The 72089-nt window shown below is 41.2% G+C and overlaps 3 protein-coding genes across 4 annotated transcripts; all 3 read left to right on the top strand.

The window, feature by feature from the left end:
- Positions 1–9428: 9428 nt before the first annotated feature.
- Positions 9429–25015, top strand: LOC119483427 (histone-arginine methyltransferase CARM1-like). Of its 2 annotated transcripts, XM_037761514.1 has the most exons (14): positions 9432–9763; positions 9888–10013; positions 10110–10327; positions 10461–10565; positions 12246–12356; positions 14490–14667; positions 15522–15612; positions 18273–18354; positions 18799–18884; positions 20354–20443; positions 21397–21534; positions 21652–21741; positions 23924–24006; positions 24841–25015. In XM_037761514.1, exons 2-13 carry the CDS (start codon positions 9929–9931, stop codon positions 23937–23939), a joined length of 1290 nt encoding a protein of 429 aa, XP_037617442.1. In that variant the 5' UTR covers positions 9432–9763; positions 9888–9928; the 3' UTR covers positions 23940–24006; positions 24841–25015. The 2 variants fall into 2 exon arrangements, with proteins under 2 accessions (XP_037617443.1, XP_037617442.1); XM_037761515.1 differs by lacking the exon at positions 24841–25015 and having other exon boundaries at positions 9429–9763; positions 23894–24006.
- Positions 25016–29041: 4026 nt separating this feature from the next.
- LOC119483331 (1-phosphatidylinositol 4,5-bisphosphate phosphodiesterase delta-4-like) lies at positions 29042–51696 on the top strand. The gene is made up of 16 exons (XM_037761345.1): positions 29042–29249; positions 30266–30316; positions 31459–31617; positions 32849–33077; positions 34657–34786; positions 34922–35153; positions 35262–35463; positions 38261–38405; positions 39918–40070; positions 41636–41803; positions 46402–46558; positions 46741–46857; positions 47574–47752; positions 47833–47965; positions 48385–48534; positions 50662–51696. The coding sequence occupies exons 2-16, from the start codon at positions 30292–30294 to the stop codon at positions 50751–50753; spliced, it is 2271 nt and encodes a 756-aa protein (XP_037617273.1). The 5' UTR covers positions 29042–29249; positions 30266–30291; the 3' UTR covers positions 50754–51696.
- Positions 51697–52685: 989 nt separating this feature from the next.
- fam207a (family with sequence similarity 207 member A) lies at positions 52686–69859 on the top strand. Its single transcript, XM_037762483.1, has 6 exons — positions 52686–53004; positions 53514–53649; positions 65450–65518; positions 68704–68881; positions 69415–69480; positions 69579–69859. Exons 1-6 carry the CDS (start codon positions 52831–52833, stop codon positions 69703–69705), a joined length of 750 nt encoding a protein of 249 aa, XP_037618411.1. The 5' UTR covers positions 52686–52830; the 3' UTR covers positions 69706–69859.
- Positions 69860–72089: the final 2230 nt, after the last annotated feature.

The raw sequence follows: 72089 nt of genomic DNA, 5'->3' as shown, positions 1-72089 counted from the left end.
TGAATTATGATTATCAGCTGAAGAAACACCTCACTGATATTCATTATTAACATTATACAGGACAACCTGACATTTATTGATCAGAGTCAAACTGTTACAACTAAATCTACCATTAAAGTTGAACACAGACTGAACTGTCTCACCTTAAACAAGCTGATTACTTTAAACACGGAATATCTTTGATTTATGAAGTAAACCACTAATGTAATATCATATGAATGACAGCTAAAATCATCCTTTTTTTTGTTACAAACTACCTCAGGTTACTTACAAAGCAAGTTTGTGATTATTAATAAAAACATATTGAGTTGACAACTGTGCAGTGTTGGAGGAAGTATTCAGATCCTAAATAAATGTACTAATACCATCCATCCATCCATCTTCAACCGCTTATCCGGGATCGGGTCGCGGGGGCAACAGCTCCAGCAGGGGACCCCAAACTTCCCTTTCCCGGGTCACATTAACCAGCTCTGACTGGGGGATCCCGAGGCGTTCCCAGGCCAGAGTAGAGATATAATCTCTCCACCTAGTCCTGGGTCTTCCCCGTGGTCTCCTCCCAGCTGGTCGTGCCTGGAACACCTCCCAAGGGAGGCGCCCAGGAGGCATCCGTGCTAGATGCCCGAACCACCTCAACTGGCTCCTTTCGACGCAAAGGAGCAAGGACTCTACTCCGAGTCCCTCACGGATGACTGAGCTTCTTACCCTATCTCTAAGGGAGACGCCAGCCACCCTCCTGAGGAAACCCATTTCGGCCGCTTGCACCCGCGACCCTCGTTTTTTTCGGTCATGACCCAACCCTCATGACCATAGGTGAGAGTAGGAACGAAGATTGAACGGTAGATCGAGAGCTTTGCCTTCCGGCTCAGCTCTCTTTTCGTCACAACGGTGCGGTAAAGCGAATGCAATACCGCCCCTGCTGCACCGATTCTCCGACCAATCTCACGTTCCATCGTCCCCTCACTCGCGAACAAGACCCCGAGATACTTAAACTCCTTCACTTGGGGTAAGGACTCATTCCCTACCCGGAGTAGGCAATCCACCGGTTTCCTGCTGAGAACCATGGCCTCAGATTTAGAGGTGCTGATTCTCATCCCGACTGCGTCACACTCGGCTGCAAACTGATCCAGTGAGTGCTGGAGGTCGCAGACCGATGGTGCCAACAGGACCACATCATCTGCAAAAAGCAGCGATGAGATCCTGAGCACACCGATCTGCAAACCCTCCTCCACCCGACTACGCCTCAATATCCTGTCCATGAATATCACGAACAGGATTGGTGACAAAGCGCAGCCCTGGCGGAGGCCAACCCCCACCGGAAACGAGTCCGACTTATTGCCGAGGATCCAAACACAGCTCTTGCTTTGAGCGTACAGGGATTGGATGGCCCTGAGAAGTGCCCCCCTCACCCCATACTCCCGCAGTACCCCCCACAGTATCTCCCGGGGGACCCGGTCATATGCCTTCTCCAAGTCCACAAAAACACATGTAGACTGGATGGGCATACTCCCAGGCCCCCTCCAGGATCCTTGCGAGAGTGAAGAGCTGGTCCGTTGTTCCACGGCCAGGACGGAATCCGCATTGTTCCTCTTCGATCTGAGGTTCGACTATCGGCCGAACCCTCCTTTCCAGCACCTTGGAGTAGACTTTACCAGGGAGGCTGAGCAGTGTGATACCCCTGTAATTGGCACACACTCTCTGGTCCCCCTTTTTGAAAAGGGGAACCACCACCCCGGTCTGCCACTCCTTAGGCACTGTCACCGACTTCCACGCGGTGTTGAAGAGACGTGTCATCCAAGACAGCCCCTCCCCACCCAGAGCCTTCAGCATTTCTGGGCGGATCTCATCAACCCCCGGGGCTTTGCCACTGTGGAGTTGTTTGACTACCTCAGTGACTTCCACCAGGGTAATTGATGATGGTCCCCCATCAGCTTCCAGCTCTGCCTCTACCATAGAGGGCGTATTGGTCAGATTCAGAAGTTCCTCAAAGTGCTCCTTCCACCGCCCGATTACCTCCTCAGTTGAGGTCAACAGTGTCCCATCCTTACTGTACACAGCTTGGATGGTTCCCCGTTTCCCCCTCCTAAGGTGCCGGATGGTTTTCCAGAAGCACTTTGGTGCCGACCGAAAGTCCTTCTCCATAGCTGCTCCGAACTCCTCCCACACCCGCTGTTTTGCCTCCATCACGGCAGTGGCTGCTGCTCTTCGGGCCCGTCGGTACCCTGCAACTGCCTCCGGAGACCTCCGAGATAACATATCCCGGAAGGCCTCCTTCTTCAGTCGGACGGCTTCCCTGACCACCGGTGTCCACCACGGTGTTCGAGGGTTGCCGCCCCTTGAGGCACCTAAGACCTTAAAACCACAGCTCACCGCCGCAGCTTCAGCAATGGAAGCTTTGAACATCATCCACTCGGGTTCAATGCTCCCAACCTCCACAGGGATGCCAGAAAAGCTCCGCCGGAGGTGTGAGTTGAAGATCTCTCGGACAGGGGCCTCCTCCAGATGTTCCCAGTTAACCCTCACTACGCGTTTGGGCTTACCAGGTCTGTCCAGAGTCTTCCCCCACCCTCTGACCCAACTCACCACCAGATGGTGATCAGTTGACAGCTCCGCCCCTCTCTTCACCCGAGTGTCCAAAACATGCGGCCTCAGATCAGATGATACGATTACAAAATCGATCATCGACCTTCGGCCTAGGGTGCTCTGGTACCACGTACACTTATGAGCATCCTTATGTTCGAACATGGTGTTCGTTATGGACAATCCATGACTAGCAGAAGTCCAACAACAAACGACCACTCGGGTTTAGATCAGGGAGGCCGTTCCTCCCAATCACGCCACTCCAGGTGTCTCCATCGTTGCCCACGTGCGCGTTGAAGTCTCCCAGGAGAACTATGGAGTCCCCTATGGAGTCGTTCCATACAGGACTCCATTCAGGGTCTCCAAGAAGGCCGAATACTCCGAACTGCTGTTTGGTGCATACGCGCAAACAACAGTCAGAGTTTTCCCCCCCATAACCCGAAGGCGTAGGGAGACGACCCTCTCGTCCACCGGGGTAAACTCCAACATAGCGGCACTCAGCCGGGGATTTGTGAGTATCCCCACACCCACCCGGCGCCTCACACCATGGGCAACTCCAGAGAAGAATAGAGTCCAACCCCTATCCAAGAGTACGGTTCCAGAACCGAGGCTGTGCGTAGAGGTAAGCCCTACCAGATCCAACTGAGCCCGGCCGGGCTCCGTGGCAAGCCCGGCCACCAGACGCTCGTTGACGGGCCCTCCGTCTGGGCCTGGCTCCAGACGTGGGCCCCGGGCTTCCTCCGGGCCGGGTAACTTCTCCTCTGCCTCGTGTCGTCATTGGGGTTTTTGTGAACCATTCTTAGTCCGGCCCCTCACCTAAGACCAATTTGCCATGGGAGACCCTACCAGGAGCACGAGGCTCCAGACAACACAGCCCTCAGGGTCATAGGGACACACAAACCTCTCCACCACGTTAAGGTGATGGTTCCCGGAGAGGTACTAATACCACACCGTAAAAATACTCTGTTACAAGTAAAAGTCTTGCATTGAAAATGTTACTTTAGTAAAAGTATGTAAGTATAATCAGGAAAATGTACTTTAAGTATCAAGAGAAAGATGTGACATATTATATCATTAGATAGATTTATATATAATAAAATAATTAAAAAGGTAAAGCAGCAAATCGTCACATTTGAGAAGCTGGAACCATGAAATGATTTTGTTTAAAAAATGACAATCAGAAATAGTTGCCAATTAATTTCAGTCAATCGATTAATAAGTTAATCGACTCATAGTTTCAGCTGTACATTTCCATATGTTTGTAAAGTAACTAGTAACTAAAGCTGTCAGATAAATGTAGAGTGTAAATGCAGATAAATGGAGTAAAAGGTACAACTCGTCCCTCTGAAATGTACTGGAGTAGAAGTATAAAGTGGCATGAAAGGAAAATACTCAAGTACTTCAAATCTGTGAAGTAGTTGAGTAAATGTACTTTCTAACACTGTAACTGTGTAACGTTAGACCATCAAATCAGCAGAGTGTTTGGTTTAATCCTGTATTCTCAGACGGGTACTGACCATCTTTCTCCGTATTCCACCAGCTCCTACATGTTTCTGAATACTGTACAGATTTCTCCCTGTGTCACATGAGTCCCAATATTCTTGCCAGGTTTTGTACATGTAGTTCTTAATGATAGTTTTAACCTCTGCTTTACTTAACGGTATTTGTATGTCAATTAACTGTTGTTTTAATGATTGTTTGGCCGATATATCTGCCTTCTCATTTCCTTCCACCCCATCCGTGAGAAGGAACCCAAAGGAGTTTGTACCGTTTGTACTGGTACCATGGTTTAGTTTGTAGTCATCGGTTATCAGATGAAGCAGAAATACCTCTGAAAAAGTAGTCTTCTTAATATATCTATTTTTTTTTTTTTTTTTACAGTTATACAATACTGAATTCTAATTATTTTACAAAATTAATTTTGATATAACAAGTATTAATGCATTCAATGAAAATGAATGTTGCCTGAATAGGCAGACAGCAGGTCCCTCTACCACTGCTGCTGTACTAGACGTTAGTAACCACTAGATGGCAGTCATGTTTCAGTACTTCTTCACAATGTCAACATGTTCTCCTTTAAACACATATCTCACCACTCAATGTCAACATGTTCCATTGAACACTTGTGTTTAAATGACTAAATGACTGTCTTAGTCACCGTCACATATGGGCTCCATCACACTATGGCACGGTACGGTTCATATTCCAATAGACTCTGAGATTACACAGGTGTCACTGCTTTATCTCCACCTTTAGCTCAATGGTGGCATTTGGAACCACTGGTGGACAATCATGAGGGGAAAGGTCAAACATATTCATAAATCATCTGCTGATATTATTCATGTTATCTGATCTGAATTATGTTAATGGTCATGTCAGTGTTTGTTGACCATATCAATTAAAGGTATATTCACAGTGAAGCTGATTGAAGCTGATTGAATTTTAGACAATCTGGATTTTATTTGTGACCTGAACATAAAGCAAAATATTGTTATACAGCTGTGTATGAATAAATGAAGCAACATCACGTAACAACACATTCACTAGTAGTCCATTTGGTGACACTGCTGTATGGCGAGCTAACCGTTCTATCCAACTATATGCAGGGAACCTGTCCGGATCAACTATCTCCATATCTGCCCCAAACCACTTAAATGTTCCAGCCTTTATTATATATAAGTGTGTATTACAACATACCCTCATACAACGGTTCATATGATATCTTATGAAAAGTTGTTTCTCATTTTTGTGCGTTGTCCTATGATTGTCCAGCATCAGGGTGAAAGTCCTGTGTTTGTTTGACCCGTCCATCCACCCCGACCTCCTTGGTGCTCTTTATACCACGTCACCTGACTTATAGAGGCAGCCCTGCACGTCCTGGCTGCCATATTTCAAATCATATATAGTGAAGGCATGACCCTTCGTGTGTGTGTCTAGACCAGGGGTCAGCAACCTTTACTATCAAAAGAGCAAACATCTGTCTGGAGCCGCCAAACATTTGAGCATTGTGATGAAGGTAACACAGTTTATAGTCTAAATATATAGTATATAAGGTTAATGCAGTGAGGGCCAAGAAAAAAAGTCGCAATATTACGAGAATAAAGTCATAACATTACAAGAAAAAAAGTTGTAATATTACGAGAATAAAGTTATAACTTTACGAGAAAAAAAATCATAATATTATGAGAATAAAGTCATAACTTTACAAGAAAAAAAGTCATAATATTACGAGAATAAAGTCATAACTTTACGAGAAAAAAAGTTGTAATATTACGAGAATAAAGTCATAACTTTACGAGAAAAAAAATCATAATATTATGAGAATAAAGTCATAACTTAACTAGAAAAAAAAATCATAATATTATGAGAATAAAGTCATAACTTAACTAGAAAAAAAGTTGTAATATTACGAGAATAAAGTCATAACTCTACGAGAAAAGAAGTCTGAATGTTACGAGAATAAAGTCATAACTTTACGAGAAAAACATTCATAATATTATGAAAATAAGGTCATAACTTAACTAGAAAAAAAATCGTAATATTACAAGAATAAAGTCATAACTTTACGAGAAAAAGAATCTTAATATTACGAGAATAAAGTCATAACTTTACGAGAAAAAAGTCAGAATATTACGAGAATAAAGTCATAACTTTACGAGAAAAAAAGAAAATAACACGGAAAATTACTATTTTATAATATTATGACTTTATTCTCTAAATCTCAGATTTATTTTTTTCCTCAATGTGGCCCTAATACTCCGTCGTTCCGTCGTACCATATACCTACAACAATGATAAATAAAAATGAAAATGTAAACAAAAAACAGTTATTCATTTCCATTTTTAAAAATCCACAGGGAGCCACTGGAGAGGAGCTACAGAGACGTAGGTTGCTGACCTCTGCTAAAGGATAAATCTTAATAACTTTGGTGATCCTTGATGACTTTCATCTAGCGCCATTATCAGGTCAAAGGTCCAACCAGCAAAACCATCAGCCTTAGCGGAAGGTTTATTCCTGATTAGCAAATGCAAGCATGCTAACATGCTAAACGAAGAGGGTGAACATGATGTAAACATTATACCTGACGATCTGTTGGGTATGATTGATAGCTTTAAAGGCATTTATAAAGTAGATGATCATCTGAACACATCCCAAAGAAACTTCCATTAAAGTAACACTGTAGATGTAAAATAACAACAGTACTTGTTGGTTCCAGTAAGAGTCCCGGAATATATATTTAAGGTTTTCTTCGAATGTTAACTTCTGCTCCCCACTTTTCTCCCTCTTTTCCCCTCTAACCCTTCCTCCATCCCCTTCCACCCATCTCTCCTCCCCTTTTCTTCCTCCTCCTCCACCCCCTCTGCTCTCCTCTCCTCCTCTTCTTTCTTCCTTTCACAGTGAAGAATGGAGGAGAGGAACGAGGAGTCAGTGGCTTTCTCTGTCCGGGTCTTCACTCTGCAGGAGGAGGTGAGGCCTGAGGAGGAGCATATGGAGACACATGAGGAGGTAACAGTGGAGGCTGCACAGGGCGCACTCATATATACTGCTGTGATCTGAAGCTAAACCTGGTTTACACTTACATTGTACCCATTCCAGTTACTTTCACCATTGTTTGATTTGGTGCTGATTTGTAAAAGTGTTGTTTAATCATATTTAGGCTTAAAAAGAAGCGTGTCTGAGTGTGTTGATTTGCTTGACTGACAGGTGTCTGAAGGTACGTGTCCACAGTCCTTTCCACGCTTTCTATTCATTGTCTATGTAAGCAGCCGTGCAATGCATTCTGGTAGCGTGGCGGCGCGATCCGAGAGACGGAGCGCCAAGACGGCCGTTCCTCATTTGCATAAAGTTGAGATCTAGTCTCACTGACTCATCTTCAACCGCTTATCAGGGGTTGGGTCGTGGGGGCAACAGCTCCAGCAGGGGACCCCAAACTTCCCTTTCCCGGGCCACATTAACCAGCTCTGACTGGGGGATCCCGAGGTGTTCCCAGGCCAGTGTGGAGATATAATCTCTCCACCTAGTCTTGGGTCTTCCCCGTGGTCTCCTCCCAGCTGGACGTGCCTGGAACACCTCCCTAGGGGAGGCGCCCAGGGGGCATCCTTACCAGATGCCCGAACCACCTCAGCTGGCTCCTTTCAACGCAAAGGAATAGCGGCTCTACTCCGAGTCCCTCACTGATGACTGAGCTTCTCACCCTATCTCTAAGGGAGACGCCAGACACCCTCCTGAGGAAACCCATTTCGGCCACTTGTACCCGCGATCTAGTTCTTTGGGTCATGACCCAGCCCTCATGACCATAAGTGAGAGTAGGAACAAAGACTGACCGGTAGATCTAGTTCTTTGGGTCATGAGCCAGTCCTCATGACCATAGGTGAGAGTGGGAACGAAGACTGACCGGTAGATCTAGTTCTTTGGGTCATGACCCAGCCCTCATGACCATAGGTGAGAGTGGGAACGAAGACTGACCGGTAGATCTCGTTCTTTGGGTCATGACCCAGCCCTCATGACCATAAGTGAGAGTAGGAACGAAGACTGACCGGTAGATCTAGTTCTTTGGGTCATGACCCAGCCCTCATGACCATAGGTGAGAGTAGGAACGAAGACTGACCGGTAGATCTCGTTCGAGAGCTTTGGGTCATGACCCAGTCCTCATGACCATAGGTGAGAGTAGGAGCGAAGACTGACCGGTAGATCTAGTTCTTTGGGTCATGACCCAGCCCTCATGACCATAGGTGAGAGTAGGAACGAAGACTGACCGGTAGATCTAGTTCTTTGGGTCATGACCCAGCCCTCATGACCATAGGTGAGAGTAGGAACGGAGACTGACCGGTAGATCGAGAGCTTTGGGTCATGACCCAGTCCTCATGACCATAGGTGAGAGTAGGAACGAAGACTGACCGGTAGATCTAGTTCTTTGGGTCATGACCCAGTCCTCATGACCATAGGTGAGAGTAGGAATGAAGACTGACCGGTAGATTGAGAGCTTTGGGTCATGACCCAGTCCTCATGACCATAGGTGAGAGTAGGAATGAAGACTGACCGGTAGATCTAGTTCTTTGGGTCCTGACCCAGCCCTCATGACCATAGGTGAGAGTAGGAATGAAGACTGACCGGTAGATCTAGTTCTTTGGGTCCTGACCCAGCCCTCATGACTATAGGTGAGAGTAGGAACGAAGATTGACCGGTAGATCGAGAGCTTTGCCTTCCAGCTCAGCTTTCTTTTCGTCACAACGGTGCGGTAAAGCGAATGCAATACCGCCCCCCCCCCCTCCCCGCTGATACGATTCTCCGGCCAATCTCACGTTCCATTGTCCCCTCACTCACAAACAGGACCCCGAGGTAGACTTTACTAGTCTACTTTACGCAAATCCGATGCGACTCGCCACCTCTCGAAACTCCCGAGAATCTTTTAAAATAAACATTGTTGATCCAAAATAAAGACAGATCAACTGCATGGCTTATTTCTCTCTTCAAATGTTCTCAGAAACACATCTCGGTGTTAACTATTTTCATGAATTAAGAGTTTCTAATTAAGTAATTAAGTAAGTAATTAAGAGTAAGTTTCCAAACAAGCCGCCATGTTGTTTCTGGTTTGAAAGCTGGGAGCTGCAGCCCACGGAGGGAAAGCGTTCGTCCAATCAGTTGCCGAGTGTGTTGTGTCTAGTGGCAGCTCACCAAGTGTCCAATGCTGGGAAACAGCGCCTCCCCTCGCACCCCGATGGACACGTACCATCAGCCTATCACAGTCTCCTACCTCAGTATCATACCTCAGGCTTCCTCCTCATTCAGATGGTCTGCAGGGTTAATACTTTCATAACATCTGATCTGCTGCAGTCTGGTCTGATCTGCTGCAGTCTGGTCTGATCTGCTGTAGTCTGGTCTGATCTGGTGTAGTCTGGTCAGATCCGGTGTAGTCTGGTCTGATGTGGTGTAGTCTGGTCTGATGTGGTGTAGTCTGGTCTGATCTGGTGTGCAGTGATGTGATCAGTGTGTTGTGCTCTGAAGGAGGTCCAGGAGCAGGTGAGCAGGGAGCAGCAGGTGCAGCAGGAGGTGAGCAGGGAGCAGCAAGTGCAGCAGGAGGTGAGCAGGGAGCAGCAGGTCAGTGTGTGCAGACAGGGAGCAGAGCAGGAGCTCACTGTGCTCCTCACCACGGGACTGGAGACTCAGCAGCTCACTGTGCACGATGGTGAGCACGCGCACACACACACACACACACACACACACACACACACAAACACACACACACAGAAACAAGCTGAAGCCCATTCAGGGTGTCTGATCCTGTGTCATTTAATCCCAGATGTTTTCAGCCAACAGAGCCCCAGTCTTCAACTTCACTGTTTCCACGGAGATGGACTGCTGCCAGGTCGGAGGACAGTCCTTCCTAGTCACCGTCGGCAAGCTGAGTCTTCTGCTGCAGTTCAAAACTCCAACTGGTTGGTCCAGTATAAGAACTTAAAGTTCATACTGCTCATCATGCTGGGGTTAGCTTAGTGTTATCTTAGCATCCTGTCCTCTCTCTGACTCTCCAGATATGAAGAACTTCCAGCAGTTACTGAAGAGAGGGGATGATGGAGAGACGAGGACCGGTTGTACAAAGGGAGATGAGAGAGGAAACAAGGAGGCAGAGAGAGGAAACAAGGATGCAGAGAGAGGAAACAAGGATGCAGAGAGTGGCCAGACTCCTTCTAGCAGACGTCCCGCTGTCTTTGAAACGAGGACTGAAACTGGTCCTATACAGGGCTACCAGGTACAGTCAATAAGTCTGACTTTACAGATGCAGGGATGAAGAGAAACGCCTGAAAAATAACTTAAAGAGGAACTAGGACCATCTTCTAAATTCAGCCCTGTTATTTCTATGGTCTCTGTGTTTATGTGTGTAGTTCCACAGCTGTCTGTCCCAGCAGCAGAGCCTGCTCCAGGACTACCTGAGGATCGCCACCTACCAGAGAGCCATTTTATTCAACGAGAGTGACTTCAGAGACAAGGTGACAAAGCTCCCCTCGACACACATCTATTTCCATCAGTTCACATATAGGAATGCTACGGCCCGTTTGTTTCCCTTATTCTACCACGTCGTTGCTACCACGGCGTTGCTTCCACGGCCTCGCTACCACGGCGTCGCTACCACGACCTCGCTACCACGGCGTCGCTACCACGAACTCGCTACCACGGCGTCGCTACCACGGCCTCGCTTACCACGGCCTCGCTACCACGGCCTCGCCTACCACGGCCTCGCTTACCACGGCGTCGCTACCACGGCCTCGCCTACCACAGCGTTGCTACCATGGCGCCGCTACTACGGCTTTGCTACCACGGCGTTGCTACCATGACCTCGCTACCACAGCGTCATTACCACGGCCTCACTACCACGACGTTGCTACCACAGCGTTGTTCAGTGTTCGGTTGTACTAAAAGACAATCTAGGAGTCAGCTGTTCATTTTTTCCGGTATTACAAACAAGCCTGTTTTTCGTGAACCAAAATTAGCATCCCAATTAATATCACAGTTAACGTGAATTACGGATGCACCTTGATAACCAAGCTAGCTAACATTAGCTGCTAACTTAGCGTTCGTTGTGTTTGTTTGGCCTCGCTCTTCACCAGCTCCACCCTCTCGTCCAAATGCGGCCACTTCTGGTTCCAAAAAAAAACAAAACAAGATGGCGACAGCCAAAAATGCCAGACTCAAGGCTTCAAAACAGGGGGTGGTGATGTCACGGTGACTACGTCCACTTCTTACATACAGTCTGAGGTCCAAAGCTTTCTTTTATCCCTGCACACATTAGGAGTCATTTGGGGTTCAGCATACTATAGATATAGATATAAGATAGATCAAACCACCAACTTATTGGTAGATATTATTATAGTTTTGCCATTAAAATGAGAAAAAACACTTCAGTTAAATTGGTACCAGAGAGGAAGCTTGTGTTATTAGCAAATAAACGCTTCTACTGCAAGACAAATCAAAGTGCTTTGTTTAAGGACAGATGATCTACACTGAAGTAGAAACATGTTTTCATCTGATTGTATTAATGCTTGTGTTTCTTGTCCTGTTGGATATATAACAATGTTGTCCATCATCATCATCTGCAACCACTTATCCCATTTAAGCGCTTTATAAATTCTGTGAAACTATCAAAATGCTCAATATACGGAGAATGCACTAAAACGGAGTGTTTCAGACAGAAGGTAAATACAGGTTTATTCAAGCAGACAGTATGAGGAAAATAATGACTTTTTTTTTACATTAAAGCATGTAAACATGTTCTAGTAGAAACCCAAAATACAAGCATGAACCTGAAAATGAGCACGATATGGGACCTTTAAAAAAGAAAAGAAGGCACACGTTTGATATAAAGATCATATATAAAAGTCAACTGTGAGCTGAACGTTTGGGAGTTAAGGATATTATAATATAATCTAGGAGTGTATGTATGTATTTAAAAAGTTTCTAATTGTCATTAGAAGCTCCCACCAGCCTGACGGTCGTGTCTAAATGGTAACTCTTGCAATATGGTTCAGGTTCGGTATTGAATGGTTAAGGTAAGGATAGGCTGCCAGGCAGCGAGTCTCGCTAGAGTTTTTGCAAGTTTTTGCAATTTGTGGGTTACCATGTAGTCACGACCCAGACTAACAAGCTCTCCCTTTCTCTTCCTGTCTCTGTAGGTGGTTCTTGATGTGTGTTGCGGTTCTGGTATTCTGTCTTTCTTTGCAGTCCAGGCAGGAGCCAGCAGAGTGTATGCTGTTGAGTCCAGCCCTATGGCCAAGTTTACACAGGTCAGTCCATCTCTGTCTTTAGGATGTGTGAGCTCTGATTCTTTCAAACTGCTCCTATTCTCTGCAGAAAAGAGTGAGTCTCTGGAACCAACCTAAGAGTTTGGAGAGTAATGTTCTGTGTGTGTTGGCCTAGATAGAGCCTAAAGAGAAACCACAGCAACGCACTAGATAGCACGCTCACACACACGGAGTACATACATCACATGCAGAGCGTGGCATTCTGGGGAGTTAATGGGTTGCAGCAACATCTGGCCCAGAGTTCAGAAGGATAGGGGCTGCAGAGAGATGCTGGGTTACACACCGATATCTGGGGATTATATCTGGCTTCTCTTAAAGCATGGAGTCAGGTTTACCTGCTCCACAGCAGCTCATCACAAGGAAGTCCAAAGAGATGGTGTATTATAGATTTGATACTTCTAGTTATATTTGTCTTTTTCCAAAAGCAGTTCCAAAATCTGTTATTCTGGATAATCAACAGAACTGTCCCCAGTTTTTATTGGACAGTCTTTCTGCAGAAACAGTCCCATTAAAAACAACAGACCAACTATCCCAGATTCAGCTGCGTTGGAACGTATCAACTGAGTCTTGAGAAAAGAAGATCCTGCTCAGGAGCATCATATGTTTCCATCCCCCAGCGGTCAGCAACCTGCGTCTCTGTAGCTCCTCTCCAGTGGCTCCCTGTGGATTTATAAAAATGGAAATGAATAACTGTTCTTTGTTTACATTTTCATTTTTATTTATCATTGTTGTAGGTCTATGGTTCAACGGTACGACGGAGTATTAGAGCCACATTGAGGAAGCCAAGAATAATGTAAAAGGTTTAAGAAAAAAAAATCTTAATAATATGATTATAAAGTCATAATATTATAAAGTAGTAATTTTACATGTTATTTTCTTTTTTTCTCGTAAAGATGGACTTAATTCTCTTAATATTACGACTTTTTTTTCTCCTAAAGCTATTACTTTATTCTCGTAATATTACGACTTTTTCTCGTGATATTATGACTTTATTTTTGTAATATTACAACTTTTTTTCTCGTAAATATATGACTTTTTTCTCCTAATATTACAACTTTTTTTCTTGTAAAGTTATGACTTTATTCTCGTAATATTATGCCTTTATTCTCGTAAAGTTATGACTTTATTCTCATAATATTACGACTTTTTTTCCCATAAAGTTATGACTTTATTCTCGTAATGTTACAACTTTTTTCTCATGATACAATGACTTTATTTGCGTAATATTACAATTTTTTTCCCGTAAATATATGACTTTTTTCTCCTGATATTACAACTTTTTTTCTCGGAAAGTTATGACTTTATTCTCGCAATATTACGACTTTTTTTTCTCGGAAAGTTATGACTTTATTCTCGTAATATTAAGACTTTTTTTCTTGTAAAGCTATGACTTTATTCTCGTAATATTCTGACTTTATTCTGTAAATCTCAGATGTTTTTTCCCTCAATGTGGCCCTAATACTCCGTAGTACATTTGCACTTGGGCCCTCACTGCATTAGGCTTACAGTATATACTATATACAGTATATAATATATACTTGTAATGTATAGTTTAAATCATTAGAATCGGTGGCCCCAGTATAAACGAACAGGAGTGCTACATTATCAGTGTTTGGTACCATTGAGGATATCATTGAAAGAACTCTATAGCAGCAGCAGCACCAACAGAAGGAGCAGTGGTGCATCTTCTTTTTTGACTCAACTCAAACATAGATGTTCATCAGAAAGAGCGTTTACAACCTGTCATACAACTGATGATTTGAGCTTTGAATCAGACGGTCATGCCATGTTTCGATCATAAAGGACCTCCACATTTTAGACACCTAAAAACATCTATATCAGTTTAAGTGTACATTATATTTGGAATATTTTCACTGCTTTGCCTCGCCGTCAGACGGCCCTTTGTGACGTGGAACTGAAGCCGTTATCTGTGCTCTCGTTAAAGCCACCAGACTCCATTGACTAAAACAGTCATTTTACCTCTCAGAAGGTAGTTTCTGGTCTTGGTGAATCCAAACTACCCTTTAAAAATGCATTCTTGTGTTTGGCACAAATAACAGCAACTGAAAATGATCTAAATATCTAATGCAGCACGTGTTTGTGTCTCCTGTGCAGATCCTGGTCCAGAGTAACGGTCTGTCTGAGCGGATCAGGGTCCTGGAAGGGGAGGTGGAGGAGGTCAGCTGTCCTGACATGGTCGACGTCATCATCTCTGAGCCGATGGGATACATGCTGCTTAACGGGAGACTCATGGAGAGCTTCTTGCGTGCCAAAAAATGGCTCAAACCCAATGGTAGGAGTAGAGAGAACATCAGAGGAGGACCTCAGAAAATGTGTTGATAATGCAGTAAATAAAACTCAAACCAGGACAAATCTCTGATATTTGATATGTTAGTGCTGATGTAAGGTATTCCATCACTACATATAATTATTTACTTCATACCAGCTCCTCCAAAATATTCCCTGAAATTAATTTTATTGTTTTATTCTTCTCTTTTATTTTGGAATATTAGCCAATCAGGCAACATGTTGGTATTGACTTGGGACTTACCTTTCGAGACATGAGACATGTTGGTATTGACTTGGGACTTACCTTTCTAGACATGGAACATGTTGGTATTGACTTGGGACTTACCTTTCTAGACTTGGGACATGTTGGTATTGACTTGGGACTTACCTTTCTTGACTTTAGACATGTTGGTATTGACTTGGGGCTTACCTTTCTAGACATGGGACATGTTGGTATTGACTTGGGACATGTTGGTATTGGCTTGAGACTTACCTTTCTAGACATTGGACATGTCGGTATTGACTTGGGACATGTTGGTATTGACTTGGGACTTACCTTTCGAGACATGGGACATGTTGGTATTGACTTGGGATTTACCTTTCTAGACATGGGACATGTTTGTATTGACTTGGGACTTACCTTTCTAGACTTGGGACATGTTGGTATTGACTTGGGACTTACCTTTCGAGACATGGGACAGCTCATTCCCCCCCCCCCCCAAGGGATTAGTCCTGCCATTTACCCTGTCAGCCTAAATGTCCACTTGTGTCTCTGACTTTATGTCTATTTCTCATGTTTACTGTCTCTCTCTGTCTTTGTCTCTGTCTCTGTGTCTGTCTCTGTCTGTCTCTCTCCAGGTCTGATGTTTCCCTCCTATGGTGATATTCATCTGGCTCCCTTCAGTGACGAGCAGCTCTATTTCGAACACTACGCACGAGCTAGTTTCTGGTCTCACACACACACACACACACACACACAAGCATGCACAGGCATAAATCCATGCATGAGGACTCAAACACACAGGCTCTGTGTGTTCCTGGAGCTTGACCTCAGTCAGTTTCCTGTTGAGTGTAAAACGCTCGGGTTCAGTCCAGTCCTGACTCATACAGACTGATATGAGCTTTTCTAGGCGGATAAGTTGTATTTCCTACTAAAAGTTAATATATTTAACATTTCCTGTCAGGGAATTCAATGTTTTGAAGAGGATTTGGTCCATGACGGGACATTAGAGTTAAATTTAGTAACCCAGTAAAATAATTGGTCAAACATAGAAGGGACAATACATATTATAAAAAGTATACTGTCACTGGCTCCTTGTTTATTAAAATAGACTTATTTTCAGACTGACAACCACACATTTTTTAATAAATGTACAATTAATATGTAGTGAAAGTGAATGTTTTATTTTGAGCTGCCAGTGGGACAACGTTTTTAAAAAACAGCGGAGGTAAAAAACAGCTGAGATAAGTTTCAGGAGGATTCCAAAAACCTCTCTGCCCAACTATATAATATTTTATTTTATTAGAGGCCGAGCACCGACCAGGGGTCGGCGAGGCCCTATCGAAATTGCTTTGTTTATTATTATTATTTACGCAAATGAATCACATTTTTGAGGGCCTAAAAGTGCTCAGAAACTGACCAAAATTTGGCACATGTATCAGGACTGGTGAAAATTTAGATATTTTCTGGGCCTTTTGCACGGATAGCGCGCCCTAAAATATCGCTTAAATTGAGCCCCTCATTGTGGTTTCACCTAGAAGTATGAAATTTGGCAGGTATACGCAACATGTTGAGATGTACAAAAAACTTTAGGGCTTTTTTTGCCATTTCAAGGCACTATACTTTAACTAACTCCTCCTACAGATTTAACCTGATCGACTTCGAATTTACATGATTCGCTATTGAAAGACAAACTGTTGTACATGGTCCAATCTGTCCCAAACCTGACATACTTCATAAGAGTCCATGCCTGAGGACATCTACATGGCAATATTGACTCAGAAAATGACAGAAAAATCATCACTTTCCTGTTATATTAGTATGAAATCGTCGACATAGATAGCAGCGGCAGTATTTCAGTTTGACTTTGGGGTTCAGGAAAAAGAGCTGCTGAGAGCTCAGAACAAACCAATATCCACACAATGACCTTAGAAGTAAAGATCAGACAGATGTGTGCAGTTAGCAAGCTAACCATCCAACCGCAGCATACAAATCACAAAGATGTATGTTTAATGGACGACCATTTATGAATCTTCAGGTATACAGGATGTTGTCATAATCTATCAACATAGGAACGCATCACAAACCGGTCTCTAAAATAAGAAAAACAAGTTCTAATCTTCTCAAGATAATAATAATATTTTTGTTGAAATAGGGACAACAATAAAGAGGATTGTTCCTGTTTTTGGGAAAACGTAAACTCATGTTTACAGTATTTTGCAGAGTTCACTCATTTGTTACTGGACCCGATTAACAACACAAGATGGTGTCATCTGCGTAAAAGTGTATATCAGTATTACAGGCAGCTGCTACACCTGGTTATAGTGATGCAACCAACATAAACAAGTTTATCAGATGGGATAGACATGCAACCCCTATAACTGATACCTTCACAGCTGCACCTCTATGTGAACGTCAGGCTCAGTCAGCCTTGAGGAATGAAGGTAAACTATAAACCGATAATATTTTAGCAGTGACACTGTGAGAAAGACTTTATAGGTCTACTAACAACAGCTGTGACACTATAAGGTTCTGAGGCGTTACGCCTTTTAATCCAATAGTACATGCCCTTCACAGTTCTACCTCTGATATGAAACTATCATGAAATATTTGACTCATTTCTTGTTTCATAGTTCATTTCAGGCAGGAGCCCCAAAATCAAAGGATTTCATTACAATAAAAAGATATATCACAATTGACCCCTTCCTAGGTCCCGCCCCTTTTTCGCTCTGTGCTCCAATAAGAGTCGAGCATTCCCGTCAGAACCTCGGACACCTTTCCTGTTCTACTTAGATGTGCTACGTCTGTTCAAAGGTAACATTACTATGGAAGTCACATTACACACATTACAGGCTATAGTCACATCTTAAGGTAGCTAATGTTAGCAAAACGCTTCACCCACAGGAGCTTTCCTCGTGCGCTGTCGTTGTTTCATTCAGAGAAAATTACTTTCCTTTCCCCGGCATGATATCTATGTGCACGCAGCATCAGCCTCAGGTATCCAGCCGGAGAACAGACGGTCCGCGAGAAATCGTTTCGTATCGTAAAAACGTATGGTTACACCCCTACTAGCCTCCCATCGTGAATATATCCTTCCATCGCAGACTGTAGTCCTCGCTGACAGCTGTCGGTTTAATACACACCGTAGCAGCCGGCGTCGCCATGTGTCTTTTGGTCAAGCTTGTCTGACCTAGCAACAGTTACTAAGGGTGCGGGGGCGGGACTTAGGATTGGTTAATTGTGCACAAGAGGCAACTCGGTACTTCCTCCACCAATAAATCCACCCAGCCTGCAACAGTATCCACAAGAACAACAAAGACCAACAGAATGATGTCATAATTAGTGGAATAACGGAAACATGACTTCACTGTTCACTCTTCTCTCTGCAGGCAGCAGAGAGGCTTCCACGGCGTTAACCTGAGTGCTCTTCACGGTGCTGCAGTAGATGAGTTTTACAGGCAGCCCATAGTGGTACGTGGACCATAACTCCATTCACAAGTATGTGTCAGAACAATAACCTGCATTAATGATTTCATATTCTAGTGGCGATCTCAACGTTTATAAAAACACAACATATGGGTGTAAAATAATGCAGAGGGCATCTCAAATACTTCCAGAACACTCTGTTGGATTTGGTTGCAGTCACAAGTGCTGATTAGCTGATTGCAGAAAGACGCATACAGGTGATTGGAAGCCATAGAACACTGCTGCCTGTCAGCTGTTACTCAGGGATCAAAAACCCTATTCAATATTAGTTACACAAAATAATATCAGTTCTATCAGGTCAATTATTCCAGCTCTTCTCCAACATACGTGACCTGTGGCTTTATCTGCCCTGAAGAAAAAATGCCCAAAATAAACAATTATAGATTATACATAGATTCTATTTTTAATATATTTATTTTTCTTCTTCAGGACACATTTGAGGTGCAGATCCTGATGGCCAGGTCTGTCAAGCACCGCATCAACTTCATGGAGGCTAAAGAAGAAGATTTACACAGGTTAGATCATCAACATCATCATCATCGAGGCTGATTACTGAGGCTTCACTGGTAGAACTGTACTTTAAAGGTCCCATACCGTACTCATTTTCAGGATCATACTTGTATTTTGTGTTTCTACTAGAACATGTTTACATGCTGTAACGTTCAAAAAACCCTTTATTTTCCTCATAGTGTCGGCCTGAATATACCTGTATTTACCCTCTGTCTGAAACGCTCCGTTTTAGTGCATTTCAACGAAATTGCAACGAAATTGCAACAGAATTGCGTTGCTAAGCAACAGCTTGGGTCCATGTGTACTTCCTGTCAACTGATGGCATTCACATACACCGCAACCAGGAATAAACTGGGACACTTTTAGAATGTTTACGTTTAAATCTGTGTAAAGGGCGTAAATATTGTATATTTGTGACATCACAAATGGACAGAAATCCTGACAGCTTGTTTCAAATGCAGAGTTTCTGAATACGGGCTGTGTGTATTTCCCTGTGGATTGAGTGTTTCGATACTTTCACAGTATTTATCTAGGACTTAAGTCTGCTTTATAATAAAAAAACATGAAAATCACACTTTTTTATAATATGGAACCTTTAAGGAGTGCATTTACTGTACAAGCAGTAGGCTATATAAACATTTAATGAACACTATAATGCAGATATAAGGTCTAAAAAAAGCCAATCACCACCATCATAATCCAAAACTAAATGCATTATGGGTTAAAGTAAAGTTGACTTCTACACTTCCTGTTTGTTGTTGTTGTTGAAGGGAGCTTTAAGGGCGTTTTCTTTTGCCCGAGAACGATTGCTCCCCCCTCTCCGTTCAGCTTTCACATTAGTAAAGTTGGTCCGTACCCGAGTACACTTGCGTTTATGTTGAGATCAGTTTTATACAGATTTTGGAGGAGACCATCGGCGTTGAAAACAGCCTGCCCTTTCAAAACTACTCGCTGACTGCTAACGTAACTCACGTTAAATAGCGGTCCAATTCCGTGTTTTGGTACGGTTGGCTTTCACACCTGATGCGAACCGTACCCGAGTCCACATGAACCGTACTCCACACCACCTTTTCAAGTGGACTCGGGTATGGATCGACGAACCGTGGAGCGTTCACACATCAAACGAATTGGACTTTGGGGACAAGGGCCTGTGATGTCAAAGCACCTTTAGATCCTTGTACTAGGAACCTATACCACTATAAATAGGAATTAATCAGCAGCACATGGAGAGAAAAGGACATGGCCTTACTGCCGTTACAGTATTTGAAGTCAGAACACCAAAGATTGGAGGATGTAGCTCGACGATCCCTGGTGTAAAAAGACACCGCAAAGAAAAACAGAGAATGTATGAAATGATCAGTCTTACTGATGCAACTAGTGATTTAAATGCTTACATACATGTTGGAAATAATTCAACAAAATGCAGAAAACTTTCCCGAGACTAAGGATCCAACTTGTGTTTGTGTTCCTCCAGAATGGAGATTCCCTTTGTGTTCACACTGCTGCAGTCTGGTCTGGTCCATGGACTCGCCTTCTGGTTCGACGTGGCCTATCTGGGATCCAAGTAAGAAATAGCCTGAAACAGTTTGACATATAGAGCGCTGCAGGGATTTCTGTAGGCCAACCAGGAAGTGATCATCTCCCTGGTTCCCTCCACTAACAGCCAATGGGATTGTTCCAGAAAATAAGCTCTGTGGCAAACACATGTTTATGATATTTACACGTTTTGTTCATCAAGATAATCTCCATTAATGAACACCACTTTATGATTTTTTAAGTGTGAATGCAACATTATACTATATACAATACATATACTCAACGAGGATGTAAAGGAGGATGAGTCGGCGTGATGACGTTTAGCAGTCTCACTTAGCCACTTGTTAGAAACCGCCTTTTTTAAAGGTCCCATATTGTAGAAAGTGACATTTTCATGGCTTTTATATTATAAAGCAGGTTTAAGTCCTATATAAATACTGTGAAAATATCGAAACGCTTAATCCACAGGGAAATACACACAGCCCCGTATTCAGAAACTGAGCTTTTGAAACAAACCGTCAGGATTTCTGTCCATTTGTGATGTCACAAATCTACAATATTTATACCATTACACAGTTTTAAACGTAAACATTCTAAATGTGTCCCAGTTTGTTTCCTGTTGCAGTGGATGTGAATGACATCGGCTGCCAGGAAGTACATGGACCCAAGCTGTTGCCTAGCAACGCAATTCAGTTGCAATTCAATTGAAATGCACTAAAACGGAGCATTTCAGACAGAGAGTGAATACAGGTATATTCAGGCAGACAGCATGAGGAAAATAAAAGGTTTTTAAACATTAAAGCATGTAAACATGTAGACATCTAGTAGAAACACAAAATACAAATATGAACCTGAAAATGAGCACGATATGGGACCTTTAAGACACATAAAGGCTTCAAAATTCACCAGTTGGGTATTAATTGATGTATCTCACTTGGAGTCGGTGTGAGAACGCTGTAATGTCTCTGTCTGCCTCTGCAGGTCAACGGTGTGGCTCTCCACAGCTCCCACGGAGCCTCTGACCCGCTGGTATCAGGTCAGATGTTTGCTTCAGACGCCGCTCTTCGCCAAGCTGGGACAAACTCTGTCTGGGACTGTCCTGCTGGCCGCTAACAACAGGTACAACTGTGTCTCCTCTGAAATCCTTGACTGGGACAAGATCAATCAGAAAGCTTGTTTTCTGTCTATAACTTGTGAGTGTAAGAAATAAATCATGAACATTTTCCACATTCACAGGCAGAGCTATGACATCCACATCACCGCCACAGTCGAGCAATCAGGCTTCAGATCTGGCAACGTCCTGGACCTCAAGAACCCTTTCTACCGGTTACTCCTTTTTCCTTTCTCATACATTGAACAATAGAACCAGATACTATTATTTTCACAGTGACATACTGTATAATATGCAGGGCAATCTGCTTTATATTGAACTGAGCCCTTTGATTTCCTTTGGATTATACCTTTAATACCAGAGAGCTGTATGTGGCCCTAAGAGGCTCGTCTGTATTGTTTTCGCTCAGGTGTTATCAGCTGGGGAAAGTTTTGCCAAGATCATTTTTCTAAATTTGTTTTTTCATTTGTTAAAACAGGTGAAACTCACATCCAGTCTCCTCCCCGAAGTTGAGCTCGTTCAGAGTGGGAACCTCAAACGGGACACGCCGCTGAGCCTCTGACCCTCCATCGTAGGACTCGCTGCCGTGCAGAGCGATGCCCAGCGAACCGGCGTGTGCCACCGATCCGGGCTCGAGCAGAGTCTCCGTCAGGTGAGCTGAGAGGCGCGGCGCGTTTCCCGGCGGTATCGGCCTTGAGGTTCCCACTCTGAACGAGCTAAACCTCAGGAAGGAGACTGACGGTGGGTCCGCGAAACCATTCAGCTTCAAGAGTTGATCTGCACACCGATACCGGTACGAGGCAGCAGCAGCAGGACGATGGAGTGCAGCTAGCTGGCTAGCATATAGTCGATCTAGTATGCGCTCTGACCCCATGATGACACATGTTGAGTGACGGCCCCCTCATTTGCGTAATGAGGCAGAAATGCATAACGAAATGTAAAAAGAAAAGAATACAGAAATAAATAAGTTTGGGGAAATAAATAAGGGGTGAAATGCAAAGGAGAAATTGTGCAGAAATAAATAAATGCATTTAAAAATAAATATTAAATAAATTAAAAAATAAATTAATAGAAATAAATAAATAAATAAAAAGGAAAATGATACAGAAGAGTAAATAAATAAATAAGTGAATTAATACAAAGACAAACAAATAAATAAAGAAGCAAATTAAAACAGAAATATCAATTTATGTCACATTTTATCAATTAATTAATGGCTACATTTATTTTTTATATTATTTTTGCTACATTTAATGACATATTTATTTATTTATTGAGTCATTTATTTATTCATTCATTTATTTTTGGCAGGTTCCGTCCTCCATACACTTCAGCCTCTTGTGGCTGAAATGAGTATTACAACAACAAACAAACAAAAAAAAACAATTCACCTGCCAAAATCTTTTCACAGTTACTTAGAAAAATGATCTTGTCAGAACTTATTTTTCCCACCTGTAAACACAGGTTGTGCATCTCAGGGCTTCCATAGAGGTGCTTCATAAAGCCTGATTAAGTCTTATTTTCAGTAAAGTCTGTTTCATAAAGGAGGTTTAAATAAGTCTGACCTGATCCTATGGACTCAGATCTATGACGGAGTATTAGGGCCACATTGAGGAAAAAAATTCGAGAATAAAGTCATAATATTATGAGAATAAAGTCGTTACTCTACGAGAAAAAAAGTCGTAATATTAGGAAAACATATTACCAGCAACCAACAAAACGGGCGAGAGGACAACTCAGTTTCTTTCACAATCTCTTCCAGGTCCTGATACTGATGATAATGTGCTGCTGATGAGCCAAAAGATGAAATATTTGGTTATTTGTAAAAACTAAACTAAAGTAGAACTTCACAAGCTGCTCCACGTTCCTCATTTTCACACTATTTCCCCTCTAAAACAACACGTAAAACTTATGACTTTATTCTCGTAACATTACGACTTTTTTTTCTCGTAAAGTTATGATTTTATTCTCATAATAATACAACTTTTTTCTCGTAAAATTACAACTTTATTCTCGTAATATTACGACTTTTTTTCTCGTAAAGTTATGACTTTATTCTCGTAACATTATGACTTTTTTCTCATAAAGTTCTGACTTTATTCACGTAATATTCCAACTTTTTTTCTCGTAAAGTTATGACTTTATTCTCGTAATATTACGACTTTTTTCTCATAAAGTTCTGACTTTATTCACGTAATAATACGACTTTTTTTCTTGTAAAGTTATGACTTAATTCTCGTAATATTATGACTTTATTCTTGAAATCTCAGATTTTTTTTTTCCTCAATGTGGCCCTAATACTCTTACGTCGTACAGATCAGTCGGGCAATAAGTCCAATAAAAAAAAAAAAAATCTTTCAATGACAGGTGAAATGGTGAAACTGTGACTGTGTGCAGGTTGGCGACTTGGTAGAGACCTCCGGACCGTAGGCGAACAGGAAGTCCAGGGAGGAAGGCCTCTCTCCTCCAGGAGAACTGAGGTAAACCTTAGTAAACATAACCCACATGCACAATAATGAGTGATCAAAACATGCACAGCTTCCATACTGCAGGCAGATAAGAGCTTCCTGAAGGATCCACAAGAGGGCAGCAGCGAGCCGCCAATACTGTAGAACAGGGGTGGCTTACTATGTCAAAATTTTGACTTTTTTAACTTCTAAATCTGGACTTAATTCCTATAGAAAGTCCTAAATGTGACAAAATATCTCAAAATGATGACTTCCTATGATAATTCTTACTAGTATCCCATAGCTTTGGTGTGAAAGGTCATTATTCTGACTTAAAACGTCAGAGATTTGACTCATTATCAATAACTATGACTTATTACGTCAAAATTTGGATTTTTTTTTTATTCAAATTTTGACAAAGTATCTCAAAAGTGAAGCTTAAAAAATGAAAATCTCATACTTCTCTGCAATTTTTACACTGTGCAAAGTCATCCAGTCGGCCGGATGGGACCCTTTGGCGGGCCAGTTCTGGCCCCCTATGTTTGACACCCGTGCTGTAGACCGTTCATCTGTAATAATAATAATAATAATAATAATAATAATGCAGACAGAGGCAGAGCAATTACTTTATCTTTAATTGATGAATAAAGACTCTAAATGTCCCGTAGATGTGGATGGTGTGTTATGTGATTGATTCTATTTTCACTGTGGATGCTGTATCTGTGATCATTTAGCTATTCTCTGCATCTTGCACAAATCTAATTAGTTTTTTTTTTATTATTTTACTACTATTAAAATCCAGCTTCCATAAAATGTTAAATATCATAAGATTATTATTATTTTTACCATCTGTCTCTTTCATCTCAGGAACCTCATAAGGAATCATCAGATGTCACAGCTCCACTCAGCACAACTTGTTGTTCTTTAAAGGTCCCATATCATGCTCATTTTCAGGTTCATATTTGTATTTTGTGTTTCTACTAGAACATGTTTACATGCTTTAATGTTAAAGAACCTTTATTTTCCTCATACTGTCTGCCTGAATATACCTGTATTCACCCGCTGTCTGAAACGCTCCGTTTTAGTGCATTTCAATGGAATTGCAATGGAATGGACACAGAATTGTTTTGCTAGGCAACAGCTTGGGTCCATGTGTACTTCCTGTAAGCTGATGACATTCATATACACTGCAACAGGAAATAAACTGGGACCCATTTAGTATGTTTACGTTTAAAACTTTGAAATGGTCTAAATATTGTAGATTTGTGATATCACAAAATGGCCAGAAATCCTGACAGCTTGTTTCAAACGCTCAGTTTCTGAATACGGGCTGTGTGTATTTCTCTGTGGATTAAGCATTTCAATACTTTCACAGTATTTATATAGCACTTAAACCTGCTTTATAACATAAAAGCCATGAAAATGTCACTTTTTACAATATGGGACCTTTAATACAGTTTGGTGCTGAATATAAAGACAGTCAAAGTTGACTTTACTATTTTTTTTTAAAGGTGACATCTATTTAGTATAATCTTCAGATTTTGTATCTGTGTATACTGTATTCATACCCAGAAATCACAATGTTATGAAAGACGTACATTGTATTACACATTCAAGCATACATGTTTGAATGTGTAATGAGATGCAAGTCTTTCATATACCAGAAGCAGTTTTCTCTGTGCACATCATTCATTGGCTGTAATAAAATGTTCCCCTCACAAACTGGATTAATGGGATTCATTTCCTGTTGAATGCACACAGTGTAAACCAGCTGTAGTCTGTAATGTAGGTGTTATTTGCCTGAATTACAGAACAGTAGGTACAGTAAATTGAAGTCTTGTTAAGTATTACTACTCGGCCATGCGCTGCTACCTTTACATCTATAGAATATAAAATGCTGTATGTGGTTTGATGTGTTGAACTCCATCAGAACAAAATGATGAAAAACATTTTTTAGAATTCAGAGAACTATAATTATAGCTTTGCAATTGTCAATTTTACCTTTGTGACAAACCTGTGACTGACCCTACAGGCTCTGAATTATTTTAAAAATATTTTTATTGTATTTTATATTTTATATTTTTATGTCTATAAACCAATACACCAAAGCAAATTCCTTCTATGTGGAATCCTTCTTGGCAGTGAACCTGATTGTGGTACTGATGGAGCTCTGGCGCCCTCTGCTGGGCCGCCAGTACAACCAGTACAACCAGTACAGCCAGTACAACCAGTACAACCAGTACAACCACACCATCACTCATTAACGGTCCCATAGTGTAGAAAGTGAGATTTTCATGTCTTTTATACTATAAAGCAGGTTTAAGTGCTTTGTAAATACTGTTAAATTATCAAAAACGCTCAATATATAGAAAAATACACACAGCCCGTATTCAGAAATTGTGCGTTTGAAACAAGCCGTTAAGATTTTTGTCCATTTGTGATGTCACAAATATACAATATTTACACCATTACACGGTTTTAAACATTCTAAATGTGTCCCAGTTTATTTCTCGTTGCAGTGTATGTAAATAACATCAGCTGACAGGAAGTACACATGGACCCAAGCTGTTACCTAGCAATTCATCTAATGGAAATTTTTAAAGGTCCCATATCGTGCTCATTTTCAGGTTCATACTTGTAATTTGTGTTTCAATCCTAACATGTTTACATGCTGTGATGTTCAAAAAACACATTATTTTCCTCATACTGTCTGAGTAAATATACCTGTATTTACCCTCTGTCTGAAACGCTCCGTTTTAGTGCATTTTAAATGGAATTGCAACGGAATTGCATTGCTAGGCAATGCAATTGGGTCCATGTTTACTTCCTGTCAGCTGATGTTATTTACATACACTGCATACAGGAAATAAACTGGGACACATTTAGAATGTTTAAAACCTTCTAATGGTCTAAATATTGTATATTTGTAACATCACAAATGGACAGAAATCCTAACGGCTTGTTTCAAACGCAAAATTTCTGCATACGGGTCGTGTGTATTTCTCCGTATATTGAGCGTTTTCATAGTTTAACAGTATTTATATAGCACTTAAACTTGCTTTATAATATAAAAGACATGAAAATCTCACTTTTTTACAATATGGGACCTTTAAGTGAAAACTAAGTGAAGTCAAATAGATCACTCAAACACTGTGTGCACAGAGTTCACACAATATTAGTCTAATTTCAGATATTTATTAATATAATATTTCACATCTCAAATGGCTTATTATTATTAATTAGGAGGCTAGGACACGGGTTCGGTGTATGACGCATGCGCAGTGTAACTCAAGCTGCGGTCCTGCGTTGCGATTGGCTCAATTTCAACGAATGCAGACCAGATTCTACTGCGCATGTGCTTCCCCCTGGGGGTATGACGTGTTGATGACGCGTGCCCAGCCTCCTTCTATAGGCCTTGTCCATCACCCCGACTACAGGTGGGTTTAACCTTCCTGTTGTCCTCAGGTCAAATCTGACCCGTTTTCATAATTCAATATATCATAAATATGGATTTCTTTCATCTAATTGCCCCAAAATAACATGGGTGGTTCCCTACTATATGGTCTTTGCAAAAACAATTAATGACCCCTACATTCGTTGAATTCTGGGTGTTTTATTTCTGTGGACAATTTTTGAGGACCACAGGTGTCATTAAAAAATGGTTTCAAAACAATATTCTAACTAAACTTTTACATCTACCCATCTGTGATAATCCATCAACAATATATTCCTCCGATAGTTAAAATAATTAATAATTTCTGCTTTTTTTAAAGGGACTGTTTGTAACTTTTTAAGCGTATAAATGTAGCAATACAACAACAACTTACAACATACAACTTAACAATATTACAACTTTATTTCCATGATATTACGACTTTGTTTTCTCGTAAATTTATGACTTTATTCTCGTAATATTATCACTTTTGTTCTCGTTAAGTTCTGACTTTATACTCGTAATATTATGACTTTATTCTCGTAATTTTATGACTTTATTCTCATAATATTACAACTTTTTTCTCGTAAAGTTATGACTTTATTCTCGTAATATCACGACTTTTTTTCTCGTAATATTATGACTTTATTCTCGTAATATTACGACTTTTTTTCTTGTAAAGTTATGACTTTATTCTCGTAATATTACTTTTTTTCTCATAAAGTTATGACTTTATGTGCTCTCTGTCAGTTCTTTCAGTATTCAGTTTGTCTTTGTTCTTGACCAGTACATCAACTGTTCCACAAGCAACCCACTGTGAAGTCTGGTGTAAATGACTTAACGTCACCTATTGTAGCCGCCGCTGCTGCTGGGTACTGTAGTTCTTCTCTCTCCTGACAGGAGGTCATTGTGAGGGAGCCCCTCCATTTTAGTACTGGCTCAGTCTGTGTAATCTGAGCTGGGAATCTGATCTGAAGCTGTGGATTATTAATGCCTCAGAACCTGAGCAGGGAACACACAAGAAGAGCACAGAGAGAATATTAATATTCAAAACTCCCAGATGTACAGTATGTGTGTGTGAGCTGTGAGGTGCGTAGTGATGTGATGACCTCAGAGGTGATCTGGGGCCAGTTTGTTAGATTGATGGTGATGGTGACGGTGACGGTGATGGGGAATCTCTCCTCGTCCTCGTGGCCTGCAGCTAAACTAACCTGATCAAAGTTTGATGAGCGCGGCTTAGTAACAGGACACGGGACAGAAAACACTGCGGCTCTCTGTGGTGGAGCTCTGCTGGTCCTCCTCCACCTGCTGCTGGCATGGTGGGATACAGGAAGTGGTCCAGGACCAGGTCTGGGCTGATTGTAATCCTCTGACAGCAGACAGGGAAACACCAGTGTAGAGCGGCAAACATGACGGCCATGACGGCTCTGTGATAGATGCTCGAAGGCTGCAGCTACGTAGCACAACGATTAGTAGTCTGCATGTCGTGTCATATACTTCGGTTATCTATAAACAGCCCACACGGCAGTCCCTCTTATCATCATCATCATCATCATCAGTGTGTTTACATGACATGCACTACTCATCCAGGGATCCAACTCTCAGAAGAGTTTACGAAATGCCAAACAGGTGACCAGGCGTCAGGACAGAGAGGATCTGGAGAGAGAGAGAGAGAGGAGGAGGAGGAGGAAGAGGAGGGCCAGGTGAGCGTCACAGAGAGGGGACTCTGGCGTTCATCACTGCAGCGTGGCTTGCAGTAGGACAGCAGCAGCAGCAGCAGCTCCCGGGCCGTGTGACCTGTTCCAGCAGCACAGACCGGGACTCAGGGATGATCCTGCAACAGGTCAGACTCACCTTTCTGTCCCTACTGCTTCTTCTTCTTCTTCTTCCTCTGGCTGCTTTTACTTTACTTCTAAAGGGCTGTGACCACTTCCTTTATTCTATGTTTTAAAGAGACATTTAAAGAGATAAGGCTCTCCAGTTTCAGCAGCATATGAGATGTTGTCCCTTTACAATGAGCCATTACTTCAATTCAAAACTCCCTTGACTTTCTGATCCATTTTATCTTGTGTTTTTGTTCTGTTGTTTAATCAATCTAAAAGTATTTCTCTTTGTCATGTATTATTGTATTTAATGTCTTTATTTGAAGTCAGTGAGCCGATCCTGACAGCATCACTGCAGCCTGACAAAAAGGTGGTTTTGATGAAATGCGTTTAAAGCCCAGATTCTGTACGGCGTTCATGAGCTAAATTGTGTGTTTTGAGCATGAGTTGAGATCAGCGGCGAGACCTAGTTCAGGCCATAAGTGGAAGGAATGCTGGGACCATTACGGGGGATTTGGGGAGATTAGTTGGCTTAGCGAGCGCGACAACAGAGACACAACAAAAAGTGCATGACGGCAGAGAATGCAGTGAAAACATCACCGAGCAGCAGCAAAAGAACATCCAGATCAGCTTAGTGAGCTGTGAACAGCACCGGGGCTGGGTGAAGGTTGCTGGTGCCATGTGGAGCACACATCCTAATGCAGCTCCACCCTGCAGGGGTCTGTCTGTGGTTCCTACTGCTGCTTCAACGCTTCACTCATTCCTACCGTGGATGTAGAACAGCGTGAAGATAGAGGAAATGGACCTGTAGCCTCTATAAGGTGCAGAAAAATGTTCTGTAGGGATATACTAAGCTTTATTTAAGAATTTATGAACGTAGCTTATCATCTAAATAAGGAACACATGCAGTAATTGTTTATTTTTTCTATTGTGGACTGTCAAATACAAATACAAATACAAATGAATATGAATTAGTTTTGCTGATGAAATCCCCATCATGAACTGTGAACATCAGTAACTGACTTCTTTTGTATAGATGGCCAACGTGTGAGACAACAAGGAATGGCTTCCACAGCGAGTGGCCTCCGTAAGTCTGAGATTATGGTTTACCTTTCAGAATATTAGCCTGAGGACAACATGTGTCACTAGTTCACTGAATTCATATAAAATAGTGTGGATGTACATTTGTGTTAGAACAATACCTGAGTGATACTGGCCAGCTGGTTAACACTTTAAATTGAGTCTCCCTCTGTGCAGAGCTTACTCTAGTCTGGGCATCCCAGCATACAAAACATGCAATTAAGAATTTTAATATTGGCTCAAAGATTGAGTCACAACTTGAATTAACTAATTATAGTATATGATTTATAGAGCTGGTAAAATAGACATCTTATCTTCATATTACACACGTGAGTTTAAGCCAGGGGTCAGCAACCTTTACTATCAAAAGAGCCTTTTTAGGCAAAAAAAAATCTGTCTGGAGCCGCAAAACATTTGAGCATTGTGATGAAGGTAACACAGCTTATAGTCTAAGTATATAGTATATAAGTCTAATGCAGTGAGGGCCAAAGAGACAATGTTTAGGGCCACATTGAGGGAAAAAACATCTGAGATTTAGAGAATAAAGTCATAATATTACGAGAAAAATGTCATAACTTTACGAGAAAAACAGTTGTAATATTACGAGAATAAAGTCATAACTTTACGAAAAAAATATGTCGTAATATTACAAGAATAAAGTCATAACTTAAGGAGAAAAAAAGTCGGAATATTACAAGAATAAAGTCATAACTAAACGAGAAAAAAGTCGTAATAATACGAGAATAAAGTCATATCTTTACGAGAAAAAAAGTCGTAATATTACGAGAATAAAGTCATAACTTAACGAGAAAAAAGTCGTAATAATACGAGAATAAAGTCAGAACTTCACGAGAAAAAAAGTTGTTATATTACGAGAATAAAGTCATAACTTTACGAGAAAATAATTGTAATATTACGAGAATAAAGTCATAACTTTATGAGAACATTTTTGTAATATTATGAGAATAAAGTCATAACTTTACGAGAAAGAAAGTCGTAATATTACGAGAATAACGTCATAATATTACGAGAAAAAAAGAAAACAACACGTAAAATTACTTCTTTATAATATTATGACTTTATTCTCATTAGAGCTAAAGTACCATGTAATGATAGTCTTTATCAGTATAACTGTCCTTCTCTTCTCAGGCATCCAGGGGGACGACAACCTCCAGTCCATGCTGGTGGGGACGGTAATGAGGAAAATCAAGTCTCGTACCTGGAAGAAGCAGCGCTACTTCAAACTGCAGGATGACTGCATGACCATCTGGTACAAGTCCAAGAAGGCTGGCAACACCCACTCCACATGTAAGAACACATGATTCACAGATGAGAAGGTCCTCAACATGACCATGATGGTAAACCAGTGGTGATGTAGCTGACACAAGACGTCACCACGTTCATTATAGTAGAACTCTGCTATCTGATATACAGTATACATCCATGATGTGAAAACCGAGGGTCGAGTTTGTCTTCCTGTTGCAAAGATTCACTTATGTACAGTTCTTTATTTTGTACGGAGCCCCCCTAGACCCCTAGGAGAACATTTTTATTAATTCGTTCCTTCGAGTTACCTAACTGGAGGGAACGATTTACCTAACTCGAGGGAACGAGTTTCTAACTCGAGGGAACGATTTACCTAACTCGAGGGAACGATTTACCTAACTCGAGGGAACGAGTTTCTAACTCGAGGGAACGATTTACCTAACTCGAGGGAACGAGTTACTAACTCGAGGGAACGATTTACCTAACTCGAGGGAACGAGTTACCTAACTCGAGGGAACGATTTACCTAATTCGAGGGAACGAGTTTTCTAACTCGAGGGAACGAGTTACCTAACTCGAGGGAACGAGTTACTAACTCGAGGGAAGGAGATACCTAACTCGAGGGCACGAGTTACTAACTCGAGGGAACGAGTTACCTTACTCGAGGGAATGAGTTACTAACTCAAAGGAATGAGTTACTAACTCGAGGGAACGAGTTCCTAACTCGAAAGAACGAGTTACTAACTCGAAGGAACGAGATACCTAACTCGAAGGAACGAGTTACCTAACTTGAGGGAACGAGTTACCTAACTCGAGGAAACAAGTTACCTAACTCGAGGGAATGAGTTACCTAACTCGAGGGAACGAGTTACTAACTCAAGGGAACGAGTTACTAACTCGAAGGAACGAGTTACCTTACTCGAGGGAACGAGATACCTAACTCGAGGGAACGAGTTACAAACTCGAGGGAACGAGTTACCTAACTTGAGAGAACAAGATACTAACTGGAGGGAACGGGTTAATAAAAATGTTCTCCTAGGGGTCTAGGGGGGCTCCGTAATTTTGCTATTTTCATTCTGGCAAGGCTTTTTTTTTGCATTTTTCTTTCTTAGAAGCTGATTATGGCAGCGTTCCTCAGAGTTTTGTGTAATTAATCGTTAATGACCACCTAGAGATTATACAGTCACCCAGCTTTTTGCTTAATAACTGATCATCACAGATAGTTTTTTTACTGTATACGACAGAAGTTGATCAGTTTTCCATCCCGTGCCCAGTTTCAGTGAGCGATGTGGAGGCGATACGAGAGGGCCACCAGTCCGAGGTGCTGCTCAGCATCGCCGACGAGTTCCCGGCCGACCGATGCTTCACGCTGGTCTTCCGCGGTCGCAGGGGCAACCTGGACCTGGTGGCCGAGTCGGCCGAGGAAGCACAGTCCTGGATCAGAGGCACGAGGAAGCTGATAGAGAACCTGGAGAACATGGGGGAGAGGGAGAAACTGGACCAGTATCCTTCACTCAGTGTTTGCAGTCCAATGTTTGCTGTTTGCAGTCCAACCAAACGCTACACGTTTTCATTTCTCATGTCTCTTTGGTTTGAGTTGTGCTTTATGATTAAATCCCATCATCTAGCATAACTAAAGGTGAATGGTTGGATGGTGAGACCATTAAAATCAAAGATTTTATCCCTATGGCAGTATGAAGGATTTCAGGCAGGATTGATACCCCAGTAATATCCTCAGAAATGTGTCCATATTGGAAGATTCTGCACCTCATAATTTATGTCCAATGTTCAGTTACTTTGCACGGCAGATGGATTCTCACAACGTCAAAAGATCACGTGGAAATTGCAGGATCACGTATCCCACATGTCAGGCTGTAATGCATCGTCCAGCAAGCCAGAGCTTGGACCAATCAGCATCCTGTGCTGGCAGCTACGAGCGTGGTTTAAAACATGTTTCCGCTCTTCTCCCGTTTGGCTTCAGAAAGAGTTTGATTGACAGGTGGTTCATCCAATCACGTGCTAAGTATTATTTTTTTTTAAAGTGCCTGCCCTTTTCCAAATAGTTTCCAAAGACGGCTTCTGTGGGTCAGGGTGGTGGATGGGTGTGTAGTGTACTCACCTCCAGTCAAACACCAACAATTAACATGAAATTAAATGAGATTTAAAAGATTTGATGAAATGAAATCAAATTTTGAAAATGAATTAAAATACAAATAGAATAGAATAGTGCAGGTGTAAGTTGCCCCAAATGCAACAAAGAAAATAAAAGTGAAGTAGAGAAACTAATCCATCAACTGCACAATAGAACAGCAAAGTTTTACATTTAGATTAGAAAGTTGCTTCTGGTTTGGGGTGCACCTTTAGCAACGGACGTAAGAAAAAAAAAAATGTAACCTGGAGTTTGTCTGGTCATAGGTTTTAATACTTCTTATATGGGCCACAAGTTGACATTTGCCCTGATGGTGTCACTACAGGAAACATGAGGGAGTCACCAAACCATTAGGATTCCTCCTCTGGGGACCATGAATAACATCCACGGAAAAATTCAATGGAAAGCCATTCAATTTTAATATCATCTGACAGTCTGGCCCAAGAGGGTTATTCAAGTGTCCAGAGTGAATAATTCATCCAATGGGGACCAGAAATATTCACAGCAAATTCAATGGAAATACATCAGTTCTTGTCAAGGACAAAAGGTCAAGGTAAACTTTGACTTCTCCGTGGTGCTAGAGGATGGGATGGGGTCTGACTCACCGGAGCATTCTCCTCCCCTTCCACTATCTGTTTTGCGAGGTCACCGTCGCTGCGTCCTGTGCTTAGCGCCGCCCAAGACGACTGTGATTGGTTTAAAGCAGGGGTCAGCAACCTTTACTATCAAAAGGGCCATTTTAGGCAAAGAAAAATAATCTGTCTGGAGCCGCAAAACATAAAAAAAAGCAGTCAGAGCTTTACCGTGCACGTTGAAATGTGCCAGTTTTAGAAGTGAAGTTTATTGTGCAGTGCACCTGACCAGTCCTCAATCTCTTCTGAGGCTCAACGAGACTCTATTGAATGTGACGCTCTCCTTAAGGGGCGTACCCAGATGGATTGGTGACTGGTTCAAGAAGGCGGACAAGAACAACGACGGCAGGATGAACTTCAAGGAGGTGCAAGATTTACTGAAGATGATGAACGTGGACATGAACGAGCACCATGCTCATCGTCTCTTCACAGTGAGGAAGACATAAACTATGGTCATTCTTAAACATTCAACATAGAGTGTTTGGTTTCCATGGCTGCTGTAAGACCTCATGGGTTGTGATGCATCTATCCACCGAGCTAAAGCATGTTCCTTTCTCCTCCATCAGATGGCTGATAAGTCACAGTCGGGTACGCTGGAGGACGACGAGTTTGTGCTCTTCTACAAGATGTTGACGCAGCGGGAGGATGTGCTCAGGGTGTTCCAGGAGTACTCCGGTGACGGCCAGAAGTTATCCCAAAGTGACTTGGAGGACTTCCTGAGAGAGGAGCAGCTGGAGGGGGTTGACATCCAGCAGCAAGCCAAGCAGCTCATTGAGCGCTACGAGCCCTCTGACACAGGTACATGGATGGGATCTTGTATACTGTATATCTTGGTGTTTGGTACTGGATGTTGTACTATTAAAGGTTGGGTGAGAAGGTTCTGATACCACCCTGCTGTATTTGCAGCCAAGCTGCTGAACGCCATGACATTTGACGGCTTCTTGATGTACCTGGGCTCGGCTGAGGGATCCATCTTCAACCCACGGTGGCGGCGCGTCTTCCAGGACATGAGCCAGCCGCTGTGCCATTACTTCATCTCCTCCTCCCACAACACCTACCTGATGGAGGACCAGCTCCGTGGACAGAGCAGCGTGGAGGGATACATTAGGTAATGCTGCTGGGGTAACTCTCTATGGTTAGAAATGTCTTTGTGATGTTCAAATTAGGGATGCACCGATACCGATACCATTATATTATAGGGTCCGATACTGTGCTCATGTACTCGTACTCGTACTCGTACTCGCAAATGGCTCCGATACAACGGCACCGATACCACTTTACAGCAGTGTGACGTTAACCTCTCCTCAGCATCTTTCCGGTCCTATTGAACGCGCTCACGCTCCACCTCCCCAGCGGTACGGGCGGACCGCCCGGTGGTGCGCCGGACCCCGCAGGGCCTGGATTCCGCCTTAGCCAGCGCGCGGCAGTTTTGCTTGCACCCTCTGTCTCGTGCATGCGTTAGACTCCTTGGTCCTTGTTTCAAGACGGTTCGGGTGGAATGCAGACATCGCTGCAGACCCCTGACGCCTTTTACGTGGGCCGAGCCCCGCCCTGGGGGCACGACGCGGTTGGGGCGCACTAAGGACAGTCCGCCCCAGTGACACTTTGTCCACGGCCCCGTGAAACACCTTCGCCCCGAACCTTTCCAAGCCGACCTAGAGCCGGTCGCGGTGCACCGCCTCGTATGCGGGACTCCCCAGCCTGCCGTGTGTCGCTCACACCCTCCAGCTGGCTGTTAACGAGGGTTTTTTGGCACAGAAGAGTACTCGTATCGGTACCCAGATGTAAGTACTTGTACTTGTACTCGGTCTGAAAAAAGTGGTATCGGTTCATCCCTAGTTCAAATGACCAAAATTTGTCCCACTAACAGCAAAATGTGACACAGCAAGATTCATTTTTACAGTGAAATACTGTAGCTGCTGCTGGAGGACTACTTGCGGGGCTCTTTGGCGCAAGCTAATCACAGCTAATGTGATTTTTTTGACTTTCCAGTTTTCTGTTTGTGTCCGGCGAGCCAGAGCACGGACCAATCAGTGAGGAGCTACTGGCAGCTAGGGGCGTGGCTTAGGTGTGTGTGATGCAAGCCCTCCAGGAAGAGCGCCGGTCGTTGATCTCGACTTTCGTAGTGGCCAAACGGCGGCACTGCAACTTCCGTGTCCGTCATGTGATGCTATCAGGCCCAAAAATACTTTTTCTCATAGACTTACATTGGGAAAGAGACGTCTGTAACTCAGAGGATCATTTATTTTGAGATGAATCAACTTCCCAGTACGAATACTCTAATAGTCCTCCTTTAAAAAAGTTAAGTTTTAAAGTTGTAAAACGCACTAATAGCTGAATCCAGAGTTATTTCCCTTCTTCCGTTCATGTGAATGAGACCCAGACCGAGGCTGGAGCGCAAGCCGTGACGACGGCGTGACGTTGGGACCCTGTGACCGAGTCATGTGACTGAGCGGACGCTACTGCGCATGTTCCATGTGCCCAAGATCCGGGTACTTTCCAGACGGAAGTCGAGCCAATTAGGCTTCATGCTCCACTGAGCAACTCTCATAGAAATGAACAGGGCCCCGCCTCCAATGCTGGATCCAGTTCTCTTTATACATCCATGATGTGATGCAACACGGAGAGGCGACTGTTGGTTCTAAACAACAATGGCGGCTCCTGAAGAGGTTAGCGTAGATGCTGCAGTAGCATCACTTCTATCAGTAGTTCTTCATTGCAAGAAGAGCAAGGAACGCCACTGAAGGCTTTTCTCTAGGGATGCACCGATACCAGTATTGGGTCTTGGGTCCGATATTGTGCTCACGTACTTGTACTCGTACTCGCAAAACGGCTCCGATACAACGGCACCGATACCACTTTACGGCGGCTTGAAGTTAACCTCTCATCAAAATTTTTCGGGTCCTATCGCACGCTCTCACGCTCCACCTGGTGGTGCGCCCGATTCTGCAGGGCCGCTCAGCTGGCGCGCACGTTAGACTCCTTGGTCCGTGCTTCAAGACGGGTCGGCTGGGTTGCCGACAACGCTGCAGACCCCTGGCGCCTTTTACGTTGGCCGAGCCCCGCTCTGGGGGCACGACGCGGTTGGGGCACAGTAAGGACAGTCCGCCCCGGTGACACCTTGGCCACGGCCCCGGGAAGCACCTTCGCCCTGAGCCTTTCCAAGCCGACCTAGAGCCGGTATGCGGGACTCCCCAGCCTGCCGTGTGTCGCTCACACCCTCCAGCTGGCTGTTAACAAGGGTCTTTTGGCACAGAGAAGTACTCGTATCGGTACTCGGTATCGGCAAGTACCCAAATGTAAGGTCTGAAAAAAAGTGGTATCAGTGCAGCTCTAGTTTTCTAGATGGAAAACATGTTTCCGCTCTTCCGCCCGACTGGCTTCGGCAAGAGTTTGATTGACAGATGGTTCATCCAATCACCTGCTCAGATGGTTCTGGCATGTCAGGTTACCCCGAGCGCTCCTTCTTCTCAGATTCATAACTAGTCAAATTAGAACACACAGTCCTGTTATTGGTATCTTTGCTGTCACACAGGAACGTCCATAAATCTGCAGGGAAATCATAGAAAAAATTAGGCTTATAAATGATTAAATGACAACTAAGGTTTGCCTATGACACACATCCGGGATCGTCACTGCAACACATCACGTAACCATTTCCAAATCCACTTCCCAACCATTTTATAGATGTCAGGATGTCCATCAGCACAAATCCCTTACCTAATGGGCTCTCAACTATGCTCCATCGAGCTTCACTGTGACCTGCATAAATCTTCCATCACTCATTAGTTTTACATTCATTAATAGAATGAAGTGCGTCAAATTCTTTTGTAGTGATTCGTTCTATTTCATCACCCTTCTGTGACCCTGAGCCAAAAGATGAATGAAGTTGTTGTTGTGCTCAGGGCTCTGAGTCGTGGCTGTCGCTGTGTGGAGGTGGACTGCTGGGATGGTGCCAACGGAGAGCCCATCGTCTATCACGGACACACCTTCACCTCCAAGATCCTCTTCAAGGACGTGGTCAATGCAGTGGGCAACTATGCCTTCAAGGTAGCATCCCCTGTCTGCTTGTAGAAGTGAATCAGTCTTTTCAATTTTTTTTATCTATCCTTGCCGGAGCAAAAACGTCTAGTCGTAAGTTTTATACTAAAAAACAATGAGTGCGGTGACTCTCTGATGTACTTCTTGTTCATGTGTTTCTGAAGACAGTAGTGTTTGGAGCAACGTTCTCTATTAGTTTTACGTTGCACAGGTCACACACTCATGATCACATTGGTCCAAATGTGTCTTTTCAAGTAGATCAGGGTTCAGCAACCTTTACTATCAAAAGAGACATTTTAGGCAAAACATTTGATCATTGTGATGAAGGTAACACTATATATTTTATAGTCTAAGTATATAGTATATAAGTCTAATGCAGTGAGGGCCAAAGAGACAATGTAATACGGAGTATTAGGGCCACATTGAGGGAAAAAAACATCTGAGATTTACAGAATAAAGTCAGAATATTACGAAAACAAAGTCATAACGTAACGAGAAAAAAGGTTTAATATTACGAAAATAAAGTCATAACTTTACGAGAAAAAAAGTTGTAATATTATATAGAATATAGAATATTCTATATAATATAGAATCTGGAGGCAACACGACAAGATGTTGCTATCTGAAGCGTTGGTTTCCGTTTGTAGTTTGAGTAGTAAAAAATAGGAGGAAAAAATTAATAAATCTGAGATTTCAAGAATAAAGTCGAAGGTCTACAAGAAAAAAAGGTGTAATATAATGATAATAACTTCATAACTTTACGAGAAAAAAAGTTGTAATATTATGATAATAAAGTCATAACTTTATGAAAGAAAAAGGCTTAATATTACGAGAATAAAGTCATAACTTTACGAGAATTTTTCTTTTAATATTACGAGAATAAAGTCATAATATTACGAGAAAAAAAGAAAATAACACGTCAAGTTACAACTTTATAATATTACTTTTTTTCTCGTAAACTTCTGATTTTATTCTCGTAATCTAAGATTTTTTTTTTTCCCTCAATTTCCCCTAATACTCCGTCGTACCGTCGTACCATAGACCTACAACAATGATAAATAAAAATGAAAATGTAACTGGAGAGGGGCTAAAGAGCCGCAGGTTGCAGACCCCTGAAGTAGACCAAGCATGTTGTTGTAACCCCTCATGCTGTGCGTTGCACTTGTTTTTTTACTTTTATTGCGTAGTAAAGCTGTATCAGCATCTCATTGTACATTTATGAGAGGGAGAACAACCGTGTACGGATATCCAAGACATAATGTGAAAGCCCCATAAAGTCATCTAGCCAGGGATCTGCCACAGAGTGAACATGCATGACAGAGCCTGAGCATCTGTTGAAGTTGCATCAGCTGAATGGTGTGTCCTCGTGACCCCTCGTCCATCCGTCTGCTGGTCTCCCAACCAGCCAGCCACAACCCACGGGTATATGGCAGCGGGCGTATTAGCTTTCCCCTATGATAATGCTCTCCAGTGTTAGATTACAAACTCCCTCCCTCCGTCTCCTCCTCTCCCCCCACCCAGGTATCAGAATATCCAGTCATCCTGTCCGTGGAGAACCACTGCAGCGTGGAGCAACAGAGAGTCATGGCCCAACACCTCAACCACATCCTCGGTGACAAGCTGCTGAAAAGCACACTGGACGGCAAGGCCCCCGTCGGACTGCCATCTCCTGAGGTGAGCAGTGAGTCCGTGGTCTGAACCCCACGCCGCTCTACGTGCCGCCTGTTTCTATTGAAGATGCCCAGACAGAGCATTTTTTGCAGTTTGCTGCGTCTTTTGTTGTTGTTGTTGATGATGTTGCTAGGCAACCACCACATGAGTGCTAGCTTAACACAAACCATGAACTGGCGCTCAAGGTGCTCCTGTAAAAACGTGAGGTGCTCAGCAACGCAAAATGCTTCACTCTCATTGAAACCAGTAGAAAAGGCTGAAACGCACTCTGTCTGAGTTGAGCTCTCTACTTCAGTAAACTTACACACCCGTGGTGCATCTATACAGATCCATTTAGTCTGATTTACTGTGTGATGCACTGTTATGTTGCACTTGTTTATCCAATTCAGAGGTCAGCAACCTTTACTGTCAAAAGAGCCATTTCAGGCAAAAAAACAAAAAAAACAATCTGTCTGGAGCCGCAAAACATGTGATCATTTTGATGAAGGTAACACAGTTTATAGTCTAAGAATATAGTATATAAATCTAATGCAGTGAGGGCCAAAGAGACAATGTACTACGGAGTATTAGGGCCACATTGAGGGGAAACACATCTGAGATTTATAGAATAAAGTCAGAATATTACGAGAAAAAAGTTGTATTATTACGAGCATAAAGTCGTAGTATTATGAGAATAAAGTCATAATATCATAAAGTAATAATTGTACGTATTATTTATTTTCGTAGTATTAAGCCTTTTTTTCCTCATAAAGTTATGACTTTATTATCATAATATTACAACTTTTTTTTCTTGTAAAGTTATGACTTTATTATCATAATATTACAACTTTTTTTCTCATAAAGTTATGACTTTATTCTCGTAATATTGAGCCTTTTTTTCTCATAAAGTTATGACTTTATTATCATAATATTACACCTTTTTTTCTCGTACAGTTATGACTTTATTATCATAATATTACAACTTTTTTTCTCGTAAAGTTATGACTTTATTATCATAATATTACAACCTTTTTTCTCGTAAAGTTATGACTTTATTCTTGTAGTATTACGACTTTTTTTTTTTTCTTGTAAACCTTCGACTTTATTCTCGAAATCCCTGATTTATTTATTTTTTCCTCCTATTTTTTACTACTCAGACTACAAACGGAAACTTCAGATAGCAACATCTTGTCGTGTTGCCTCCAGATTCTACGTTCATGTGCAGACATCTGTTTAAAGAGACTACCTGGTGGAGGTGTGATGACAAAGCAGTCTAAAGTCCCATCAGTGTTCTGTCATAAAACCAACAGTGAAGTGATCTCAGCATGGCGGTGGTGTTAGTCAGCCTGATAGAGAGCACCTTCCCTTTCACCCCAAAGCCTGTCAGAGCCTCCTGGGCCATATGATATGTGTCTACATGCAACACCGGCACCCTGAATTATTCAACACCACAATATGTTTCCCCTCTTGCACTGTTGGACGCTATAACAGGCTTTCCCCCCCGCCGCCCTCTGAAATAGAGAGTTTTTATAACTCCTACAACTACCGTCTGGATGTGAGGTCTAACCCTGGGTTTTATTTCCTGTCAGGACCTCAAGGGGAAGATTCTGCTGAAGGCAAAGAAAATCGGCGGTCTGGAGGAGAGTTTCAACGGGATGGTGGAGGACTCTCAGAGCGGAGAGGTCAGCGACGAAGACGAGGTCGCTGAAATCAACGAGGATAACCTCCACCGCGAGAGCGTCTGTCGCAGGGTGAAGGTAGGTCGGGTCGGTGCAGACAGCCTGTTACACACAGTCTGATGAGCCGGCCGGATATAGAAGCAGGATGCTCTAGTTCAGTCCTTTTTTAGGATGATGATGAATGGAACACTTAATAGATTAAGCTGAAGGTTTAAATGATTGAGTGCATCTTGTTAATCACAGTCGGTAGTTCCAGTCCAGGTTATTTACTGAACTCTTTAGACAGCTGTGGGATGGACTGGACTTGTTTGAATCTCTGCAGCAGTCTGACACGACCGTCTGACGTTACTTTTGTTTTGCTGTAACATACAGTACGCATTTACTTCAGGACTTTGTTTTACAGCACATCGCTCTAGACCAGGGGTCAGCAACCTTTACTATCAAAAGAGCCATTTTAGGCAAAATAAATCAAATATAAAATCTGTCTGGAGCCGCAAAACATTTGAGCATTGTGATGAAGGTAACACAGCTTATAGTCTAGGTATATTGTATATACTGTAAGTTTAATGCAGTGAGGGCCAAAGAGACAATGTACTACGGAGTATTAGGGCCACATTAAGGGAAAAAACATCTGAGATTTACAGAATAAAGTCAGAATATTATGAGAATAAAGTCATAGCTTAATGAGAAAAAAAAGTTGTAATGTTACGAGAATAAAGTCATACCTTTACGAGAAAAAAAGTCGTAATATCACGATATAAAGTCATAACTTCACGAGAAAAAAGTCGTAATTTCACAAGAATAAAGTCAGAACTTAACGAGAAAAAAATTGTAATATTACGAGAATAAAGTCATAACTTTACGAGAAAAAAAGAAAATAACACGTAAAATTACTACTTTATAATATTATGAATCTATTCTCATAATACTACAACAATCTTCTAGTAATATTACGACTTTTTTCTCCTAAAGTTATGACTTTATTCTCGTAATATTACAACTTTTTTTCTCGGTAAGTTATGACTTTATTATCATATTATTAAAACTTTTTTTCTCATAAACCTATGACTTTATTCTTATAATATTATGACTTCATTCTCGTAATATTATGACTTTATTTTTTTCCTCAATGTGGCCCTAATACTCCGTCGTACCGTCGTACCATAGAACTACAACAATGATAAATAAAAATGAAAATGTAAACAAAAAACAGTTATTCATTTCCATTTTAAAAAATCCACAGGGAGCCACTGGAGAGGAGCTGAAGAGACACAGGTTGCTGACCCCTGGTTTAGACTAAACTAAAAGACAAAGACGTGTGTCTCCTTGGCGGTGTTCTCTAGTGAGCCGCTCAGAGACACCCAGAAATCTGGCGGAAAAGGATTGCATAAACCTCTGTCATCCCTCATGAAAAATCCAGAGGATTGAAGGGCAGGGAGCAGACACTGGGTGTTAGATTAGGTGATCTGTTTACACCGTGTGTCTGATAGAAAGACACAGGGACAGGGTCAGAGACACTGGTGTCTTCTACCCACAGCCATCCACATCTGAAGGGAACTTAGTCAAACCCACTGTTAAAACTCTTACACCGTGCATGTCAAAATGTACACGTAGACGAGACAGATGGAGAAGAAGGACGGAGAAGAGGATCTCGTGGTTGCTGTCAAACCAGACCGAGCCATGCCATGCCAGGCTAGGCCAAACCATGGGCTCAGTTCAGCAAGGTGAAGGTTGTACAGTCTCCTCTGAAACGGGTTATTTGATACTCTGAACAGCACTAATTGCAGTCAGTAATCACGTCTGTTGGTAAAAGGAGGTGTAAGTCGGGCTAGGATGTAACATCATCTTCTGCAAATATTTCAATGGGAAGTTCAACTTAAACAGGAGTTCCTATGATAAATAAAATACTAATAACTAATACGAAGCATGTTATCATTTGACCTAGTAGTTTGATACTGCAGACAAATTCAAGATCAAACTTTCAAATACAACTTAAAAGACACATTAAAGGGACTCTATGAAAGTACGAAAATAGTTCACTGAAATGTGTTTCTGAAAACATTTGAGAAATAATCCTGCAGTTTCTGAATCTGTCTTTATTTTGGATCGTTTATTTTAAAAGTTTCTCGGGAGTTTCGAGAGGCAGCGAGTCGCCTCGGACGCCCGTGATTTACATAAAGTAGCCTAGACCTTAACTTTATGCAAATGAAGAACGGCCGTCGTGACACTCCGTGTCTCGAATCGCGCCCCCACGCTACCAGAATGCATTACGTGGGAATGGGAGGCGTGGAAAGGACGGATCCTGTGGACACGTACCATTAGTGTTGCCGACTTGGCGACTTTCTTTCTAGATTTAGGGACGTCTGGAGCTAGTGCTGCTGGCTGATGTCATCGGAGAAGAGTTGGTAACACTGGGCTGGGTTTTAAGTTGCATACTGTCATCATTTAAGTAGTATTTAGTCAGTCAGTTAGGTTTTAATTTAAAAGTTCATCTTGAAACTCTTCTGAAAGAGTCGGGGAGAACTCAAGAGTGGTATTGATGGTACAGGCTTTAGACCAGGGGTCAGCAACCTGCGTCTCTTTAGCTCCTCTCCAGTGGCTTCCTGTGGATATATAAAAAAAAATTCATTTTTATTTATCATTGTTGTAGGTCTGTGGTACGACGGTACGACGGAGTATTAGGGCCACATTGAGGAAAAAAAATAATCTGAGATTGAGAGAATAAAGTTGTAATATTATGATAATAAAGTTATAATATTATAAAGTAGTAATTTTACGTGTTATTTTCTTTTTTCTCGTAAAGTTATGACTTTATTCCCGTAATATTGCGACTTTTTTTCTCATAAAGTTATGACTTTATTCTCGTAATATTCTGACTTTTTTTCCTCGTTTAGTTATGACTTTATTCTCGTAATATTACGACTTTTTCTCGTGAAGTTATGACTTTATTCCCGTAATATTGTGACTTTTTTTCTCATAAAGTTATGACTTTATTCTTGTAATATTACGACTTTTTTCTCGTAATATTATGACTTTATTCTGTAAATCTCAGATGTTTTTTCCCTCAATGTGGCCCTAATACTCCGTAGTACATTGTCTCTTTGGCCCTCACTGCATTAGACTTATATACTATAAACTTAGACTATAAACTGTGTTACCTTCATCACAATGATCAAATGTTTTGCGGCTCCAGACAGATTTTTTGTTATTATTTATTTTTGATAGTAAAGGTTGCTGACCCCTGGTTTAGGGCATCGGGCTTTAGAGGATAATGTGCATCGATGTGCCCGGCTAACTGAGTGTGCTAAGGAATCATTGGCCACTTAGAGTCATGTATATTGATAAGCATCTGAGAAGCACGAAACGCCACACTGGGACTGCTGTCAACACGGTCATCAGAGGTGAGGCCAGCGGCGGGTTTGGCAGAGATGTGAGCTCGGCGGTGCCCCTGCAGATGGTGTAGGTGTCTGGAGAGATGGCTGTCTTTGCTGTCTGGTAGACGGGTGAAGGTGAGGGGGGGTAGACCAGCCAGATCAGCTTTCATGTGGAAGCAGGCAGGCATGCATGCAGAGGTGCATTGTGCTGCTGGGCCTGCCACACCTCTGATCTCGCTACCCTGGCAGGCAGCACACCTGCTTCTGCTTGGCATCGTGGTCGAGTATCACTTACACAATTCAGGGGGGTTGTCTCAAGGTTTCCTCCATCCATGACAGGATTCCTTTGCATCACCAGGGTTTACCCTATCATGTGGTAGAGAGTCAGACCTCAACGGGCCTCATGTGACTTCAACGTGTTCACGACCCAGAGGTGTTTTAAATGCCTCGTGTGTTCGTCGGGTTGTGAGCAGAACTGCTGTGATGAAACATCTTGAAGGGTCTTTCCAGACCTTGTTGTCCACCAGTCGCCCTCATAGAGTGTCCGGTCACCTGGCGCTGCTCATCTCTGCACAGCGACCCCTCCTTTATCCCAACAACCCCACATTTTATACTTGTGTGGTTACTCCAGTCAGTTGTATCCTATTCCTTACCTGCTCCCATAATCCTACCCTACTGTGTCTGGAGTCGTTTGCCAATTCAGACTGAGCGTCACTTCTTCACACGGATGCGTTTACATTGCAGTCAGTACAGACTTCATGGCGGGAAATGACGGCGTTGTCTGCATGCAGAATGACTCATGAAATGGCAAAATGGCTGCGTCATTCATTCGCCATCTGGTGAGACCGGGCTGATATGTCACCGATGTTCTACATTCAACGAGAACGTTGTTGGCTGTTGAGAAGTGTACAAATATTTTGGGTTCATTATGAAACTTCTGCCGACAGTTTGAGGATCCGATAGTCTCAAGCTCTTTTTAATCCTTCTCATTGGTAAATCTTTGTAAAACCAACAGACGGATGTAAACGATAGCACTTATTTATGAACGCCCAACAGCGACAATATGTCAGTGGAGCATAAATGGTATGTGGCGTATGAGGCATACGTTACTACAGCAGTGGCATATATCAGTAAGAATTGAGTGCATATGATACTAAAACCAGAGTGGAGCGGCTCTGCCAGCGTCTTTTGGTTTCATAGCTGAGCTCTGAAAGACTGGAGCTGTTTTGGTTCGCTCCGTACTGTAGAACAGTGAAGAACATCTATGACCTTCCTTACCTCTCTCTCTTCTTATGTTCATAGAGGTCAAAGCAGCGTCTGTCCAAGGAGCTGTCGGACTGTGTGGTTTACTGTAAGAGCGTCCACTTCAGTAACTTCAAACACTCCCGCATCCACTCAAAGTTCTACGAGGTGGCCTCTTTCACCGAGTCCAAGGCCCGCAAACACCTGAGAGACGCTGGTGAGTCATATTTATAATCTGGGGTTTTAGTTCTACGACAGCGGTTTTCAGTAGCAGTTATACATTTTGTGTCAAGGTGAAGCGATTACTACTTGTAATAATGTTGTTTATGATCGACACACTACAGCACGTATCAGGGGCTTCAGTCTTTCACTAAACTCCTGATATTATCTCCATTTCAGGGACGGAGTTTGTGCACCATAACTCCCGGCAGCTGACCAGGGTTTATCCCAGCGGCTTCCGAACCGACTCCTCCAACTTCAGTCCTCAGGAAATGTGGAACGCTGGGTGCCAAATCGGTGATTGACATGATCTCGAGCAGGCTAAAAGCTCCTTTCTTTAATTATTTATTGTTTTTAATATGAATGCTGCATTTGGGCTACAGTTTGCATAAAGGGGAAAGAGGCAGGTTTGCTTTCACAGAAAAAGGCAATACATTTTAGAGTTCCCAAAATGTCCCAATAAAGTCAGAACTTAACGAGAAAAAAATTGTAATATTACGAGAATAAAGTCAGAACTTTAAGAGAAAAAAAGAAAATAACACATAAAATTACTACTTTATAATATTATGACTTTATTCTCTAAATCTCAGATTTATTTTTTTTCCTCAATGTGGCCCTAATACTCCGTCGTACCGTTGTACCATAGACCTACAACAATGATAAATAAAAATGAAAATTTAAACAAAAAACAGTTTCCATTTTGAAGAATCCACAGGGAGCCACTGGAGAGGAGCTACAGAGACGCAGGTTGCTGACCGCTGGGTTAGTCTCTTTGGATAAAAGACAAATGAATGTAATGTAGCACCTTTGTGTCTCTGTTCCCTCCGGTATGGTTCGGTCTACAACACCAAGAACAAATGTTTTATATTGAAGTCAAAATCAGTGTGCAGCTTTAATAACATATCTCTTCTCATTCATCGCCTGAATAATATAGTGTGTTGTGAATCTAAATGTCATGGCGAGTACAGCACCAGTCCAAAGAGTAAACCTGGTTTCCTTTCCTTCTCGTTCAGTTGCGTTGAATTTCCAGACGGCCGGGGAGGGGATGGATCTGAACGACGGCCTGTTTAGTCAGAACGGCGGCTGTGGCTACATCCTGAAGCCCGCTTTCATGAGAGAGGCCGAGAAAAAATTTGACCCCGAGACGCCCCAAAAACGGGACGGCTACCAACCCGTGGTCCTCACCATACAGGTAGGAGCCACAGAGACAGGAAGACAACATGTATCCCTGCACTTTATGAGCTACTTCAACACTGTGTTGATGGGTTTCAGGTGATCAGTGGTCAGCAGCTGCCCAAAGTCAACATCAAAGAGGACTCTATAGTGGACCCTCTGGTCAGAGTGGAGATCCATGGGGTTCCTATGGACCAGGCCAAGCAGGAGACCAGATACATCGAGAACAACGGTACACCAGAGGATGGATAGATGGATGGATGGATGGATGGATGGATGGATGGATGGATGATGGATTGATGGATGGGTGGATGGATGGGTGGGTGGATTGATGGATGGATGGATGGATGGACGGATGGATGGATGGATGGATGGATGGATGGATGGATGGATGGATGGATGGATGAATGGATGTATGGATGGATGGATGATGGATGGATGGATGATGGTTGGGTGGTTGGGTGGGTGGGTGGATGGATGGATGGATGGATGGATGGATGGATGGATGGATGGATGGATGATGAATGGGTGGACGGATGGATGATGGATGGATGATGGATGGATGGATGGATGGATGGACGGATGGGTAAGAATGAGGATAGTCTGTGTGCATCATGGGCGCTGACATTGACCGATCTGTCCTCTCTGCAGGGTTTAACCCTGTGTGGTACGACACTCTGCGCTTCACCCTCCACACTCCTGAGCTGGCTATGGTGCGCTTCATAGTGGAAGACTACGACAAGACCTCTAAAAATGACTTTGTGGGGCAGTACACGCTCCCTCTGAGCTGCATGCAGCAGGGTAAGGCTGCTTTAATACACACGACATTTACTGTCAGATAGCTTAAAGTCACTGTGAGGAACTTTGACCTGGTTCTGAATACTGAAGCCTCTATATGACCTACAGTAGGACACAAGAAGATTTCTATACACTTATTCTTAATGCTCATCATCGGGTCTGATTCCTCATGTCATCAGACGACACGATTTACAGCATGCAGAAACTCCTTCAGCTCCTCCAGCGGGGCCTCCAGCAGGAACCGGACTAACCCAGAACCGGCTTCGACCTGCAGTTGGAGCTCCAGCGGGAGGTGGAGAGCTCTGTGCCCGGTAGCAGCAACAGCTCCTCCTCCTCCGGCCAGGAGCAGAGACACCACGCTGCTGGAGGCCCAGGCCGTATTACTGGGCCCGCTGGAGGGAAGGGAGGCACGGTAGAACCAGAACCAGGACTGCTCGGGTTAGACTCTCAGACCCTGCTGTAGTAAAATGAGAGTTTTTTTAAAGGGACTCTGGTAGCTGCAGATCTTTACGACATAAAGCAGCGGCGGTTCCTTGTAGTAATCTTTAAAATGTCCAAATGTACAACTAGTTAAGAGCAGAGACGTCTTCTAAACTCCCTATGCTGGAACCTTACAGAGAGAAATCTGTTATGAAAGGCAGAGGTATACGTTTCCCCATAAAGAATAGCCTCCAACATACAGAATGCATTGCAAGTGTCTGATAGGTTTGGGAGTTTTCTCTTGCTCTGACAGTGCTGTTGCATTCTGCGGCAACCACAGAGGCATCACAAAGTTGTTGTGATCTCAGCATAATGTCATTAATGGTCCACTACTGATGCTTGGACCATGGACACAGGACTTTGACGCAGGAGACCGCTGTCCGTGTCCCGAGTGAAACCAAAATACTACGGTCACTTATTTGAATTGATGTCTGTAACTTAAACAGATTTATTAAGCCAAACCATGAATTAAATCTGTGACTGTGATCTGGGAGAAAATCGGTTTCTCTTGAAGCGGGATGGAGAATGCAGTTTAGTGTATGGGAGGGTCATTTTGTAGGAGATTGCTATAATAATAATAATAATAATAATAATAATAAATTTGACTTATATAGCACTTTTCAGGAACTCAAAGACGCTTAACAATATAAACGGGAAGCGGTGTGAGACAAACCGCAGACAAACGACACACACAGGTGTGGACATGTCAGATATTAGCATGCTAATGTTAGCTCTGTCAGTTGGTTCAGTTAACAGTTCCTCCTGGCAGTTGGAAGGTCTAATGATCATGTTGGAACCAGGCTAAGTCTGACTTTATGCACTGTAGCGTTACCTCAGGATGCAGAGGTGACACACTCCATTTAACTTGTAAATGAAGACAGCGTGTTATTCTCCTAACCCAGAGGTCAGCAACCTGTGTCTCTGTAGCTCCTCTCCAGTGGCTCCCTGTGGATTTATAAAAATGGAAACGAATAACTGTTTTTCGTTTACATTTTTCATTTTTATTTAGCATTGTTGTAGGTCTATGGTACGACGGTACGACGGAGCATTAGGGCCACATTGAGGGAAAAAAAATAATAAAGGTTTACAAGAAAAAAAGTTGTAATATTATGAGAATAAAGTCATAATATTATAAAGTGTTATGTGCTATTTTCTTTGTCTCTCGTAAAGTTATGACTTTATTCTCGTAATATTACGACTTTTTTTCTCGCAATATTATGGCTTTATTCTCGTAATATTACGACTTCTTTCTCATAAAGTTATGACTTTATTCTCGTAATATTATGACTTTTTTCTCGTAAAGTTATGACTTTATTCTTGTAATAGTACGCCTTTTTTTCGTAATATAACGTCTTTTTTTCTCGTAAAGTTATGACTTTTTTCTTGTATATTCTGACTTTATTCTATAAATCTCAGATGTTTTTTCCCTCAATGTGGCCCTAATACTCCTTAGTACATTATCTCTTTGGCCCTCACTGCATTAGACTTATATACTATATTCTTAGACTATAAACTGTGTTACCTTCATCACAATGCTCAAATATTTTGCGGCTCCAGACAGATTATTATTTTTTGCCTAAAATGGCTCTTTTGACAGTAAAGGTTGCTGACCCATGTCCTAACCCCTGTGGTTTTGTTTTGTGTTCTCAGGTTATCGTCACATTCACCTTTTATCCAAAGATGGAACCAGTATTCCTCCCTCCTCCTTATTCGTACACATCAGGATCACAGAGCTGGAATAAGCCTTCATCAACACCGGAGCATCCTCGGCACATTATTTACTTATTCCTTCCTATAGAAAACACATATAGCTCCTATGAATATTATTCTTATTTGATGTGAAGAAATACTACGCCAAATCTTCTAGTGGTTCTGAGATACGCATGTTTTTACTGTAGCGTGTGAAACTTGTTCCTGTGATCCACTTGAACTTCGCTGCTCGTGTTTGGTGTACTGTAGCACAAATATTATGTGTTGTAGAGAAGAATGTGCCACCAATGTGTTTAGATCAGGATCTATATATATATTCTGTCAGTATTTTCCTTTAATGAACAGCACTTCATGGACTCTGTCTGACCGCTACAGTCCTCAGCTTTCACCCGGGCCAACATGCACACTTTTGATTTACAAACATGGTTACTATCTAATAGTCCTTTAGCTTATAGTGTTCATTCACAGCATGGAACGGCTGAACCAGTAGAACCTGTCGTCTCACCACTAACAGAACACTGTCAGTGAGGATTTATTTTTTGATTGGGATCTATTCAAATAGATAAAAACGTAACAACCACAGCTCTCTGCTGTCCACGGAGCAGCTGCAGTGGAGCAACTGGAGGTTGAAGGTCAGGGCATGATGACCCCTCCCAGTGTTCCCAGTCACATCCTGTCGCTGCTTTCCCGCTCTTGTCGTCGTTTTAGAGAAACGTGACGTGGCTCCAATAACATGATTATAAATGTTAAGCTAAAGACATCACAACGTAGTTCTCATGAGTGTCAGCTGATGTTATTTTTGTGGTATATTTGTGTAAATGTGTTTTGATATGTCTATTTTTGTATCCATGGAAACATTCATATGTACTGTACAGCACAGCACACTGTAGTGTTTATTGGCTTGTTTTTTATTGTAAAAGACCTCGTATTCATTTGCCACATCTACCTGCAAATAAATAGGATTTTAATGATGCATTTAGTAGTACTATTTCATCTTTCATACTGTATTGAAGACACTGCTCTTCTCATTGATTACTGCCTTAGTTTTCCCTAACATTCCTATCCGTGGGTAAATAATATATCTTATAATAGTAAATGAATCCAATGTTCAGTTAGTTGGGACAGAGGAACCATAAGGCGATTAATAGCATGCGGAACTTTTCTCTCGGCGCCGTTTTCCACCGATCCACTAACCCGGAACACCAGTCACGCTTGTCATGTCAACAATACCAAGCTACCCGGAGTAGAAGAGCTCTACTTCCGGCATATACTTTCAGACTAAAACCTTTATTAAGACATTCATGTGTTGTGTTCATGTGATTTAAGAAACTAACTGAGAGGAACTCGGGGACATGAGTGCTGCTGGATATGTTTAATAATAATTATTATTATTATTATATTATTATTATTATTATCATTACATGTTTCAAATAAATTACTAAAGCACAAATCTCACAAATGTCATATTTATCGTTAGCTAGTCATATTAGCTAGCCATATAGCTAATGTTAGCTAGCCGCATAGCTAACGTCAGCTAGCCAGATAGCTAACGTCAGCTAGCCACATAGCTAACGTCAGCTAGCCGCATAGCTAACGTCAGCTAGCCGCATAGCTAACGTCAGCTAGCCGCATAGCTAACGTCACCTAGCCGCATAGCTAACGTCAGCTAGCCGCATAGCTAACGTCAGCTAGCCGCATAGCTAACGTAAGCAAAGAAAAAAACACTAAACAACGTTGTGTGACTTCTGTCGTGTGAACATATTCATATATATATTAATATGTATATTAATATGTATATTAATATATATAATATATATTAATATGTATAATATATATACTAATATATATATATGTATATATATTAAACCTTCGACCGTCGCTAAAGCCCAAAAACAGCGGTGAAAGTGAGCTTTGACATTTTAATTTGACGGTGAAACAGATTGACTTCTGGTGGTAGTGTCGCATACTTGACGACGTCCCACGCCGTGAACGGCACCGGGGAGGGAGCAGCGGTACTACCGGTTACTACCGGTTATTACTGCTCGTGTGGAACACCTCGGACCCATCACCTCGGACCCATGCTCGGACCGAGTTGGAGCTGAAGGCAACATGGTTGGAAAGATCAGACATGTCCGTCAGAAGCTCCACCAGGAGGCGGTGAAGCTGGACGGGCCCGCCGGCTCGGTGCTCTCTCCCCCGGGCTTAGACAAGCCAACAACTAGCCCCCCACTGCTGGAGAACAACAACAACAACAACAGGGACTCCTCCAGACACCGCACACAGGTCTGATCACTGAACAACGACACAGTGAAGCTCACAATGCAATTACACATCAATCAATGTAGTCAACAAATAAATAGATCCAGCAAAAGCCGTCTTTTTCACACATTTTAGGTAATAACTACTCCCTTATTTCTAGGGTGCATCGTTGCTTTAGTAGACTTACCTCCTTCTGGGGCTGCTGTGTCTCAGAGGATTGAGCAGGTTGTCCACCAATCTGAAGGTCGGTGGTTCGATCCCCGGCTGCCGCTGCTCCGGGTCACATGTCGATGTGTCCTTGAGCAAGACACTTAACCCCAAATTGCCCCCGAAGGCATCGGTGTGCCATCGGTGTGTGAATGAGTATTTAGATCAGATCCTGATGGGCAAAGTTGGCATCTTAGCAGCCTCTACATCAGTGTGTGAATGTGAATGTAGTGACATGTAGTGTAAAGAGTGGTCAGAAGACTAGAAAAGCAAGTATATAAATGTAAGTCCATTTACCAAGTCCATTCTGTTCTAACCCGGGTCAGGCTCCGCAGGCAGTGAGCTGCCTCCCCTCTGGGATCTTTGCTGGTACTAAGATAAGCCCAGAAGTCCTGGTCCAGACTCTGAAGCTAGAGGAACCTCCGGATGGACCCGGAACCCTGACGGTACCTGCTAACAAAGGTAAGACTGTCAGAGTGACGTCAGTCTGTATGTTAGTGTACAGTACAGGTAAGCAATAATACAACAGTTAAATGGGTACTCTGCGAATGTAGTATTGCTAAGTACTCACAAGAGACAGACTAGACAATGATCAACATATGCTGATTTGAAGTCCTTAGTTTGTCAAGTGGAGCTCCAAAAACCCCAGATGGTATATTTCCCATAACAGAACCAGTATAGATTTTGGTTCCCCCCCACCTGCCTGGTCAGGGTCTCTAATCCTCCACACCAGCGGTCAGCCACCTGCGTCTCTGTAGCCCCTCTCCAGTGGCTCCCTGTGGATTTTTAAAAATGGAAATTAATAACTGTTTTTTGTTTATATTTTCATTTTTATTTATCATTGTTGTAGGACTATGGTACGACGGTACAACGGAGTATTAGGGCCACATTGAGGAAAAATAAATCAATATGAGATTTAGAGAATAAAGTCAGAATATTACGAGAATGAAGTCATAATATTATAAAGCAGTAATTTTACGTGTTATTTTCTTTTTTTCTTGTGAAGTGATGGCTTTATTCTAGTAATATTTTGACTTTATTCTATAAATCTCAGATGTTTTTTTCCCTCAATGTGGCCCTAATACTCAGTAGTACATTGTCTCTTTGGCCCTCACTGCATTAGACTTATATACTATATACTTAGACTATAAGCTGTGTTACCTTCATCACAATGATCACATGTTTTGCGGCTCCAGACAGATTTATTATTATTATTATTTTTGCCTAAAATGTCTCTTTTGATAGTAAAGGTTGCTGACCACTGCTCCACACCTTCAGCCTTTCTGTTACCAGCTAGCCTTCCCTCTCTCCGGCAAGGAAATCATTTTTTGTTTTGCTCCGGTTCTAGAATATAAATATAAATAAATAAAAATAGAGAAAACATAAAGAAAAATATAAATAAGAAATATAAATATAACGACAAATAATGTTGCTGAAAAATAATAATATAAATGCATGTATTTATAAAAATGCAAGGATAGTGTAAAATAAGAATATTAGTTTAAATGTTCTATATAAATACATGCAGTGTTAAAGCTGGAGTAAACCAGATTATTGCACAGCTGGATTATTGCACCAATTTATTGTACTGTTAAGTCAGTATTGCACAGTTCGAGATATAATCAATTATGGGGCTATGGCTCCTGATAGGGGTAAAAAAAAAAATATATATATATATATATATATATATATATACATACATACATACATACAATCTAATGATCATATGTACCGTTTTCTAGACTAAACAAGGGTATATTTGATCCTAAATACAATCTATTTACTTTATGTTGTTGACATCTGTATGAAAATAAAGTAGGATAAATTAAATGTCTTATCAGTTTGAGCAGTTATCGGTTATTGTATGGGCCGATCCCTAGTTGAGAGTAACCCGGATGAAGGACACAAAGTCCTGTATATCTTCATAGTATCTGTAATATCTTCTCATTTATGAGCTGAGCTTTGGTGTTATATAGTTTCTGAATATTGAGATCTTGTGACTTTAAAGGTCCCATATTATAGAAAGTGAGACTTTTTATTATAAAGGTTCTATATAAATACTGTGAAAGTATCAAAACGCTCAATCTACTTAGAAATGCACACAAACTGAGCCTTTAAATGAACCGTCACTTCTGTAACGCTGTGATGTCACAACTACACAGTCACCGATAGAAGTGACGCTAAACTCTGTAGTCGACACGCACACAGTGAGTCCCCGGCTGCAGAGACGCTGTGAAGACGGTGACGGGGAAGACCGGACTTGCAGTGGGTCAAAGGTTATTAACAAAGTGGTATTGAAGAGGTGACCAATCAAAGTGTCCCACTTTTTTGTTAGGTTGTACTTGTACTCACAGGAAATGATGCAATACGTGTGCTGATCATACATCCTGAAGATGTGCTTCCAGTGACTATGTAGAGTGGGACTCTGTGTTGTAGCCATGCATTCTCTGGCCACTAGATGGCGGATAAGACTCACGCTTGTCGTCGTCGTGCTGCAGCAGCACCGCAGCTCTCTACAGGAGAGGCTTTCTGGGGTTCCTGTGGCACTAATTAAGGCTGCTGGAACGTCTCCTTCCTTCCTGCTTTTAGATCAGCAGCTTTAAAAGGCTGCCACAGAAATGGAAGAAAACCCATAAGATAATCAAAGAGGAGGAGGAGGAGGAGGAGAGTGGTACAGCAGCATCTCTCTGTGACTGATGGATGTGGGCCTAGTTGCTAAGCACGCCATGCTGCATGAAGCCTCACCAGACTCACACGCTGCTATTTATAGACCAGGCATCGTATAAATTTAGCTCATGCATGAAATCAAGGTTTAGCTGCATCAGTGTTCCCTGGCTTCAAGTGGAAGACACTGATGCTGCTGCTGTGTCACTTTAAGGACGCTTTGACTCTGATGAGAGCCGAACCAACAGGATGTATGAGAGAATGAATTAAGCCATTTTAGGCAAAAAAAAGAAAATGATCTGTCTGGAGCAGAAAAACATTTGATCATTGTGATGAAGGTAACACAGCTTCTAGTCTAAGTATATAGTATATAAGTCTAATGCAGGGCCAAAGAGACAATGTACTACGGAGTATTAGGGCCACATTGACGGAAAGAACATCTGAGATTTACAGAATAAAGTCATAATATTACGAGAATAAAGTCATAATATTACGAGAATACAGTCATAATATTACGAGAATAAAGTCATAACTTAACAAGAAAAACAAGTCGTAATATTACGAGAATAAAGTCATAACTTAACCAGAAAAAAAGTCGTAATATTATGAGAATAAAGTCATAACTTTGCGAGAAACAAAGTCCTAATATTACGAGAATAAAGTCATAACTTTATGAGAAAAAAGGAAATTAAAATTACTACTTTATAATATTATGACTTTATTTTGTAATATTACGACTTTATTCTTGTAATATTATGACTTTATTTTGTAATATTATGACTTTATTCTCATAATATTATGACTTTATTTTGTAATATTATGACTTTATTCTTGTAATATTATGACTTTATTTTGTAATATTACGACATTCGATTTATTTTTTTCCTCAATGTGGTCCTAACACTCCGTCGTACCGTCGTACCATAGACCTACAACAATGATAAATCAAAATGAAAATGTAAAACCCTGTTCCACCTCTCAGTTTCTCCCAGCAAACGTGTGACGTCAGGAAGACGTTCAGCGACGTCAGTCCAGACACACTTTTGGACGTCTGTGGACGTGTAACTCAGGTTGACATCAATAGTTGAACGTTAAAAAGACGTTTAAAAAAAAAAAAAAGACAAAGACGTTCACTCTTTTGGACGTGTCTTTGCTCGGTGGTCTCATAGACGGCCAGTGATGAAAACTAAGTCATCCAAGTGTATGATGACGTCTAGAATAAAAGGTCCGTGTCTGTTGTCCTGAGCCTGTCGAGTAAAGTCCTGACTGGGGAAGCTGATCAGACAGCCCCCCCACGGCCTCTTGACAAAGCGCTCTGTCTGCAGTCTAATTAGAGGTATCGGATCACTAGCGGACCCTGGAGGGAAGACCCCGGCTCCTCTTTATTCTGAGGTCAGCTCCCTACAGACCTCCTCTTCCTCTTCCTCTTCCTCTTCCTCTTCCTCTTCCTCTTCCTCTTCCTCTTCCTCTACCTCTACCTCTTTCTCCTTCTCTCCCTTCCTAACACAGAAAAATCTCCATCATTTCAACTGGATTGTGTCATTTCACCCGTGTTCTCAGTGTTTCTCCTCATCTACTGTTTGGTACTGGTGAAGGCTGATGGGCCAGTTCTCCCCGTTCACAACTGTCACGTTCACTTGCATCATTACAGCACGGCCGCATGCGTCCGAGCATCAGAGCGTGCGATGGAAGTAACGGCTATGTGCATGTGGAACTCCAGTGATGCTGTAGAGATCCAAGATGGCGCTAACTACGGCTGCCTCGGCGATTTGGTGCGCTCTGTTTTTCTAGTTTTTTTGTGTTTCTTTAGTTTTTGGTGGAAGTTCACGGATTGTCTTCTCTAGAGAAGACATCCTTAACCTCAGGGAATCTACCCCAGCAGATCTTTTCCCCAACTTTCTGGCACCTTCAGCAGTTTTAATGCACGTTTTGCTGGGAGCAGTGGCCCTCGGCCGAGCGGCGAAGCGCCGGAGAGGAAAGCGCTCCGGAGCGCTGAATCGCTTCAGACAGAGAGGACTAAAAACTCCTCTGCCTGCGATATTCCTCTCCAACGTGCGCTCACTGTGCAACAAAATGGACGAGTTGCTGCTGATGGTCAGTACCAACAGAGACTTTTCCCTCTCTTCTGTCTTGTGTTTTACTGAGTCGTGGTTGTGTGGAACTATACCGGACTCTGCGCTGCAGCTGCCCGGCTTCCAGCTGTTCCGAGCCGACCGCGACCCGGAGTTATCACACAAGACAAAAGGAGGGGGAATATGTTTCTATATTAACGACGGCTGGTGCAAGGACGTGACAGTGCTTCAGCGGACATGTTCTCCGGATCTGGAATCATTTATTATCAACTCTAAACCATTTTATTCCCCCCGTGAATTCTCCTCCTTCATTCTGGTCGGTGTTTACATCCCGCCTCAGGCTCACGTGGAGCTCGCGCAGCGGCTGCTTGCCGACCAGATACGGGAGGTGGAGAGGAAAAACCCGGACTCTCTTGTTATCGTTCTTGGGGACTTTAACAAAGGGAACTTATCACAGGAACTCCCAAAATACAAACAGTTTGTTAAATGTCCGACCAGAGAGGAGAACACGCTGGACAAGTGCTACTGCAACATCAGAGACGCATATCACGCCGTTCCCCGCGCCGCGCTGGGAAACTCCGACCACGTCTTGGTCCACCTCATCCCCTCTTACAGGCAGAGGGTCAAACTGGCTAGACCGGTTGTGAGGACGACCAAGAAGTGGAGCAGCGAGGCGGTGGAGGATCTGCGTGAGTGCCTGGACTGCACGGACTGGGAGATGTTTAGGACCGCCACTGACAGTCTGGACGAATATGCAGAGGCTGTGACGTCGTATATCAGCTTCTGTGAGGACAGCTGTATACCGACGCGCACCAGGGTTCACTACAACAACGAGAAGCCCTGGTTCACAGCCAAGCTCAAACAGCTTCGTTTGGTTAAGGAAGAGGCATTTAGGAGTGGTGACAGGGAGGGCTTTAAAGAGGCTAAATACGCGTTTGGCAAGGCGGTGAGGGAGGCCAAACAGCAGTATTCAGAGAAACTACAAGAACAGTTCTCAGCCAGTGATTCTGCCTCAGTCTGGAAAGGGCTGAGACAGATCACAAACTATAAGCCCAAACCGTCCCACTCCACGAATGACCTCCGACTGGCAAATGAGCTGAATGAGTTTTACTGCAGATTTGACAGACGTAGTGACGGTCCTGCTGCATCTCCTCTCCCCCCCGCCATCAGCCATCAGCAATCAACACAAGCACCCCCCAGCTTTCTCCACAAGCACCCAGCCTGTGCACACCCCTCCCCCCCTTCACACCTCTGTCCATCCAAGAGGAGGAAGTCAACAGGCTCTTCAAAGGACAAAACCCCCGCAAAGCAGCCGGCCCAGACTCTGTCTCACCTGCAACCCTGAAACACTGTGCAGACCAGTTGTCTCCAGTGTTTACAGGGATTTTCAACACGTCCCTGGAAAGCTGCAGGGTGCCGTCCTGCTTCAAAGCCTCCACCATCATCCCGGTCCCCAAGAAGCCAAGGATCACAGGTCTTCAGGACTACAGACCCGTCGCTCTGACCTCTGTGATAATGAAGACCTTTGAACGACTTGTGCTCCAACACCTAAAGACAATAACCAACAGCTGGACCCACTGCAGTTCGCCTACAGACCTAACAGATCTGTAGACGACGCAGTAAATTTAGCCCTTCATTACATTCTCCAGCATCTGGACTCCCCTGGCTCCTATGCCAGGATGCTGTTTGTGGACTTCAGTTCCGCATTCAACACCATCAGCCCAGCTCTGCTACAGGACAAGCTTTCCCTGCTGAGCGTGCCTGACTCCACCTGCAGGTGGATCACTGACTTTCTATCTGACAGGAGTCAGCACGTAAGGCTGGGGAAGCAAGTCTCCGACACCCAGACCATCAGCACCGGTGCCCCCCAAGGCTGCGTTCTCTCCCCACTGCTCTTCTCCCTGTACACCAACGGCTGCACCTCCAGACACCAATCTGTCAAGCTCCTTAAGTTTGCAGACGACACCACCCTCATCGGCCTCATCTCCGAGGGTGACGAGTCTGCCTACAGATGGGAGGTTGACCATCTGGCATCCTGGTGCAGCCAGAACCACATGGAGCTGAACGCCCTGAAGACAGTGGAGATGGCAGTGGACTTCAGGAGGAACTCAGCCCCGCTCCCCCCCCCCTCATCCTGCGCGGCTCCCCAGTCAACATGGCGGAGTCGTTCCGTTTCCTGGGCACGACCATCGCCCAGGACCTCAAGTGGGAGCTAAACATCAGCTCCCTCACCAGTAAGGCCCAGCAGAGGATGTACTTCCTGAGGCAGTTGAAGAAATTCAACCTGCCACAGTCCATGATGGTGCACTTTTACTCGGCCATCATCGAGTCCATCCTCACCTCCTCCATCACCGTCTGGTTCGCCGCTGCCACCGCCAGGGACAAGGCCAGGCTGCAGCGGGTCATCCGTGCTGCAGAGAAGGCGATCGGCTGCAACCTTCCCTCCCTCCAGGAGCTGTACACCTCCAGGACCTTAAGGAGGGTAGGGAAGATTGTGGCCGACCCCTCCCATCCTGGACACCATCTTTTTCAGACTATGCCATCTGGCAGGAGGTTAAGGTTCATCAGGACCAAAACCTCACGTCACAAAAACAGTTTCTTCCCCATGGCAGTGGGGCTCTCCAACAGCCCATCCGCCCCCCTGTGACTGTCTCTCCCTCACACACAAACTACTGCCCCCCCCCCCCCTCTGCCGACACTGTCTCTCCCCCCTCTCTCAATATTTGCACTATCTTTATATCATGTTTATAGCTTATTTGTAATTTGTAAATTGTACATTTTTATTATTTTATTCTAACGTTTTTATCTATTCTTTTGTTTTTATCTATTCTTTTGTTATTATACAGTTTGTCTCGCACCAATAATGCCAAAGAAAATTCCTAGTGTATACCTCTTACACCTGGCAATAAACACCATTCTGATTCTGATTCTGATTCTGAGATGAAAACCAGATCATTCTTTGGTTTAAAAAAAACGCCGTCAAACCCAAGGAAACATCCCAGAGTGATTATCAAAAGAGTCTATCCAAAAGGTCAGCAACCTTTACTATCAAAATAAAATAAAAAATAATCTGTCTGGAACCGCAAAACATGTGATCATTGTGATGAAGGTAACACAGTTTATAGTCTAAGTATATAGTATATAAGTCTGATGCAGTGAGGGCCAAAGAGACAATGTACTACGGAGTATTAGGGCCACATTGAGGGAAAAAACATCTGAGGTTTACAGAATAAAGTCACAATATTACGAGAAAAAAGTCATAACTTTACGAGAAAAAAAATCGTAATATTACGTGAATAAATTCATAACTTTACGAGGAAAAAAGTCCTAATATTACGAGAATAAAGTCCTTACTTTACAAGAAAAACAAGTTGTAATATTGCGAGAATAAAGTCATAACTTTACGAAGGAAAAAGTCGTAATATTACGAGAATAAAGTCATAACTTTAGGAGAATAAAGTCATAATATTATGAGAATAAAGTCATAACTTAGCGAGAAAAAAAGTCGTAATACTACGAGAATAAAGTCATAACTTTACGAGAAAAAAAAGCTGTAATATTATGAGAATAAAGTCATAACTTTAGGAGAATAAAGTCATATTACGAGAATAAAGTCATAACTTTACGAGAAAAAGTCGGAATATTACAAGAATGAAGTCATAACTCTTCTCGTAATATTATGACTATATTTTCTAAATCTCAGATGTATTTATTTCCCTCAATGTGGCCCTAATACTCCGTCGTACCGTCGTACCATAGACCTACAACAATGATGAATAACAATGAAAATGTAAACAAAAAACAGTTATTCATTTCCATTTTGAAGAATCCACAGGGAGCCACTGGAGAGGAGCTACAGAGACACAGGTTGCTGAACTCTGGTTTATAAGTATAGCCATATATCTATATTTAATGCACAGTATCTGTCTGGTACCATGTGTCGGTTGAGTATGATGCTACAGAGAACCCTTCTAAAGTGACAGTAACGCGTCCTTTTCTGTTGTTTTCATCAGAAGTGTAACAGCACATTAGTTTGATCGATCCAGGATTATAAAGGTCAGACTGATTCCATGCACATGTATTGATCTGTATCATGGGCTGAACTGCGTATGCATGAACTCCAATGGTCATGTTGTCTGTGTTGTTGGCGCTCACTAAAGTGTTCATTTGACCACGAGGACAGAAGGCTTGTTATTGGCTAGCGGTGGGATGACTTCACGCCTCCTTGAAATAAAAGTCATGACATTCACGCCTCATTGGGAAAAGAGGCCTCTGCAGTCATATTTCACTGTCAACACATTACACCTTATTCCTGCATTATGACACAGAGGATCTGAGAGGAGCTGCTGAAAATATGAATAAACTAAAAACTCATCTATTTAGACTGGCTTTCATGTAGTGTTTTAAATAATGACTGATTTATTTGACTTCACGATGTCTCTGATAGGATGCTGGAAATCAAACATTTTTACTGGATTCATTTAGAGGTTTTCTAAAGTAAAAGTCCCTAGAAGTGTATGATTCAACTTTTTCCCATGGTTTAGTGAAGTTAACAAAAATCACAATAAATCGTAATATTGAATTGCAAAGTGCAAATGTACTACGGAGTATTAGGGTCAGATTGAGGGGAAAAAATCTGAGATTTACAGAATAAAGTCATAACTTAACGAGAAAAAAGTCTTAATATTACGAGAATAAAATCATAACATTACGATAAAAAAAGTCTTAATATTAAGAGAATAAAGTCATAACTTAACGAGAAAAAAGTCTTAATATTACGAGAATAAAATCATAACATTACGATAAAAAAAGTCTTAATATTAAGAGAATAAAGTCATAACTTAACGAGAAAAAAGTCTTAATATTACGAGAATAAAATCATAACATTACGATAAAAAAAGTCTTAATATTACGAGAATAAAATCATAACATTACGATAAAAAGTCTTAATATTACGAGAATAAAGTCATAACATTATGATAAAAAAAGTCTTAATATTACGAGAATAAAGTCATAACTTAACGAGAAAAAAGTCTTAATATTACGAGAATAAAGTCATAACATGAAATGTTTTGCGGCTCCAGACAGATGTTGGGCTCTTTTCATAGTAAAGGTTGATGAACCCCTGGACTAGTGTTTACAAAAGAGATGCATTAATATTATTTATTTCAAACAATAAGAATAAATGGAACCTAAAGCCTTGCAGTAGGTTTCTTCTTCCCTCTTCTCCGTCATCTGCTAACCCACACTTGCTCTATGCAACTACTATCTACCTACTCCTCTCTAAAGTGTCACTACTGTGTGTGCCCCCCCCTCCCAGAAGGAGTCTGAGCAGGGTGTACAGTGTGGGGTGTTGGCCTCCAGCCAGCCAGCCGTAATCACAGCTATCCATTTCATCTAACAGCGGGAAGATGATGCTCCCAGTGGGAGCGGAGTGGTGGTAAAGCACCCCCCACCCCCTCAATTTCCCCACCTCTACCCACATTGTAGTCAGCAGCAGATGCCTATCTTTGCCTGTTCTCTTAGTGCAAACAGCAGCAGAAGCAGTGCGCTGCGGTGGCAGATAAAGGCCTGCCAGGATCTAACGGTAGATAACGGGCCTGTCTGAACACACCGGTCTCAGTGGGAGGACTGTAATCACACAGCATCTATACCATGGAAGATGAAGCTCATTAAAGGAAAACTCACTTCTCATTTACCTCTACAAGCTCTAAAAACAAGACTAAACTTGGTTCATCCCTGAATGTGTTTAACTCTTGTATCCATGCTAGGAGTATGGCTCTAGAAAAGGCAGCGGCTGAAATATCTCAACAAATACTGGATGGATTTCTATGAAATGTTGTACAGACGTTCATGTTTCCCAGAGGATGAATCCTGCTGAGTTAAATGATCCTCTGACTTTTCCTCTGGCAACAGATGTTCATGCTACCTTCATGGTGAAGTGTAATATCTGCTGATCCTTCGACTCTTCATCTAGACCAGAGGTCAGCAACCTGCGTCTCTGTAGCTCCTCTCCAGTGGCTCCCTGTGGATTCTTCAAAATGGAAATGAATAACTGTTTTTGTTTACATTTTCATTTTTACTTATCATTGTTGTAGGTCTATGGTACGACGGTACGACGGAGTATTAGGGCCACATTGAGGAAAAAAAAAAAAATCTGAGATTTAGAGAATAAAGTCATAATATTATAAAGTAGTAATTTTACGTGTCACATTATGACTTTATTCTCATAATATCTCGTTAAGTTCTGACTTTATCTCGTAATATCACTACTTTGTTTCTCGTTAAGTTATGACTTTATCCTCGTAATATTACAACCTTTTTCTCGTAAAGTTATGACTTTATCCTCGTAATATTACAACTTTTTTTCTCGTAATGTTATGACTTTATTCTCGTAATATTACGACTTTTTTTCTCGTAATGTTATGACTTTATTCACGTACTATTACGACTTTTTTCTCGTAAACTTATGACTTCTTTCTTGTAATATTCCAACTTTTTTTCTCGTTAAGTTATGACTTTATTCTCGTAATATTACGACTTTGTTTCTCGTAAAGTTATGACTTTATTCTCGTGATATTATTTTTTTTTTCTCGGAAAGTTATGACTTTATTCTCGTAATATTACAACTTTTTTTCTCGTAAAGTTATGACTTTATTCTCGTAATATTATTTTTTTTTTCTCGGAAAGTTATGACTTTATTCCCGTAATATTATTTTTTTTTTCTCGTAAAGTTATGACTTTATTCCCGTAATATTATTTTTTTTTTCTCGGAAAGTTATGACTTTATTCTCGTAATATTACAACTTTTTTTTCCTCGGAAAGTTATGACTTTATTCTCGTAATATTACGACTTTTTTTCTCGTTAAGTTATGACTTTATTCTCGTAATATTATGACTTTTTCTTGTTAAGTTATGACTATATTCTCGTAATATTCTGACTTTATTCTGTAAATCTCAGATGTTTTTTCCCTCAATGTGGCCCTAATACTCTGTAGTACATTGTCTCTTTGGCCCTCACTGCATTAGATTTATATACTATATTCTTAGACTATAAGCTGTGTTACCTTCATCACAATGATCAAATGTTTTGCGGCTCAAGACAGATTTTTTATTTTTTTGCCTAAAATAGCTCTTTTGATAGTAAAGCTTGCTGACCCCTGGTCTAGCACCATCATCAAGTCAACATCGGTGGTCAACTCCAGGTTCCCTTAAAGGGACTGTATGTACATTTTTATACATATAAGTGTTTTTTTTGTTGCCAAAGTGTGAACAGGTTGTAACCTAATCTAAAAAATGAGACCTCCCGCAGCTTTCTGGGTTTCTTCTCTCAGCCTGTAGACTGCTTTTGATGTGAAGAATGCAGGCCGTTCTTTTCCGGGAAAATCCAACAAATGTGATGTCATGCTCGTGGGACAATAAGGAGCAGTAAAGTCCAGTAGAAGGCTGCTGAGCACACAGCTTTCATGTGTCCTTAACACTTTTATGAATTTGCACTCTCTCTTTCTCTCTCTCTCTTTTCCCAGGCCCAGAAGAGAAGAAAGTCCAGTCAAAGAAAGAGAAGATGAAGGAGAGGAGGGACAGATGGCTCAACAGTGAGTTTATATCAACCCTTTAGGAGGAATGTACTGGATGTAGAGATGTCCCCATATACCACAACCCAAACCAGTGAAATTCCACCATTCTCCATAAAAATTCAACACCACGGTTAAAACCAAAAGTAGAGCAATAAACCCCAACATCCACTCCGTTGTCGTTAGGAAGTTAAACAGGTCATAATTCCCTCTCTAATATCTATTTCATATTGCTGTGAAAACATCTCCTTCAAACGACTGGATTTATTCAAGTTTCTCACCAAAAACTACCGTTTTCTATGAGCAGAATGCGCATTTTAATCGTCGATATCGCAGGCGATCAGGTTTATTTAAGTGTGGGAAGTCAGAATCGTAATTGCGATTAATATTTGATTAATTGTGCAGCCTTAGTTTCAGTCTGTGGTTGAAATCTTCTCTGAAACGAAATAAAGAAAACGAAGAATGGTCTTTGAGTTTGGGGCTTTTTGGCTGAAGGTCCATCTTTGGGTCACTCTGTAATTAGAAGTCGACTACCAGCAGCATCGCGCCGCCATCATCTCCCATAATTGCGACCGGGCCTGTAACCGTACCCCGCTGCTGAGCCAATCAATTCCCGGGTAACACAACACGTATCCTGTTCAGGCGTATAATTAGGTGCTAATGGCTGTGTGAAACCCAAGAGCGGCTCCATGGACGACAGTTTTCAGGAATTAGAGAAAAATTAGAAAGAAATCTGACCTGTTTTCAGATGATGGACGGTAGAGTTTGACAGGGGGGGGGGTTTACAGCCTAATAGCAGTAATCAAAGGTCATGTGATGGTACATAGTTGCTCTACAACGTCTTGTCATTTTAGTTATTGTCATAGCATTTGATTTATTGATTGCTGTCAGGATGTAATGAGAATTTCAACAAGTAGAGCAAAGAAATGTTTGAGTTTTCAGATATTACTCATTTGTTTTCTCCATTAGTGAATACCACTGAGTGTTTTCTAATTTATTAGAGGATGACAAAAGCAGTTTTTTATTTAAGAAAAAGAATATTATAACACAGAGCATTTTCACTTTTCTCCCACCCCACACTGCCTAGACAAAATAACATAGAATAACATGACTACACAGGGAATGATGGTTCAAAATTAAGTAATAAAATAAAAAAAAAAAAAGATCAATAAATAAAAAATAAAATAAACAATAATGTAAATAACCAAAAGCAAAATAAATAAAACAAAGATAAAATAAAAGTAAATAAATAAAAGATTAAACACATAATTAATGAAAATTAATAAAATAAATAATAAAATGTAATTAATCAAATAAAACATGCATACAGAATACACATACAAAAGGAGTAACCTTTTTTATTTTGGTAATATTTTTATTTAAGAAAAATAATATTATTCACAGATCTTTAACAGAGATAGATAAAAATAGAAAATAATGTAAATAACCAAAAGCAAAATAAATAAATAACACAAAAATAAATAAATAAAAGATAAAAAGCCAGCAAACACATCATTATTTAAACTTAATAAAATAAATACTAGAATTAAATTAATAAAATAAAATAAAAAATTATGTAAATAACCAAAAGTAAAATAAATAAATAAAACAAAAGTAAATAAATAAAAGATTTTAAAAAAGCCAGTAAACACATAATTAATAAAATAAATAAAATAATGTAAATAACCAAAAGCTAAATAAATAAATAAATAAAACAAAAATAAAATAAAAGTAAATGAATAAAAGCAAACACATAATTAATAACATAAATAATTAAATTAAATTAATAAAATAAAACATACATACAGAATACACATACAAAAGCAGTTACTTTTTTTATTTTGGTAATATTTTTATTTAAGAAAAATTATATTATTCACAGATCTTTAACACAGTATTTTCACTTTTCTCCCACCCCCCACTGCCTAGAAAAAATAACATGGAATAACATATTTAGACAGGGAATGATGGCTCAAAATTAAGATAAATAAATAAAAAATAAATAAAAATAGAAAATAATGTAAATAACCAAAAGCAAAATAAATAAATAAAACAAAATTAAAATAAAGAAAAGATAAAAAGCCAGCAAACACATAATTATTTAAACTTAATAAAATAAATACTAGAATTAAATTAATAAAATAAAATAAAAAATTATGTAAATAACCAAAAGTAAAATAAATAAATAAAACAAAAGTAAATAAATAAAAGATTTTAAAAAAGCCAGTAAACACATAATTAATAAAATAAATAAAATAATGTAAATAACCAAAAGCTAAATAAATAAATAAATAAAACAAAAATAAAATAAAAGTAAATGAATAAAAGCAAACACATAATTAATAACATAAATAATTAAATTAAATTAATAAAATAAAACATACATACAGAATACACATACAAAAGCAGTTACTTTTTTTATTTTGGTAATATTTTTATTTAAGAAAAATTATATTATTCACAGATCTTTAACACAGTATTTTCACTTTTCTCCCACCCCCCACTGCCTAGAAAAAATAACATGGAATAACATATCTAGACAGGGAATGATGGCTCAAAATTAAGATAAATAAATAAAAAATAAATAAAAATAGAAAATAATGTAAATAACCAAAAGCAAAATAAATAAATAAAACAAAATTAAAATAAAGAAAAGATAAAAAGCCAGCAAACACATAATTATTTAAACTTAATAAAATAAATACTAGAATTAAATTAATAAAATAAAATAAAAAATTATGTAAATAACCAAAAGTAAAATAAATAAATAAAACAAAGATAAAACAAAAGTAAATAAATAAAAGATAAAAAAAGCCAGTAAACACATAATTTATAAAATAAATACTAGAATTAAATTAATAAAATAAAATAAAAAATCATTTAAATAACTGAAAGCAAAATAAATAAATAAATAAATAAAACAAAGATAAAATAAAAGTAAATGAATAAAAGCAAACACATAATTAATAACATAAATAATTAAATTAAATTAATAAAATAAAACATACATACAGAATACACATACAAAAGCAGTAACTTAACCATTCCTGTCTCAGACTAGTCCGTCCATGAGCTCTGCATTCTGTAGATATTAGTGTCCATTAGAATATAGACTGTATTAGTAATATGGTTTTAGCAGCTTTGTATGAACTCTAGCATCAGGCTGTCATTGCTTCAGACTGACACCCCCCAATCTGCTTCCTCAGAGATCAGCTCCATTAAACAGGCCAAGGAGCAGCAGGCGGCCGAGGCGCGGAGGCAGGCCACGCCCGTGGTGGGGGACATGAGGCCGCTGGCTGACGCCCTGCCGGAGCTCTGCCAGCTCGTCGCCCCCGCCGCCGCCACAGCCCCCGCCGCTCGCCGCAAGAGCAGGAAGAACAAAGTGTAAGTGCCGAGGTGACCTCTGGTAGGCATCAAGTGTTGTCCTCCGTAATTATCCCGTTTCTTCTGTCCTTGAGAGGAGTGAATCTGATCCTAGCGCAGCGCATACAGCAGCCAGACTGATGAGCCTCCAGCTGTTTCATACCATCACAAATATTCTAAATATTACCATTTCACTTTGTTATTGTCATCTATAGTTGTTATTTGCAACAACAAAAAAACACAAAATTCAAATGATTAGGAAATAAATGATTGTATTTTAATATAAATATTGAATATAATATAATAAAATATAGTTAGTTCACAGGATTATTTCTTATTTGACCAAACATTCGGAGCATGTTACGAGGCCAGTGTTTATGGAAACAGATTAAATCATGTTTATAGGGTCCAAATAGAAAGCAGATGAACAGCTCATCACTGACCAGCTCCATCCCTGTAGGTTGGGTTAGGGTTCCCATGGAACGTCCTATTATTATGTCCTAGTCCTGCATGTTAACAATGTCCCCGTCTTTGTCCCTGTCTCATCCCTCCAGGCCGGTGAAGAGGCCCGAGCCAACAGATTTCAGTCAGATGAAACAGTCACAGAAACGCAAACTCCTGTAAGCTGCTTCTCATATTATTATAACAATAGTATCATTCATATTACATGTATCACCCTCTTTCCTTTACAAACGTGTGTGTTTTGTCCTTATCGTAGGGAAACGGAGAGCAGCCGGTTCAGCGATGCAGTAAAGACCCTCTCAGCTAAAATGAACCCTCTGGTTGATATCGGTGAGCAGCTGAGGAAGAGGATGAGGCAGGAAGAAGAGCAAGGTCCCAGCTAACAGCAGCAGCTCAACTCTTCCTCAGACGTCAACCCAACCCGGGAACATACCCGGTACCCGTCACTCCTCTCAACCACTGACTGTAACAGTTTCCTCTCAGTTTTACTATCCATGTCTCCTCCTCACTAATAAATGACAGAACATTTAACCATCAGCTAAAGTTTCACTTTCATTTATTTGCACACATAAAACAGCACAAATCCAGTCAATGAAAAAAACAAACGAGAAATGTGTCAGGAGAGGTCAAGAAGCCAGAGGCTTTTACAAAGGATAATAATATTGGTAATATTTTTATTTAAGAAAAATAATATTATTCACAGATATTTAACACAGAGCATTTTCACTTTTCTCCCACCCACCCACTGCCTAGACAAAATAACATAGAATAACATATCTACACAGGGAATGATGGCTCAAAATTAAGTAATAATTAAAAAAAAAAAATTAAATAAAAAATTATGTAAATAACCAAAAGCTAAGTAAATAAATAAAACAAAGATAAACTAAAACTAAATAAATAAAAGATAAAAAAAAAGCCAGCAAACACAAAATTAATCAAATAGATACTAACATTAAATTAATAAAATAAAACATACATACAGAATACATACACATACAAAAGCAGTATCTTTTTTTTGGTAATATTTTTATTTAAGGAAAAGAATATTATTCACAGATATTTAACACAGAGCATTTTCACTTTTCTCCCACCCACCCACTGCCTAGACAAAATAACATAGAATAACATATCTACACAGGGAATGATGGCTCAAAATTAAGTAATAAGATTTAAAACAAAAATATATATATATATATATATATATATATATATAAATAATGTAATTGAGCAAAAGCAAAATAAATAAATAAATAAAACACAAATAAAATAAAAGCAAATTAATACTAACACATCATTTAAAACAACAAGAAGCACACAAAATGAGCAGAAAAACTAACCAACCAGTGGAAAACAATCCAATAAAAACACTGAAATACATTAAAAAACAGTACAGAGAAAAAAATAAAATAAAACACATCAAAAGATAATTAGACATCATGAATTATGATGATAATGTTCTAAGGATAACAAGCTCTTGATAACGTGTATTTTGGTGTTCCATATTCATACACCCCGATATCTGAGAGAGTACCGGCCATGTTTTGGTGAAGATGATTAACCTGTTTAGTATTATGTGAATGAATTTGAGAATTAGATTTAAAGAAGTTGCTAAACGATGATGGTAGAGAAGAAGGCAAGAACATATATTTAGATATAAACACATATTTATGCCATAAACTGAAAGAAGTGGAGCAGAGGCCTCCTTAGAGTTTGACACAGTCGCTGATCTTACAAATCGTTTTTACAACAAATAACGTTTATAAAGATTGGAGGAGTATGTCCCAAACAATATTACCATAAATCAAATAGGGATAAATCATGGAATAACACAAAGCTTCTATGTGTATTTTCTTTATGTTGCATTTCCACTGCGGCTCATAACGTGATAAGAATCAACTGGTGCCTCGTTTCTATCGACACCTCCACCATCATCCCCACTCGTCTATTTTCAGGATTTTCTCGTCGTGCTGCACTGAGAATAAGATCAGCTCCAACACGCCGTGACTCATCAGCAGTAATAACCATAGCAACGGCACTGATCCATGTAAATGAACATCTTGTCGGGGCGCCGCTGAGCCACCAGCTGAATGAAAATATTGTCAAACTCTCGTCAGTCAGCACATCAACATGTTATGGACTATTTTCATATAGTTCAATATTTGTTGGTACAGAAGACATTATCTCACACTTTGACTTTTCTCATAATACTATAAACGTTCTCATTATGTTCTGAATTTCATAATAGTGTCTCACAATTGTGTAATCATGTCTTATAATTATGAGATACTATAAGAAACTTCATAATTAAGTATTACTGTAAGTAAAAGTAGTAATGCCGTGCTGTAAAAATATTCCATTATAAGTAAATGTCCTGCTTATGTAAAGGTATGTAAGTATTATCTGGAAAATGTACTTAAAGTATCAATAGCAAAATGACTGTGTTATTAAATATAGCGTAAAAAGTAGAATATTTCTCTCTGAAATGTAGTGGAGTAAAAGTACTGTAGAGTCATTATTGGAGGTGCAAATAAAAGCGACATGTTCAGTGACTAGAATATGAAGTTATCCAGTTGATCTGGTCTCGTGAACCCGTCTGCTCCGTTCATAGAAGAAGATGTGGAAGAGACAAAGCTGCTCCATGCGTAGAAGAAGATGTGGAAGAGATGAAGCTATTGCGTGGATAGAAGAAGATGTGGAAGAGACGAAGCTGCTCCGTGGATAGAAGAAGATGTGGAAGAGACGAAGCTGCTTCGTGGATAGAAGA

Source organism: Sebastes umbrosus, chromosome 24 (genome assembly GCF_015220745.1).
Source record: "Sebastes umbrosus isolate fSebUmb1 chromosome 24, fSebUmb1.pri, whole genome shotgun sequence".
Lineage (NCBI taxonomy): Eukaryota > Metazoa > Chordata > Actinopteri > Perciformes > Sebastidae > Sebastes > Sebastes umbrosus.
Note: the sequence above shows the minus strand (reverse complement) of the source record. Positions and strands in the feature narration are given on the sequence as shown.

Coding starts and splice junctions, on each gene's coding strand:
- LOC119483427 (XM_037761514.1), top strand. CDS start 9,929: ATGGACTGCTGCCAGGTCGGAGGACAGTCCTTCCTAGTCACCGTCGGC. Junction 10,328..10,460: donor GTCCTATACAGGGCTACCAG/GTACAGTCAATA, acceptor TTATGTGTGTAG/TTCCACAGCTGTCTGTCCCA. Junction 14,668..15,521: donor AAAATGGCTCAAACCCAATG/GTAGGAGTAGAG, acceptor GTCTCTCTCCAG/GTCTGATGTTTCCCTCCTAT.
- LOC119483331 (XM_037761345.1), top strand. CDS start 30,292: ATGGCTTCCACAGCGAGTGGCCTCC. Junction 41,804..46,401: donor GCGTCTGTCGCAGGGTGAAG/GTAGGTCGGGTC, acceptor TTATGTTCATAG/AGGTCAAAGCAGCGTCTGTC. Junction 47,753..47,832: donor CCGTGGTCCTCACCATACAG/GTAGGAGCCACA, acceptor GATGGGTTTCAG/GTGATCAGTGGTCAGCAGCT.
- fam207a (XM_037762483.1), top strand. CDS start 52,831: ATGGTTGGAAAGATCAGACATGTCCGTCAGAAGCTCCACCAGGAGGCG. Junction 53,005..53,513: donor CCTCCAGACACCGCACACAG/GTCTGATCACTG, acceptor AACCCGGGTCAG/GCTCCGCAGGCAGTGAGCTG. Junction 65,519..68,703: donor GAGGGACAGATGGCTCAACA/GTGAGTTTATAT, acceptor CTGCTTCCTCAG/AGATCAGCTCCATTAAACAG.